Source organism: Pseudophryne corroboree, chromosome 1, assembly GCF_028390025.1.
Source record: "Pseudophryne corroboree isolate aPseCor3 chromosome 1, aPseCor3.hap2, whole genome shotgun sequence".
Taxonomy (NCBI): Eukaryota; Metazoa; Chordata; class Amphibia; order Anura; family Myobatrachidae; genus Pseudophryne; species Pseudophryne corroboree.
Window position 1 is genome coordinate 621,957,273 of NC_086444.1, and position 72,089 is coordinate 622,029,361.

Here is a 72,089-nt window from a genome sequence, read left to right on the forward strand (position 1 = left end):
CAGCGCCATTTTCCCTCACAGAAAGGCTGGAGGGAAGGCTCCCAGGCTCTCCCCTGCACTGCACTACAGAAACAGGGTTAAAACAGAGAGGGGGGGCACTAATTTGGCGTTAGAAATATATAAAAGATGCTATAAGGGAAAACACTTATATAAGGTTGTCCCTATATAATTATAGCGTTTTGGTGTGTGCTGGCAAACTCTCCCTCTGTCTCTCCAAAGGGCTAGTGGGTCCTGTCCTCTATCAGAGCATTCCCTGTGTGTGTGCTGTGTGTCGGTACGTGTGTGTCGACATGTATGAGGACGATGTTGGGAGGAGGCGGAGCAATTGCCTGTAATGGTGATGTCACTCTCTAGGGAGTCGACACCGGAATGGATGGCTTATTTAGGGAATTACGTGATAATGTCAACACGCTGCAAGGTCGGTTGACGACATGAGACGGCCGACAAACAATTAGTACCGGTCCAGACGTCTCAGAAACACCGTCAGGGGTTTTAAAACGCCCGTTTACTTTAGTCGGTCGACACAGACACAGACACGGACACTGAATCCAGTGTCGACGGTGAATAAACAAACGTATTCCTTATTAGGGCCACACGTTAAGGGCAATGAAGGAGGTGTTACATATTTCTGATACTACAAGTACCACAAAAGAGGGTATTATGTGGGATGTGAAAAAACTACCGTAGTTTTTCCTGAATCAGATAAATTAAATGAAGTGTGTGATGATGCGTGGGTTCCCCCCGATAGAAAATTATGGGCGGTATACCCTTTCCCGCCAGAAGTTAGGGCGCGTTGGGAAACACCCCTTAGGGTGGATAAGGCGCTCACACGCTTATCAAAACAAGTGGCGGTACCGTCTATAGATAGGGCCGTCCTCAAGGAGCCAGCTGACAGGAGGCTGGAAAATATCATAAAAAGTATATACACACATACTGGTGTTATACTGCGACCAGCGATCGCCTCAGCCTGGATGTGCAGAGCTGGGGTGGCTTGGTCGGATTCCCTGACTAAAAATATTGATACCCTTGACAGGGACAGTATTTTATTGACTATAGAGCATTTTAAGGATGCATTTTCTATATATGCGAGATGCACAGAGGGATATTTGCACTCTGGCATCAAGAGTAAGTGCGATGTCCATATCTGCCAGAAGATGTTTATGGACACGACAGTGGTCAGGTGATGCAGATTCCAAACGGCACAAAGGTGTATTGCCGTATAAAGGAAGAGGAGTTATTTGGGGTCGGTCCATCGGACCTGGTGGCCACGGCAACTGCTGGAAAATCCACCGTTTTTACCCTAAGTCACATCTCTGCAGAAAAAGACACCGTCTTTTCAGCCTCAGTCCTTTCGTCCCTATAAGAGTCATATCTGCCCTGGGATAGAGGGAAGGGAAGAAGACTGCAGCAGGCAGCCCATTCCCAGGAACAGAAGCGTTCCACCGCTTCTGCCAAGCTCTCAGCATGACGCTGGGACCGTACAGGACCCCTGGATCCTACATGTAGTATCCCAGGGGTACAGATTGGAATGTCGAGACGTTTCCCCTTCGCAGGCTCCTGAAGTCTGGTTTACCAAGGTCTCCCTCCGACAAGGAGGCAGTATGGGAAACAATTCACAAGCTGTATTCCCAGCAGGTGATAATCAAATTACCCCTCCTACAACAAGAAAAGGGGTATTATTCCACATTATATTGTGGTACTGAAGCCAGAAGGCTAGGTGAGACCTATTCTAAATCTAAAAAAATTTGAACACTTACAAAGGTTCAAATCAAGATGGAGTCACTCAGAGCAGTGATAACGAACCAGGAAGAAGGGGACTATATAGTGTCCCGAGACATCAGGGATGCTTACCTCCATGTCCAAAAATTGCCCTTCTCACTAAGGGTACCTCAGGTTCGTGGTACAGAACTGTCACTATCAGTTTCAGACGCTGCCGTTTGGATTGTCCACGGCACCCCGGGTCTTTACCAAGGTAATGGCCGAAATGATGATTCTTCTTCGAAGAAAAGGCGTCTTAATTATCCCTTACTTGGACGATCTCCTGATAAGGGCAAAGTCCAGGGAACAGTTGGAGGTCGGAGTAGCACTATCTCGGATACTGCTACAACAGCACGGGTGGATTCTAAATATTCCAAAATCGCAGCTGATCCCGACGACAAGTCTGCTGTGCCTAGGGATGATTCTGGACACAGTCCAGAAAAAGGTGTTTCTCCCGGAAGAGAAAGCCAGGGAGTTATCCGAGCTAGTCAGGAACCTCCTAAAATCAGTGCATCATTGCACAAGGGTCCTGGTAAAGATGGTGACTTCCTACGAAGCAATTCCATTCGGCAGATTTCACGCAAGAATTTTTCAGTGGGATCTGCTGGACAAATGGTCCGGATCGCATCTTCAGATGCATCAGCGGATAACCCTATATCCAAGGACAAGGGTGTCTCTCCTGTGGTGGTTACAGAGTGCTCATCTTCTAGAGGGCCGCAGATTCGGCATTCAGGATTGGATGCTGGTGACCACGGAGGCCAGCCCGAGAGGCTGGGGAGCAGTCACACAAGGAAAAAATTTCCAGGGAGTGTGATCAAGTCTGGAGACTTTTCTCCACATAAATATACTGGAGCTAAGGGTAAATTTATAATACTCTAAGCTTAGCAAGACCTCTGCTTCAAGGTCAGCCGGTATTGATCCAGTGGGAAAAACATCACGGCAGTCGCCCACGTAAATAGACGGGGCGGCACAAGAAGCAGGAGGGCAATGGCAAAAACTGCAAGGACTTTTCGCTGGGCGGAAAATCATGTGATAGCACTGTCAGCAGTGTTTCATTCCGGGAATGGAAACTGGGAAGCAGACTTCCTCAGCAGGCACGACCTCCACCCGGCAGAGTGGAAACTTCATCGGGAAGTTTTCCACATGATTGTAAACCGTTGGGAAATACCAAAGGTGGACATGATGGCGTCCCGTCTGAACAAAAAACGGGACAGGTATTGCGCCAGGTTAAGAGACCCTCAGGCAATAGCTGTGGACGTTCTGGTAACACTATGGATGTACCAGTCGGTGTATGTGTTCCATCCTCTGCTTCTCATACCTAAGACACTGAGACTTATAAGACGTAGAGGAGTAAGAACTATACTCATGGCTCCGGATTGGCCAAGAAGGACTTGGTACCCGGAACTTCAAGAGATGCTCACAGAGGACTTATGGCCTCTGCCGCTAAGAAGGGACTTGTTTCAGCAAGTACCATGTCTGTTCCAAGACTTACCGCAGCTGCGTTTGACGGCATGGCGGTGGAACGCCGGATCCTAAGGGAAAAAGGCATTCCGGAAGAGGTCATTCCTACCCTGGTCAAAGCCAGAAAGGAGGTGACCGCACAACATTATCACCACATGTGGCAAAAATATGTTGCGTGGTGTGAGGCCAGAAAGGCCCCACGAAGAAATTTCAACTCGGTCGATTCCTGCATTTCCTGCAAACAGGAGTGTCTATGGGCCTCAAATTGGGGTCCATTAAGGTTCAAATTTCGGCCCTGTCGATTTTCTTCCAGAAAGAAGTGGCTTCAGTTCCTGAAGTCCAGAAGTTTGTCAAGGGAGTATTGCATATACAACCCCCTTTTGTGCCTCCAGTGGCACTGTGGGATCTCAACGTAGTTCTGGGATTCCTCAAATCACATTGGTTTAAAACCAGTCAAATCTGTGGATTTGAAGCATCTCACATGAAAAGTGACCATGCTCTTGGCCCTGGCCTGGACCAGGCGAGTGTCAAATTGGTGGTTTTTTTCTCAAAAAAGCCCATATCTGGTTGTCCATTTGGACAGGGCAGAGCTGCGGACTCGTCCCCAGTTCTCTCCCTAAGGTGGTGTCAGTGTTTCACCTGAACCAGCTTATTTTGGTGCCTTGCGCCTACTAGGGACTTGGAGGACTCCAGGTTGCTAGATGTTGTCAGGGCCCTGTAAATATAGGTTCCAGGACGGCTGGAGTCAGGAAAACTGACTTGCTGTTATCCTGTATGCACCCAACAAACTGGGTGCTCTTGCTTCTAAGCAGACTATTGCTAGTTGGATGTGTAATACAATTCAGCTTGCACATTCTGTGGCAGGCCTGCCACAGTCAAAATATGTAAATGCCCATTCCACAAGGAAGGTGGGCTTATCTTGGGCGGCTGCCCGAGGGGTCTCGGCTTTACAACTTTGCCGAGCGGCTATTTAGTCAGGGGCAAACACGTTGGTAAAATCCTACAAATTTGATACCCTGGCTAAGGAGGACCTGGAGTTCTCTCATTCGGTGCTGCAGAGTCATCCGCACTCTCCCGCCCGTTTGGGAGCTTTGGTATTATCCCCATGGTCCTTTCAGGAACCCCAGCATCCACTAGGACGATAGAGAAAATAAGAATTTACTTACCGATAATTCTATTTCTCGGAGTCCGTAGTGGATGCTGGGCGCCCATCCCAAGTGCGGATTATCTGCAATACTTGTACATAGTTACAAAAATCGGGTTATTATTGTTGTGAGCCATCTTTTCAGAGGCTCCGCTGTTATCATACTGTTAACTGGGTTCAGATCACAGGTTGTACAGTGTGATTGGTGTGGCTGGTATGAGTCTTACCCGGGATTCAAAGTCCTTCCTTATTGTGTACGCTCATCCGGGCACAGTATCCTAACTGAGGCTTGGAGGAGGGTCATAGGGGGAGGAGCCAGTGCACACCACCTGATCCTAAAGCTTTACTTTTTGTGCCCTGTCTCCTGCGGAGCCGCTATTCCCCATGGTCCTTTCAGGAACCCCAGCATCCACTACGGACTCCGAGAAATAGAATTATCGGTAAGTAAATTCTTATTTTCACACAGAGCTGATAAAATACCTATTGACTCTGAACTTGTACGCCAGATAGCCAACAGTGGGAGTTTTTTTCAGTATAGGTATACCCGTGGAAGCAAGACTATGTGGGTTGGAAGAGTATCGTCAGGGTATTGTGCGCATATCATCCGGCCCGATACTTGTACTGAACAAATGAGAGAACAAGGGATTGGTTTCTTTACCTGGAAAGTTTGCAATATGGTGATGTTACATTTTGTCCCCTATGTTCTCCCAGATGATGCCTATTTCATATGTGGGAGGAAAGCGTACAAGTGGTTAACTCCGAGCTCTGAGGGATTGTGTTACATTGGAAGGGTACTACCAGAGGTTATGACCATAACCCACGACAAAATGAAAGACGTTCACCGCAATGCTCAGACTCCTTATACTCATACTCATTATGAACACATCATCAAGAGACACGTCATAGATAGGGCAGAGCACGCAGCCTCTGATTTGATCCATGAATCCACCGGGATTCAAATTCTTCTCACACTAGACATCACCCGTACTGCCAGAGGAATTATACATTTTAAGTACATCCATGCGCTTGCGGGCAGGGAGTTACAAGCATACAAGACGGAGTGGGTCCAGCACAGGATGGTCCTGTATTATGTCACGGCTGTGACGGGTGGGTATTGTGTCACTTTGGCAACTCAGTATGGGGTGAAGTGCTGTACATATGTTACGAACAGCACTGACGACCTCACGGAGATCATCGATCAGAAGATGGACGAGATCTTGCAGTTGAAGTGGGAGTTCCGGATGAGACACAACCTCACCTTGACGGCTGTGGGAAATTAATTGACTGGCTGGGTCTCATGGTTAAACCCACACAAATGGTTTTCAGGGTTAGGAGAGTGGGCCCAAAATGTTATTATGAGTGTGGGAAAGTTTCTCCTTTGTATGCTAGGTGTCGTCATAATTATTGGTTTGATATTCAGGTGTGTTCGAATTCTGATGCGGCGCAAGCACAGCACAAATTTGATGAGTCTAAGGAGCGAGGGCATTGTTGCAGCAGCAGATTTGGTTTATGATCCATCCATAGAGACAGCGTTATGATAAGGATTGCAAATTAATTTCATGGCCTGTTTCTTTCACCCGTTGTTCTCTGTTTCCCCCTCTGCCCAGATACATCCAACCGTAAAAGACGTCAACCCTACCCAAAATGTTTATGTGAATGTATTTTTATATGTGTCTTATCTTCATCTCTGCAACCTCCAGTTAATGGCACACATAGTCGACAGGTGATAGCCACATATACTAGCACTCACCTATGTTCCCCCTCCATGTATCATCAACTAAATGTGCACTCCATCTGTTGGAATAAGAAGCCGAAAAGAGCTTGGTAGTCTTTGTTTGCCCAATTACAGACTCTTAACACGGGATGAGAAGGATTTAATGTATACTTCACAATACCTCGAAGCTTATTTAGAACATACACGGCACGATGATACATGCCGCGCAGACATTGATTCATACATATATACTTTTTACTATCCCACTAGGCTATACATTTCCCACCTACAACTCTCCCCGATAATCCAAGCTTTTGTATATATATTGTATAGGTAATATTTTTTTGTTTATTGATTAGTTAGTGGCAGTTATTGATGACTGCCAAAGGATGGACTGTCAAAGTCGGAAAATATTACAGTACACACATCACGTACAAACACCACATAGATGGCCTCCGTGCGCGTACTAATTCGGCCGTGCGTGCACATATTCGCAAATTGCGTATGATTGCTCACGCGGTCGTGCGTGTTAGCACATGGTATGAGTAATTACGGAGGCATTTGTACTCGCATGGAAAAGCCACAAAGACATATCATATATTTAATCCATATATTGCATAAATCACCCACTGTCTGCTCATCCTTCTAATAGCATGAAGATGGTTTGCACATAAATTATCCTCCCAGATGATGTATTTTTGAACTTTAATACAAATTATTTGCATTTAACAAAGCCTCTGAGTGCCGTTCCATACCAACTTCTACATTGGCGGCCAAATACCGCATCGGATCAGGACACCGGGGTATGATTTAATCTTTATTGAGTGCCGGACCTTGCTTATATATATATATATATATATATATATATTTCCTAACAAATTGTAATAGCAGGAGTGTGTGTGTATGTGTGTATATATATATATATATAGAGAGAGAGAGAGAAGGTCGCACTCACATGTAAATGCTGAAGCAGCAGCTGGGGTGTCATCCACAAATCCCCTCCAAGGAATCCACTTATAGAAACAAGCAATGGAGCACTCACCAGTCTTTTCTTAATTGAGTATCAACAGGAGTTTATTTATCCAGACAGCACAACATGACTGTTCACCTCAGTCCAATGTGATTTCACAAAAGCTCAAACGTTTTCGGTCATACCCAGACCGTCATCAGGAGAAACAAATATCACTAGAGAGCTGTCCCATCATAGTTGAAGTACCAGCAGCCTATCTGACCCTGCCTCACTGGCTCCTTATCTACCCACCATTCAATCAACGGCACCAAAATGACGTCATAATATGGGCGGAGTCAGCCCGTTTTGTTTAAACCACTATAAGGAAGAAACCCACCATCATAGCATTATATGCATTGATAAAGTCTGTTATTACCTAAAAACATTAAGCTATATTCTCTTATGGACTAAGTACGCTATTGGCACACTGAGTACCGTAAGGGTACGCACCTAGCGTAGCGGACGCTAGGCCGTGGGCGCGATGCACGAGCGACACGCACGCTCACAGAATGTTACACAGTAACCCTTAGTAACAACACCTTAAGGGTACGTTTTACACTTTAAACCTTGGCAATGAAATACTATAACGATGTAATGCTTATTAACCTTGATAATATGAGACGCTGATTGAGCGATTGAGGCGCTCAGAAAACCCTCTACAGTAACTAGTGAAAACACAAGACCTGGTTAGGATACAAAAACCACTTAGGCTCTAACACCCAGTGGATGATTCTATTTGAGTAAAAAGGGGAAAAACAGTACAGCTTATACACTACAAAACTAACATAAAAATCTAAACAGAATAACGAGAAATAATATGAACAATAGCGAACGATCGCAAACACAAGAAAACAGAATGTGTACACACTGAGAACAAATGGCAAACACAGAGGATAACAAAATGGCTACAGAGAACTTACACACGTGGGAATGATTCGCAGGCGCGTCCTGAATCCAGCCCTCAGCCTTCAATATGAAAACCTTGCAGAGAGAGTGAGTGACTGGACAGGCAATGGTGGTCTTTATATACACAACATACAGTAACAATACAATGGTCCTTATAATCTCATGGTTCATTGGACACAGGAATGTGTCTCTGCATTATAACAAAAGGTCATAGGTGGGTTCGAACAGGTGGGCTGTGCCTTTCTCCAACTGCTCAGGTGGGAGGTATCCTTAGGATTCCCGCCGCATGGGTAATGAACAGCAAATACAGTAAATATCTATAAACTACTTTTGTACATAACTATGCGCAGGAGCGAGCAATCTCTTCCTAACCAACACCGAAATGTTACCAATAAAATACTCTACAGCTGGATACTAGACACCACTGTTCTACCTTTATCTGACCCTTCCTATCATGCAAAGAGGAATTTCTCTGTCCAAGAACCGTTTACACTAAACATACTTTCTGACATTGTTAAAGGGAATATTATCTATAAAACACACTATGTGGGTAAAATATGTTATGATCGAGTCGCCCGCTAGACGCTCACAAACTGTACCGTAAATGTGCATACACCGCGCGTGATCGCCGGAGCGATCTTACGCAATTTGCGGATATGTGCACGCACGGCAGAGCGCATGCACGTGCAGCGGGCATGTGCATGAGGGGTTAGTACAAGGCATATGTAAGAGGATATTTTTCGACTTTGACAGTCCACCCTTTGGCAGTCAACAATAACTGCCACTATCTAAACAATTAAGCAGAAAAATATATTACCATGAAATACCTTATTATGATTGGGAGTAGGGAGAAGAGGAGGAGGTGGGAAATGTATGACCTAGTGAGATAGTAAAAAGCATGTATGTATGAAATCCATGTCTGAGGGGTCATGTATCATCGTGCCGTACATGTTCTAAAAATAAGCTTTGAGGTATTGCGAAGTATACATTGAATCCTTCTTATCCCGTATTAAGGGTCTCTAAGTGGGCTAACAAACTCTACCGAGCTCTTTTCGGCCTTTAGTTCCAACAAATGGGGTGCACATTAGTTGATGATACATGAAGGGGGAAAGTATGTGAGTGCTAATATATGTGTCTATATCACCTGTCGACTATGTGTGTCACTACCTGAAGATAGAAGAGATAAAGATAAGAAACATGCTTTATAAATGCATTCGTATGAATATATATGTGTGGTCGTCCTTGGGCGTCTGTTGGAGTCTTGTTGATGTCTTGTCGAAGTCTTGTCCGGATAACTGTATCTTTGCTGAGTGGCAAGCAAAGCTCTTCAAGTGTCCATAAAAATTACAGTCTCTAACAGTTCATCAAATGGCTGTGACAAAGTTCATCAATGGTCTGTATAATGGGTCATCAAAATCTTCTTCCGAGTCGGTGTCTTCTTACCTTGGAGGAAAACAAAGGAAAAACGGATGAAAGAAATGGACCGTGGAATCACGTTTTATCACAACATTGTCTCGATTGCTGGGTCATAAATTAAACTAGTTGTTGTAACAATGCCCTCGCTCCTCAAACTCATCAATTTGGTACTACGCTTGCAATTCATTAAAATTCGAACACATCTGAATATCAAACCAATCATTATGACAACTCCTAGGATCAGTGGTTAAAGTGGGCCGGAACGGGGCGGAACTGCGTTCCGTCACCTCTAATTGCAGGCGGAACCAGTTCCGCCTCCGCCCGGCCACAGCATCATGTCCCTGTTCCATTGTAAAGGTGGCAGCGGCCGCCAGCCAATCATGGCTTGCGGACCGGCTGCAGCACCAATCAGAAGAAGGGAAGGTTTTTTTAAAATCTGCCATGAGCCAATCACGGCTCGCAGACCGCCAGCCAATGAGAAGCTGCCAAGTGGCAGCTTCTCATTAGCTGGCGGTCCAGGAGCCGTGAATGGCGCACAGTCGGCGCCAGATTCAAAGTGCCCTCTCCCAGGGCCGGCGCCACCACTAGGCAGCTGCCTATGAGCGCTAACAATTAAAGGGCGGAACAGAGTGGAACAGCATGAGGGATGTGAAGCACCCACTCCATGCTCACTCGTTGGCCGCTGCTGGATTTGCCTGGGGCTGGAGCTGCATGTTCGTTGCCTGTCCCCACCTACCCTCCTCCATTGCTCACTTCCGCTCTCCCTGTCACCCCCGGCAGAATGTGTTTAGTGTTCTGCCATACAGGAAGTGGAATCGGGCGCGCGCCGCTGCGTGCAGGGTGAGGGGAGAAAGTATCACTGATCAGTGATCATGATCACCGGCTGCAACTACATGTGGGGGCGGAACGCGGAGCCGCGAGTGCTGACATAGAGTGAGGTAGGCTCTAGCAGTGTACACTGCTGCCTGTCACTTCTCTTTCATCTCAACGCTCAGGTCAATAGAAAAAATTATGGTGGAGCCGATGGAAGGATCTTTATTCAGGATCTGCAGCGTCCTGTGTACTGCGTCCTGTGTGCTGCCTGAGCTCCTCCTCTGCTGGGTGCAGCTCATTCACAATCTGAGGGGAGCAATGCTGATCTACCAGGCTCTAATGTACATGTGCATGTAACCAGGTCCCCTCCCACCCAGGCCCCAGTGTGTCACTAGTCACCCATCTCTCAGTATGTGTCCCCATATCCCTTACCTGACCCCACTATGTGCATTCCCATATCCCCCCCCCAGTATGTGTGTCCCCATGTCCCTCACCATCCCCCCAGTATGTATGGCCCTCACCCCCCAGTATGTGTCCCCCCATGTCCCTCACCGGCCCCCCAGTATGTGTCCCCCCATGTCCCTCACCCCCCCAGTATGTGTCCCCCCATGTCCCTCACCCCCCCAGTATGTGTCCCCCAATGTCCATCACCGGCCCCCCAGTATGTTCTACCATGTCCCTCACCGGCCCCCCAGTATGTGTCCCCCCATGCCCTCACCATCCCCCCAGTATGTATATATGTATATATCTAGCTGGAAAACCCCCTCATAAATCCTGCGTTTGCCCTTGGAGGGGGCTCTACCTGCCGTACTGTGTAAAATGGGTCTCTGTCTGCCGTACTGTGTAAAATGGGGCTCTGTCTGCCGTACTGTGTAAAATGGGGCTCTGTCTGCCGTACTGTGTAAAATGGGTCTCTGTCTGCCGTACTGTGTAAAATGGGGCTCTGTCTGCCGTACTGTGTAAAATGGGGCTCTGTCTGCCGTACTGTGTAAAATGGGGCTCTGTCTGCCGTACTGTGTAAAATGGGGCTCTGTCTGCCGTACTGTGTAAAATGGGGCTCTGTCTGCCGTACTGTGTAAAATGGGGCTCTGTCTGCCGTACTGTGTAAAATGGGTCTCTGTCTGCCGTACTGTGTAAAATGGGGCTCTGTCTGCCGTACTGTGTAAAATGGGGCTCTGTCTGCCGTACTGTGTAAAAGGGGGCTCTGTCTGCCGTACTGTGTAAAAGGGGGCTCTGTCTGCCGTACTGTGTAAAAGGGGGACTCTGCTATTGTGGACATTGTGTGTGTAAAGGGCACTAGTATGTGGGGCGGGAAATGTGAAGCATTATTTTGAATTGGTGGTACTTTGTGTGGCCACACCCCTTCCTTGTGAGGCCACACCCCTTCTACGGTGTTGCGGGCGAGGTGAGTTCCCCCACCTCTCCAGGACCACTTTAAGCCCTGCCTAGGATACATAAGAGGAATTTCCCTACAGTAACGATAACATTTTGAGCCCATTCTCCTAACCCTGAGAACCAATTTCGTGGGTTCAACCATGATACCCAGCCGGTCAGTTCATTACCCACAGAAGCAAGGGTAAGGTTGTGTCTCCTTCGGAACTCCCACTTCAATTGCAAGATATCGTCCATCTTTTGATCTATGACCTCGGTTGGATCCTCAGTGCTGTTTGTGATATACGTACAACACTTCACTCCATACTGAGTTGCTAGGGTGACACAATACCCTCCTGTCACTGCTGTGATGTAATTGAGAACCATCCTGTGCTGGATCAGTTCCGTTTTGTAAGCTTGCAATTCTCTCCCAGTATACCTGAAGGTGTCATCATACATCTCGGTGATATTGTCTATCAGGTTCGCTAGCGCGGTAATATACCTAAAATGTATAACTCCTCTGGCGGTACGGGTGATATCTAGCGCGAGCAGGAGTTGAATCCCGGTGGATTCGTGGATCAAATCAGAGGCTGCATGCTCTGTCCTATCTATAAGGTGTCTTTTTACAATGTGTTCGTAATGGGTGTGAGTGTAAGGAGCTTGAGCATTGCGGTGAACGTCTTTCATTCTATCATGGGTAATGGTCATTACTTCCGGTAACACTCTTCCAATGTAACACAATCCCTCTGAGTTTGGGGCAAGCCACTTATACGCCTTCCTCCCACATATGAAATATGCATCATCGGGGAGGACATATGGGACAGAATATGACATCACCATATTACAAACCTTCCAGGTGAAAAATCCTATCCCTAACTCTCTCATCTGTCTAGTACTCGTATCAGGTTGTATGATATGCGCACAGTATCCTGGTGATACTTCTCCAACTCGCATGGGCCTACTTCCTAGAGTGTACCTATATTGTAAATATCTTCCACTGTTGGCTATTTGGCGTATAAGCTCTGAGTCAATGGGTATTCTATCGGCTCTGTGTGAGAATGTCATGGTTCGGTTGTTCCATGTCACTTCCCAATTTCCCGGCTTTCGGGGATTGGAAATGTTAAAACATATTAAGGACCTATCCACATGGTATTGGTGGAGCTTCAAACTAGGAGGCCTAGAAATATTAAATTTCTTGTCCACCGGTCTCCCATCCCTTAATTCAAGTACCCCATCTATCGTTAAAGAGTATGGCACTAGTCCTGACTTTCTATGACCTTGAGGTACTTGTGAGCACACCCAGCATTCCGTTTGGTTTAAAACCTTACCCACTAATGAGTGATAGTCACTCAATGGATGACGGTCCATATTTATATTAATGCTGGACTGACATCTCTGGATGCACCCGTCCTCAACTATGTTGTCACTATTCCTACATATGCAATTCTCTTCAGCTAACAATCCTTCACAATGTCTGTTAGTGTCATGGCTACCAGATCGTTTTCTGATACTCGCCTTTGCTCGGTGATTGTGTTGCTCTTGGAATTCTACAAATCCATCCTGATCATCAGAACCCATTCCAGATCCTTTCTCGACCTCACTGGTACTCTCACCGAAACAGACTGCTCTGGTCAACAACAGGGTCAACAGGAAAACACGGACTGCAGTCTCTTGGGGCGAGTCCATCTTACAGGAGGAGAAAGAAAAAGTTGTAATGGGGGTACCGAAACTAATTGAAGGGAAAGAAAAATGTTACGATAATTGTCCTATAGTCTTGTTGTTCTTCTTGCTCAGATGTCGTCTCAACAGTGCTGTCTATCAGTCTTCCCAAAACGAACACTCCAGTGATACGATATTCTTTCCGACTCAGCGATCTTTCTGTAAGGAGCATAAATCTTGCATTACCATTTGTCTAACTGTTGTGTGACATACCATCCGTAAAACATGATAGAACAAAGAGAGAGAACACTAGAAAAAGAAACATTGTCAGATTTCCGTTCACCATCAGGCTGTCACACCAACATGTCCATCGGTATCTCTGCACAGTCTCCCCCACCAGTATTTCCACTCTCCACCCTTTGTGTTTGGCCAGACACAACGATGCTAGTAAGATCCACTGGGGTTGGGTAGACCTCTGAAAAGACCGAGTAGACATGTGACGTACGAACTGTCTGGTGAACGTCAGAGATGAAAAGGAAATATTTAAAGATAAATCACAGAGTTTACCTGGCCGCCCTTGTGTCTACAAGGAATGACCTACCATTTACATCGACTGTAACCTCAGGCTTACTATCAAGGCTAATAATCAACTTCACTGGCTGCAAATTACAGGTGCGGCCCAAAATTTTTCCTATATGATCCCTGATTACAATTACGTGCTTTATGTCGTTGTCTAGGGGGTTTATATACCTTATATGGGTCGTTAAACATACAATTCCGTGCATAATGCCCTTCCCTCTGGCAGTTATAACATTTTATCACATTTGACTTACCCACAGGGGTCTGGGGCTTAGGCTGAGGTGGCTTCGTTGTAAGGGCCTGTCTACTTATTGTCATTTGCTTACCGCCCTGTGACTCCCTGTGTCTTACGATGTTCCGATCATGCTCAATAGCGGTCTCTCTCAAAGCAGCCACCGACATACCTCTCCAGTTGGATTGAATGGTCTGTACCCTTGTCCTCAACACTTCCTTTAAACCATCCATTAATACAGAAACTGCTACTTCTCTATACTCTACAATGTGAGGTGCAATTGTCTGTTCATAACATACAATACTGTACTTACCTGTGGACACGACCTCACCTGACCCTCCGTAAGAGGGCTTGACTACTGCCTTTACCGATTGGGCCGTGCCCACCTGGGTGTCTCGTATGATGGCTGCTGGAAAAAGTGCCGACATCGTGCTGGGCTCACTTTCTTGCTTGTGATCCTGAGGGAAGTTTAACATGGGGTGCAACTTGCACGGGTTAGAATTTGTACATTTATCAGTTTTACTTCTATCATTATTACATTTATTATGCTTACTACTAACATCATTAATACATTTATTAAGTGCACTATTATCATCATATCCCAGTATGCCATTCTCTGTAGCTATTGCTTCTTCAGTTGCCATTAGTTTCCTGCTAAGATGGGAACTAGCTGCTTGAGCTAATTCCCTTTGTATCTCCCCTTCCTGTTGCCATAAATGTAAACAGATTGTGTGTCTGATCCTCTGTTTTTGAGATTTTATCAGACATATCCTTCTCCTTAAATTTTGCAAAACCTCAGGATTAAAACTGCCTACCCTGGGAAACTTCTCCCCATCGTTCACAGTCATACGTTCCCACTCATTGCATAAAACCTCTGCGTGTGATCCATATTTCTCACACATTACGTACCTCGCCGACCCGACTGGCCGCGGAATAATATCAACCTGAACCTTGGTTGATCGTCCCTTACTTGAGCAACGGGCCCCCATTCTTTGCAGGTATTGCCTTCTCAGTGAATTCCTACAAAAACCACGTTCCCAGAGGTAAGGTGACGGTGAAAGTCCATCGAGTGCCTTCACCCACTCTCGCCCACGTCGACCAATATGCCCACACACTGCTTCAGCGCTGGCATACTCAACCCAGGGCCCTATGTAACCTCTACTTACTGGGGCGTGTGGGAGTATGCTACCCTCCCCAGTAGGTATCAGTTGCTGGAGAATTCCTGAGTGAACAGCGAACCTCCCTTAAAAGAAAAAAAACCTACACAAATCACGTTAGAATGTACAAATAGTGTTTATGATCCCGCAAAGCGTACGCAAATTGCGTAATGGGTATCAAGGTAACCAACTAATGCACACAATTACATGCGGCACAGTCGCAATGCGTATAAGTAACTATTACTTATCCGCAGAACGACCAGCGGAATCGGTTGTTTAGGCTGCGAAACCTTCAGCCGGAGCGTATTCTCAAAACGGGCCTATATGGGTATTGCGCCAACCCCTAGGGCTGCGCTCTCTACCTCTGACCTTTCTTAAGTCAGGGTTTTCAGAACTTCATATATGTACTTTTAACGGATTTCTGACTTTCGCGGACCTCCTGGTCTGCTGTAACACTAATTGCTCCTCTTACCTTATGGACTTTAAACGTGAGATGGCCTTCTCCCACGCCACCACGTGTTCACTTCACGGGTATCCTTCTACGAGATCTCGATTTTTCTCAAGGTTCACACCAAAAAAAAACTTTACTTGCATACACACGCTCTTTCACTTCATATATACTTTGATTTTTCTGTACAGAAAATTTCTTTCATTCAGGTAACACAGGCTAATCCCAGAGGTAATGCAACGAGAGAAGGATCTTTTTAAACTAAATTTTGGAAACTGAACAAATTTGTGCTATTATCTCGTGGCTTCCGTATCTACTACTAAAACAATGCTATCGTGTGATTTGTATTTAGTGGGCGTATCCGTACGCACGTTGCGTGATATACGCCACGTGTGTAGGCCTTTGCGTTGCGTACGCTGTCTCGCACTCGGTCAGAGACACGTGTACACAGGCTGGATACGTCCGCAGTAACACAAATAACACGCTTCTATAAATGCAAACGATATTTAACTATAATCGTTTACCAAGCACCACACAGTATCTCCTGTATAACCTTTATAACTGGGTCAGGCTGCGTGCGTGTTTTACAATTACTCTCTTAAATATTACTTTTACTTTTAACTAAATAGCAACAAATTTTCTCAGCACGTGATCAATGCTAATGGCAAACAGAAAGGTAGATATGTGAAAATACGCAAATGGAAATACAAGTGTGTGCGTGTGTTGCGTGCGCAATTTTCACCAATACAGAAATTTAAACAGATTTAAAAGACAATTGCTTAACGTTCTTACCTTTCGGTTCCGGATCCCACCAGCATCCCTACAAACCAAGCGGAGCAGACGCTTATCTAATCAGCACTTACCGTATCCCCAACCACCAAACGGCTAACAGGGGATACTACCTTCCCGCCCTTTGCTGATGGATAAAGTCTGCCTGGTTCCGCTTGGCTGCAGATATGAGGAGGCCCGGACGATGCCTCCAATTGATAAAGTCTGTTATTACCTAAAAACATTAAGCTATATTCTATTATGGACTAAGTACGCTATTGGCGCACTGAGTACCATAAGGGTACGCACCTAGCGGACGCTAGGCCGTGGGCGCGATGCACGAGCGACACGCACGCTCACAGAATGTTACACAGTAACCCTTAGTAACAACACCTTAAGGGTACGTTTTACACTTTAAACCTTGGCAATGAAATACTATAACGATGTAATGCTTATTAACCTTGATAATATGAGACGCTGATTGAGCGATTGAGACGCTCAGAAAACCCTCTACAGTAACTAGTGAAAACACAAGACCTGGTTAGGATACAAAAACCACTTAGGCTCTAACACCCAGTGGATGATTCTATTTGAGTAAAAAGGGGAAAAACAGTACAGCTTATACACAAAAAAACTAACATAAAAATCTAAACAGAATAACGAGAAATAATATGAACAATAGCGAACGATCGCAAACACAAGAAAACAGAATGTGTACACAATGAGAACAAATGGCAAACACAGAGGATAACAAAATGGCTACAGAGAACTTACACACGTGGGAATGATTCGCAGGCGCGTCCTGAATCCAGCCCTCAGCCTTCAATGTGAAAACCTTGCAGAGAGAGTGAGTGACTGGACAGGCAATGGTGGTCTTTATATACACAACATACAGTATCAATACAATGGTCCTTATAATCTCATGGTTCATTGGACACAGGAATGTGTCTCTGCATTATAACAAAAGGTCATAGGTGGGTTCGAACAGGTGGGCTGTGCCTTTCTCCAACTGCTCAGGTGTGAGGTATCCTTAGGATTCCTGCCGCATGGGTAATGAACAGCAAATACAGTAAATATTTATAAACTACTTTTGTACATAACTATGCGCAGGAGCGAGCAATCTCTTCCTAACCAACACCGAAATGTTACCAATAAAATACTCTACAGCTGGATACTAGACACCACCGTTCTACCTTTATCTGACCCTTCCTATCATGCAAAGAGGAATTTCTCTGTCCAAGAACCATTTACACTAAACATACTTTCTGACATTGTTAAAGGGAATATTATCTATAAAACACACTATGTGGGTAAAATATGTTATGATCGAGTCGCCCGCTAGACGCTCACAAACTGTACCGTAAATGCGCATACACCGCGCATGATCGCCGGAGCGATCTTACGCAATTTGCGGATATGTGCACGCACGGCAGAGCGCATGCACGTGCAGCGGGCATGTGCATGAGGGGTTAGTACAAGGCATATGTAAGAGGATATTTTTTGACTTTGACAGCATCCCGCACCAATATCCCCAACATTGCACATACCATAAGCAATATTTTGTGCCCCCATAGAGGGTACAGCCGCCGCTATCCACCTCCATGGCCTATTAACATGCGCTAACAGAGACCATGTCCCATAGCGGTTGCCAAGCAACCGCACTCGGGAACATCCCACATCCTCCAGCAACCAATCAGCGTCACGGTGTGCGCAGGCAGAAGTGACGTATCGGGGCGGTTGCCAGGTAACCACCCGAACACTTCCCAGCAAGCGTCCTGTGTGTGCGGAGGTGACGTCTCCAGGCGGTTGCCAGGCAACCACCCGAACACTTCCCTTATCCAAATCATGTGTGGGCGGAGGTAGCGTCTACAAGCGGTTGCCAAGCGACCGCAATTGGAGACCCCTAACGTCCACCAGAGCCCAAGCAATGTCACATTGTCTACAAACGAATACTGACGTGTCGGGACGGTTGCCAGGCAACCAACCGATCACTTTACTGAAAATAAAGTAGTACCTATTCCATTATGCTGATTCAAGGGATTAATAGTCATAGATAGGGCACAAATGTTCCTTATAGTGGTTTGAACAAAACGGGCTGACTCCGCCCATATTATGACGTCATTTTGGCGCCGTTGATTGAATGGTGGGTAGATAAGGAGCCGGTGAGGCAGGGTCAGATAGGCTGCTGGTACTTCAACTATGATGGGACAGCTCTCTAGTGATATTTGTGTCTCCTGATGACGGTCTGGGTATGACCATAAACGTTTGAGCTTTTGTGAAATCACATTGGACTGAGGTGAACAGTCATGTTGTGCTGTGTGGATAAATAAACTCCTGTTGATACTCAATTAAGAAAAGACTGGTGAGTGCTCCATTGCTTGTTTCTATAAGTGGATTCCTTGGAGGGGATTTGTGGATGACACCCCAGCTGCTGCTTCAGCATTTACACGTGAGTGCGACCTTCTCTATACAGTATATACTAGAAAAAATGGATCCTTGTTTGGAGCTTTTTTTTTGGCCTGACACCCGTGGACATTTAGCATACAGCAAACTAATATTCATTTTTTACCAAGCCAATTTTTGACCGTTATGGTCGACTTTTCTATGACAATCTTTATATTGCCTTTTTAAGATTTTTTCAGCGCATTGGTCCCGTGTTCCCCCTTGGTGCTGCTTCACAGTGGTATATGTTTATTAATTCAGGTTATGCATATTTAAAATCCTTTATAGTGTGACTTGGGGTATAAGTTATATATGTATATTCCTATGCTATTTAGTTTTATTGAATACAGATTTTCCTCTCCAGTGACCTGTGTTGGATGGTCTGGGTTCCCCTCCCCCGCTAGTGTGGTCTACTTAGAACTTTGGTCTATATAATGTCTCAGCCTGAAATTGTTTTGTTTGATGAGGACCTTCTGTCCGCTGCTGAAAATCAGCTGGTATCACTTACTGATGACGATGCGGAAAAAGTATACTTTGATCACTTTGAATTCACTAGGCTCCCTGATGAGAAACCAACAGATTTGGTATATAAGATCACACGTCTTAAAAGGAGAGAAATTGGATTGACACTCCATGGCCAGTTCCTGTCGGAGTACCACAGGTCCAAGAGGATACCTAGAGGATTCCGCATCACTAATACTCCAACCATTGGTAGAACCAATGCTGTATTTTGCAGCAAGTGGTGCGGGGTCCTCAACAAGTGTTCATTGGACCTGATTTTATTAGTGACTGAGGAAGTTGGCATCGAACTGGTAAAGGTTCGTGATGAGATTACGAAATTTGAAAAATCTTATTTGACGACATTGAAAAATGATAAGACTGAGAATTGGTGTGAAAAGATTCAGACACAGATAAATGCCTATAAGGAGGAGTTGGTCTCCTTTAAGCGAAAGAAATTGCAGACTGTAACTAATGACTATGCCACTCATAATGTATATAGATGGCTATCAGGTAGCTCGAATAGTGGTAGGAGACAGAGAACATACCGACCACAGAGGGACAGGGCTATACCTGGAGTGGATTCCTCTACGTCGCAGTCTGCTTCTGATTCTGAACCTAGTGCCCCACTCCCACCGAGTGGTTTTTTTAGGCCAAAGAAGGAGAAGGGCGGGCACCCCTGAAAATTACGTAGACCACACCCGCGGAGGGGGGGATTCAGGCAGAAGAGGTCGGAGGAAGCAGACATAGGATGCATATTCAATTTATCTGATCATGTTCTGTTTAGGGCGGAAAGCTCTCTCCTGACCTTGGGATTAAGTTTTGTACCCTGCTCCAGACATGATGAATTTAATTTTGCTGTCGACCACTTTAAGTTTGGTAGGAAATTAAGGTTACGTGAATTTTTTATGGATAAGGATGAGACTGGAAGATTTGAACAAGTCGGTACTCAGTTTCTGAAACCAAGCTTGTTCGATCCTCAGACCACTAATGCCAGTATACGTACCTTTTTAAGGATGACAGAACACGAGTGTAGGACCCCCAATGATAGGAGGGACTTTGACAATTTAAACTATCCTCAAAGGCAGGCTCTTAAATCCCTGAGAGATAATGATACCATTGTGATTCGCCCCGCAGATAAGGGCGGGGCAATTGTTATACAAAATGCAGTTGATTATGACAGGGAAATCAGGCGCCAGTTGGCGGATGAGACAACTTATACTAAGTGCACTATGAATCCCATGCCAGGAATAAAAAAACAAGTAGATAGGGTAATTGATATGGCTACACAGAATGGCTGGCTTACTGAACAGGTTGCTCTGTATTTAAAGGTGGACTATCCGATATGTCCATTGATGTATACTCTGCCTAAGGTCCACAAGTCCTTGGTGGACCCACCTGGCAGACCCATCATCTCTGCCAGGGGTTCTTTACTACAGGCGCTTGCCATTTTTGTGGATAGCTTTTTACAGGAACTCATCCCCTATATACCAAGTTATCTTCGTGATACAAGTGATTTTTTGGAAAATATCCCGGCTTTTGGGGATCTTGATGAAAATGTATTGTTCGCAACTTTAGATGTATCATCTCTGTACACCATCATCCCCCATACTGAAGGGATTGAGGCGGTTAGGAAATTGATGATAAGGCATGGCAATATGCATCTTCCATGTGAATTTATCCTTGAGTTGCTTGAGCTAATATTGTTCCATAATCATTTTACATATCAGGGTGACTATTACCTCCAGCGCTCGGGGGGCCGCTATGGGCTCTAATGTGGCCCCGATGTACGCGGGTATCTTTATGCATGATTACGAATCAACGAATATTTATCCTAAATTTGGGAATAAGATTACCTATTATAGGAGGTTTATAGATGACATATTTCTACTGTGGAGTGGCACCAAGGAGGAATTTCAATCAATGTTGAATGAACTTAATACCTTGGAATCTACGGTCCGCTTTACTGGGGCTTGTGAATGTAATTCTATCAATTTTCTGGACGTGACTGTATTCCGGGATGGAACGAAATTGGGGTCCACACTATACAGAAAGGAGACGGACAGAAATACCTTTCTGCATGCGACCAGCAAGCATCCACCTACCCTCAAGGCAAGTCTCCCTGTTTCCCAGTTTATGAGGGTCCTTCGTAATAACACAAATCCTGATACTGCGGAAGCTCAAATTGCACAAATGAAAGAGCGTTTCCTCGAGAGGGGATATACAAAAAGTGTTGTTGAGAGCTGTCTCACTAAAGCCAGGCTGAGACTTCACCAGAAACGTGATCGCATACAGAATCGGATGATATTTGTGACACAGTATGATGACATGTCTCCTGTTATCTCTAAAACCATCAAAAAGCATTGGCCGCTACTTAAGTCGGACCCGAAATTTCAAGGCACTCTTGATAATCCACCTATGATGGCTTACAGACGTGGTAGAAATTTGAAGCAGATTCTTATGCAACCAGCCCGACGTCTTGTGACCAAGGAAAGCGTCACGTGGCTAAATACTAAAAAACCAGGATGCTTCAGATGTGTGGGTTGTGTGACGTGCCGCTCGCTGTTGCCGGGTACCTCCTTCCCACACCCCCACACTGGTAGACTAATTAACATCCGATACAAGCTTCACTGTAGGCTGAGTTACGTGGTCTATATGCTGTTATGCGCATGTGGTCTGGCATGCATTGAGATGACGACTTGTACATTTAGAGAACGCATGGCAAATCACAGGAGTTCGATTCATCAAGCGATCACATCTGGGAAGTCAGATAAACCAGTCGCACAACATTTTCTTAAAGTAGGACACCAGGTATCAGCACCTAGATGCCGTATCATAGACTGGGTACCGGAACCTGAGAGAGGTGGAGACCGTACTCTTATCCTGAGGAAATTAGAAGCAAGATGGATTTTCAAACTGAGAACTTTAGCCCCCAATGGGCTTAATGAGAATAACCCTTTGGGTATTTTTCTTAGATAAAGGACATGTAGTCCTTTGGGACCAATGCGCTTTGGTATAGTATTTAAGTGTTTTTATGGAGGTGTTTTTTTTTGTGTATGTGTGTTTTGTCTTTGTTATTTGTCATATGATGTATTGTCTTCCGTACCTCACCGGCTCCTACTACCTACAGGTTACAATTTGATTAACTATATGGTGTTATTCACTATTTAAAACCTGGCTTGCACATGAGGTTTGCCAGGACCTTATCCCGTTGTTCTGACCCTCTGCACACAACCGAATTACCTTTGTTATGTGATTGGCCTCTAGCCTAGAAATTAACATTTGTGCCTTATCTATGACTATTAATCCCTTGAATCAGTATAATGGAATAGGTACTATGTGATTGGCCTCTAGTTTAGAAATTAACATTTGTGCCCTATCTATGACTATTAATCCCTTGAATCAGCATAATGGAATAGGTACTACTTTATTTTCAGTAAAGTGATCGGTTGGTTGCCTGGCAACCGTCCCGACATGTCAGTATTCGTTTGTAGACAATGTGACATTGCTTGGGCTCTGGTGGACGTTAGGGGTCTCCAATTGCGGTCGCTTGGCAACCGCTTGTAGACGCTACCTCCGCCCACACATGATTTGGATAAGGGAAGTGTTCGGGTGGTTGCCTGGCAACCGCCTGGAGACGTCACCTCCGCACACACAAGACGCTTGCTGGGAAGTGTTCGGGTGGTTGCCTGGCAACCGCCCCGATACGTCACTTCCGCCTGCGCACACCGTGACGCTGATTGGTTGCTGGAGGATGTGGGATGTTCCCGAGTGCGGTTGCTTGGCAACCGCTATGGGACATGGTCTCTGTCAGCGCATGTTAATAGGCCATGGAGGTGGATAGCGGCGGCTGTACCCTCTATGGGGGCACAAAATATTGCTTATGGTATGTGCAATGTTGGGGATATTGGTGCGGGATGCATATAATGCTATGATGGTGGGTTTTTTCCTTATAGTGGTTTGAACAAAACGGGCTGACTCCGCCCATATTATGACGTCATTTTGGCGCCGTTGATTGAATGGTGGGTAGATAAGGAGCCGGTGAGGCAGGGTCAGATAGGCTGCTGGTACTTTAACTATGATGGGACAGCTCTCTAGTGATATTTGTGTCTCCTGATGACGGTCTGGGTATGACCGAAAACGTTTGAGCTTTTGTGAAATCACATTGGACTGAGGTGAACAGTCATGTTGTGCTGTCTGGATAAATAAACTCATGTTGATACTCAATTAAGAAAAGACTGGTGAGTGCTCTATTGCTTGTTTCTATATATATATATATATATATATATATGTATATATATAGATATATGGATATATGTATATCTTGAGGATGGAAATAGATAATCATATCATGTGTGGGATCATATTGTTCAGAGTCATGTAAACATTAATCTGGTGGGTAGAAGAATATTATCATATATTGCAACATTAAGTTATTAATAATACCAGATTTATGTATGATTAATGTGATGGGTTTAACTGGTCATGGGGCGGGAACTCAGGTGCAAACAACAGAAATCACATCTCAAGACTTAGCCATCACCCACCTCTTGAGCTGACCAATGATCCCCGGTGCACAGGATATGTCCCACCCCCGAACCAATGGAAGAAGTGCACACAGTGTCTATTGTATTATGTTTTGATCCACTGTATAAAAAGCCAGCTGCAGGCCAGGTCACTATCACAGACTCTGAAGGTCATCTACCTTGATGACTGAGGACCGGACGGGAAGCGCAGGCGAAACCAAAACGTATGTACCATTGACTGTAGCCATTTTTCTATTGTATTGTATTGTTGTTATTGTAACCCCCTTTCAGCAATTATATGTTGGTGTGTCGGAACACAGCATCTTAAATATAATTGGTGTCGTGTCTCATTTCCTTGCTAAGGTTATAAGTGTATTTCAGTTACACATGTAGCTGCAGAGTACTCACGGCGTGTCTTTAGCTGTGTATGCACTGCGTGTACTTTGTACGGTCAGCGCAGCGTTTTTCTACGCAAAGCACGTACACGGTAGGGGGCTTTGTACGCTAATGGTGTAAAAAGTACGTAGGCTAAGGTTGATCACAAACAGCCACAGTGGCTCCATTTTAAAGTGTATTTAATGTGTTTTCAAAGTGTTGCTTTTAGTCCTGTAAGTAAATCAACATTTACACATAAGTCATACAGTGTTCTCTTCTATAGTTACTGATGGTTATATGATTTGCATTCAACATTGAAATATATCTGCACCAAAGCCCTGTTCATAAAAGAGGCTAGTTGATTAGCATTTATATACTCTGGGACAGAAATCCTTTTAATTGTTGTATGACCCTGTGCGGCTCTAAGTAACTCTAAGTAAATGGGAAGAGTAATGCCACCTTTGCATCCTCTATTGCTGTCAATATGAAAGGGTATACAGTGTGAATTGCTGTTCACCGCTTACGTAGAGGTGTTAAAATACCTAGCCAAGTATAACTCTGTTGGTCCCTCTCACTTGGGGGAGAGAAGAATAGACTGCTTATCTTTCGGACGTCATAGTCGTAAGTACCACTCCGATGGACTGGGGAGTAGTCTGGACGGAGACAGCTGTATTTATAAAACTTATATAAAGAACTGTCTGCAAAGAGGTGCTTTGAGAATCTACACTGGTAGAGAATATTCAGCTGGTAATAAGGATAAGAGGTCAAAGCAGATCGTATATGTTATTTCTTTAACCCTGGTAGTAACTGTCGTTTCCCATGTTGGAACAGGTCCGGCTGTAGAGCTCCCAAAATCCCTCATATGAGTAGCAAGGAGTCAGCCTGGAGATGAAAATTAAACCGACATTGCCTACTATAATTAGACATTTTAGGGTCGTACAGTAACTGTCTACCTTCCGGAAGAACACCGGCAGCATCTTTACATATACACACACTTTTGAGATATATGGAACTCTATTGGTGGTGGCCACAGGTAATAACTGTAGTTTACAACCAACACGGTATTCTCAAGTGTAGTCTGCGCAGAAGGTAATTTTATAAATCCCGGGTCTATGGTCGAATTGACTATAGCTATTGATAACTATTTTTTGTAGTGCATGCAGTAATATTGTAAAGTAGAGGTATAGTGGTTATGACAGAGTATATCCGTATATAGGCTACGTATGTGGAAAGAGTGCTGTGCAATCCTCCATCATCTATTTAAGTTATGTCCTGACTTGTTTATATATAAAGCAACTTTACTAACCTGCTGTAGTTGATTCTTCTGTCGTGGGAGGGATATCTCAAATGGAAACCTAAAGAAAAAAGAAGAGAAAGGGGCGACGTCATACAACAGGAGGATTCAGGTGAGGACGGCTTATCCCTATTATACTATTTATATACATATCCCGCATTTAAGTGAGTTGGACATCACATTATAACCACCTACACTCAATATCCTCAATTGGAACGGCTTACCCAAGCAAGCCGGAGTGTGTACCCGCTTGGGTGGAGGCACGCCTGCTGAAATAGGAAGCTCGACCAGGGTAGTAGGACTACAATGTGAATACTGAAAGCATAAGTGATGTCATAAGCTCTGCTTCCCAAATGTCAGCTGTAGTGGGGTGAAAGATTGAAGTAACGGAGAGGGCCCAAAATACCTGAAAGCCTAGGGGCCCGGCCATGGGTTAATACGGTCTTGACCATGAATACTTATGCTCTCCATAGCTTCTAACCACTGTGCGCCAATTTGTACAATACATATACTATCCTAAATGCTACACTAATAACAGTAAATAGAAATGATTATCATTTGTAATTTATACACAAGTTATAAGTTTCACAATACCACATGACTGCAAAGTTAAAGATGTTTTAAGTGACATTGGAAATGATAAGTAAAGAGACTGCATATTGTCATCAGTGTTTAGCTTTAAGCAATTATAACTGCTTTTTGCATAATATAATGGCATTAGGTTTCCTGCTGGCTAGCAGAGGAAGAATTGGTGCAGTCATAACTAAGGAATGTTTTACTTTCAGCCATAATAATTCTAAAGAGATTTTTGATCATGCGGAACACAACATCAAAATGATGAAGTTTAATTGCACGGCTCAGAACATTAGGTACATTAGGTACTCAAATATTATAGGGTATCATGGTTTTTGCATGTAATATTGTAAGATTATACATGTCTACATATGAAAAGTAATAAAATCAGTAAGCTGTTTTTGAAACCTTATACTAATAATTAAGTATCCATGGTTATGCAGAAGGAAAAAGTGAATAGCGAAAAACATATAATAAATGGATCTCATTGTAGTGTAATATGGGCCCTCATTCCGAGTTGTTCGCTCGTTCTTTTTCATCGCATCGCAGTGAAAATCCGCTTAGTACGCATGCGCAAAGTTCGCACTGCGACTGCGCCAAGTAACTTTACTATAAAGAAAGTATTTTTACTCACGGCTTTTTCTTCGCTCCGGCGATCGTAATGTGATTGACAGGAAATGGGTGTTACTGGGCGGAAACACGGCGTTTCAGGGGCGTGTGGCTGAAAACGCTACCGTTTCCGGAAAAAACGCAGGAGTGGCCGGAGAAACGGTGGGAGTGCCTGGGCGAACGCTGGGTGTGTTTGTGACGTCAACCAGGAATGACAAGCACTGAACTGATCGCACAGGCAGAGTAAGTCTGGAGCTACTCTGAAACTGCTAAGTAGTTAGTAATCGCAATATTGCGAATACATCGGTCGCAATTTTAAGAAGCTAAGATTCACTCCCAGTAGGCGGCGGCTTAGCGTGTGTAACTCTGCTAAATTCGCCTTGCGACCGATCAACTCGGAATGAGGGCCATAGTAAAGATCAAATAGGTTATCTATACTAACATTTCTATTACTTTCAGCTGAAAAGTATACAGTACATCATTTTTTCTCTGTATATCTGTTTTGATGTATTTTTTATGAAAGAGCATTGTATTAAAAAGATAAACATATGCTCAGGGACATTGGAAGGTACAGTAAGTATGATAGATTACTGGATGACAAAAGATTTCATCATTTGTGAACAAATTATATTCTGTGTTAAATATAGATAGAGTCATATAACAAGTCTATATTATGAAGAAACACAAACGACAATCTATTAAAAAAGAACAAAATAGTATAATATAAAAATAGTATAATATAATCCAATGGCTAGTAAAGAAGGAGAAATAGGACAATGCGAATTTTGAATTATTAATTATAAAGCATCTGGACTCCAGGAAAATACTGTAAGAATGAACATAACCCATGATTAATGGTGGATGGAGCCCTAAATGTGATGGTGCTCCATGATGATCAAGCCAGAGAGATCAAATGGCCAAACATTTGACCAAGGGACCAGAGATTAAGCAGGAAATTTGCTTCATTCTGGACATCTCTTCTCTACTACTGACACAAGAGCGTGAAATGATCAGGATTCTTCCTGTAGAGGAAATATTGTCATGTAACAGCATTAAGCATATGCCAAGTGAGTTTCAGTGTCTCGAGTATGAGCTTTGGTATGCAACAAAATTGAGGAAAAAAGAGGAAGGATGAAGCTTGCTCCATAATAAAGAAGGCTTTGGGCACTCCACCAAATGTGCGGTAGCTTCTTCACCACCGAACCACCACAATTGATTAGATAAATACAAAATAATTTTATGAATTCTCAAGCATACAAGATACCAAATGGGTCTATTCATGAAGCAGTGAAAAGAGTGGAGAAGCGAGCCTGTGGAGAAGTTGTCCATGGCAACCAATCAGCTGCTCCGTACAACTGTATAGTATGCAAATTTTAAATGTTATTTCAATGCTGTTGGTTGCCATGGGCAACTTCTCCACTGGCTCCCTCTCCACACTTTTCACTGCTTCGTGAATAGACCCCGAAATGTGGAATAAGATGATATATTATATATTAGGTCAGCTCCAGGACTTACTCATATCACAATTCATGGGGATCTTAGTTTGTAAACTAGAAGAAAGAAGCAATCTATATATATTAGAGGAGGCACCACATAATGGGGGAAATTCAAATGTTTGAAAAGTCGGTTGGCTGTCTGTTTTTTCCTGTCTATTAGATAGGAAAAAACAGAAACTGAACTGACTTTTCAAACATTTGAATTCTCCCCAATGAATCCAATACAGACCTTTGGGTAAAAACATAATCCTAGAACAGATTATTAGAAAAATAGTGCAGGTAAAAAAATTGGATTAATCCTTTGTCTACAATATGAAATTGGACGTTTGCAACAATGGGAAATTCCCGGAGAGGATACTGTCAGCAAGAAACAAAATCCCTTGCCTAATCCAGTTAGAAATGAGAGAAAATGTGATTGAAATGAATGAGAATTAAAGTACCATATTTCAATGAGAAAATGTCTGGGGAACTATGCATTGTTGTGTTTCCTTTTTGACAATGCTTCTTTGTGTTTGCTGGGCAAGTTAAGTTTATCGTGTACTGTGGAAGTCAATATTTCTTTGTAAAGGTACGAGTATATATAGTAACGGCACTGTAGACTAGGGATCCAGTTATCTTGAACAACATGGGGACTTCATAATAGCTGATCTCTAAACAATTAATCTTTCCTTTGCTAATAATTCTGAAACCTTTAATCATTTAGCATTCTAATAAGTATCGGCAAATTTACACAACATTTTCTAGCATAGTGTGCACAATAGGTTTAACTACAAATGCGATCAGAAGTATTACTAATTACTGGGGTGTCTTCTTGTGGATTACGCCATGTCAATGCTTGTGGTAAGCGCATTGCTTTTTCGGGGTGGTTAGGTTGAAGCTGAGTGCGCCATGCAGAAAAATCTTGGTTTAGACACAGTGGATCATTGGGTAGTGGCATTATCAGTTCCCTGATAACTGAAACACCCCCACCGAACTTCATGCTCCGTGCCCGGATCTGAGTCTGACTTGGGACTTCCCGTCAGACTTGGTAACCAGTTCAAGGCAAAATGTCATCATCCCGCTGTCGGAATCTTGCGGGTTTTGGCTTCCATATAAACAGCTGTGCATCGTCACCATTTTCACTCCGGACTTGGAGAGTGAGGGAGACAGACCTCTGTCTCTCTCTGTGGGTCGTGACGTCGGGTGGGGTTAGTGTGTGCTCTGTAGGAGTGCTGCTGCAGTCACTGTGGTGTACCTGTGCTGTGTTAGGGGTGCTGTCCTGGCTGTCACTGGTGTTTTATGTGCCGCAGCTGTACATGGGTGTTGCTGTCCTGGCTGTCACTGTGTTGTACAGGGTGCAGGGGCATTGTCCTCCTGTATGCTGGAAAATATAGGGGTGCTGCTGGCCCTGTATGTTCTAAAAATTGAGAGGTGCAGTTGTTTAAAATTAAAAGCACAGTACTCCTGTATGCTGTAAAATATTGGGGTGTTGCTGGCCCTGTATGTTGTAAAAATTCAGGGGTGCAGTTGTTAAAAATAAAAAGCACACTGCTCTTGTATGCTGTAAAATATAGGGGTGTTGCTGTTCAAATAACATTACACTGGCCCTGTATGTTGTAAAATTTCAGGGGTGCAGTTGTTAAAAAATAAAAGCACAGTACTCCTGTATGCTGTAAAATATAGGGGTTCTGCTGTCCCTGAATGTTGTACAAATTCAGTGGTGCAGTTAAAAATTAAAAGCACACTACTGTATGCTGCAAAATATAGGGGTGTTGCGATTCAAATAACATTACACTGACCCTGTATGCTATAAAAAATTAAGGGGTGCAGTTGTTAAAAATTAAAAACACACTGCTGTATGCTGTAAAAAAAATAGGGGTGTTGCTGTCCAAATAACATTACACTGGAGTTGTAAAAATTCACGGGGTGCAGTTATTATAAATTAAAAGCACGTTGCTATATGCTGTAAAATATAGAGGTGCTGCTGGCCCTGTATGTTGTAAAAATTCAGAGGTGCAGTTGTTAAAGATTAAGAGCACACTGCTCTTGTATGCTGTCAAATATAGGGGTGTTGCTGTTCAAATAACATTACACTGGCCCTGTATGTTGTAAGAATTCAGGGGTGCAGTGAAAATCAATGTACACTGGCCCTGTCTTGTATGCTGTAATTATTCTAGGGTGCAGTGAAAAACAATGTACACTGGCCCTGTCTTGTATGCTGTCATTATTCTAGGGTGCAGTGAAAATCAATGTACACTGGCTCTGTCTTGTATGCTGTAATTATTCTAGGGTGCAGTGAAAATCAATGTACACTGGCCCTGTCTTGTATGCTGCAATTATTCTAGGGTGCAGTGAAAATCAATGTACACTGGCCCTGTCTTGTAAGCTGTAATTATGCTAGGGTGCAGTGAAAATCAATGTACACTGGCCATGTCTTGTATGCTGTAAAATTACAGGGGTTGTGAAAATACAGGGGTGCTGACACTGTCTTCGGTTGCGATGTCTAGGCCTGACCTTAACAACACTGTATGGGAAGAGGAGGCTCCTACCACCATTTGCACGCCCCCTGCAAGTTCTGGTAGGAGCACCGCCAGTCCAGTTGCTGATATTGAGATTGAGGATGTCTCTGTAGAAGTACATCAGGATGAGGAGGATATGGGTGTAGCTGGCGCTGTGGAGGAAGTGGACGATGAGGATTCTGATGGTGATGTGGTTTGTTTGAATAAGGCACCAGTGGAGACAGTTGTTGGCCATGGGATGAGCAAAATACCAAAAAAGCCACCTCTTCAGTGTGTGGAATAATTTCTCCACAAATCCGTACAACAGGTGTCAAGCCATCTGTTGCCTTTGTCAATCCATAATAAGTAGGGGTAAGGACATTAACCACCTAGGAACATCCCTCATATGTCACCTGCAGCACATTCATAATAAGTCATTGTCAATTTTAGAAATTTTGGGTAATAGCTTAAGCAGTCCACTGACACCTAAATAATGTGGTTTTGTTTGAATATTAATTCTCTGTGAGGGTGAGGATCTAAACACTGAAGGGGGGGGGGGGGGAATCTGAGGGTGAGGACGACATCTTGCCACTGTAGAGCCAGTTTGTGCAAGGATAGATTAATTGCTTCTTTTTTGGTGAGGGCGCAAACAAAGTAATCATTTCAGCCACAGTCGTGTGGCAGACCCTGTCGCTGAAATTATTGTTTTTTTAAAGTGTGCACGTCCTGTTTATACAAAATAAGGGTGGGTGGGAGTAACCAAGGACAATTCCATCTTGCACCTCTGTTTTTTCTTTGCATTATGTGCTTTTTGGGGCCTAGTTTCTGAAACTGCCATCCTGTCTGACACTGCAGTACCACTCCTAGATGGGTCAAATGTTTGTGCCATCCACTTGTGTCACTTAGCTTAGTCATCCAGCTACCTCGTTGCACCTCTTTTTTTTCTTTGCATTATGTGCTCTTTGGGGCCTAGTTTTTAAAACTGCCATCCTGTTTGACACTGCAGTGCCACTCCTAGATAGGCCAGGTGTTTGTGCCGCCCACTTGTGTCACTTAGCTTAGTCATCCAGATACCTCATTGCACCTCTTTTTTTTCTTTTTTTTTTGCATTATGTGCTTTTTGTGGCCTAGTTTTTAAAACTGCCATCCTGTCTGACACTGCAGTGCCACTCCTAGATAGGCCAGATGTTTGTGCCACCCATTTGTGTCGCTTAGCTTAGTCATCCAGCTACCTCGTTGCACCTCTTTTTCTTCTTTGCATTATATGCTCTTTGGGGACTAATTTTAAAATTGCCATCCTGTCTGACACTGCAGTGCCACTCCTAGATGGTCCAGGTGTTTGTGCCGCCCACTTGTGTTGCTTAGCTTAGTCATCCAGCGACCTCAGTGCACCTCTTTTTTACTTTGCATTATGTGCTCTTTGGAGCCTAGTTTTTAAAACTGCCATCCTGTCTGACACTGCAATGCCACTCCTATATGGGCCAGGTGTTTGAGCCGCCCACTTGTGTCGCTTACCTTAGTCATCCAGCGAACTCAGTGCAACCTTTTGGCCTAAAAACTATTTTGTGAGGTGTGAGGTATTCAGGATAGACTGGAAATGCTTGGAAATTAATGTTATTGAGGTTAATATTAACATAGGAACAAAATTACCCCCCAAATTCTGATATTTTTGCTGTTTTTGTGGTTTTTTCAAAAATCATCCAGAGCCAAAACCCGGAAGGGTGGTTTTGGCAAAACCAATCCAGATACAAATATGAGCGGGAATCCAGAGCCAAACCCAAAACACGAAAAGTGCCTGCCGCAAATCTCTAATTAGGGGCCAATTAACATTAGAGTAAATTGCCAAAGCAGGTGCTTATGTGGCACCCCACCCAAAGCACCTTCTCCCGTTGTACATTAACTGTGGAGTACATTATTTATATTTATACTGTATATATGTACCTGTTTTATTGTAATACGATATTTATGTAGAGATATATACAGTATATATTACTGCATAGCGTGCCCTGTATATTATGCCCCTCGTTCATTGGTGACAGTGGGGTGTTTGGTAGCCCTGCTGCAGCTGCTTTTTACATTGGAAACAGTGGGGCAGCAGCCAAAAACTCAGCGCATAGTAAACAGGGTCTCCCACCTGCACTCTGGGTTCACAGTGTGCATGCGGCTCCAGAACACTGAGTCAGCAGAGAGAGCCGTTAAGTTGGCAGTTGGGCAGCCATGTTAGGACTGAGGGCTGGCAGGTTGAAGTGCCGGAGCTTACCAGAGGTGCAGATCAGCTAGTGCATGTGGTCCCGTTCCCTGGTGCCTGTGAACAGCAGACATCATCAGGCTAGTTCCTATGGTGCTTCCCTGCTGAGGACAAGTCATCCTGTCACCCAGCATACAGCAGTGACCGAAGAAAGCGGAGCGATGTTCAGCGTAGACCCTCCTGGGGAGCTGAGTGGCATCGGATGGGAGAAAAGGTGGCACCATCTTTGCCTAAACCGTCCCAGAGGTGTGGCCCACCAGAGATTGATAGTGGAAGGAAGAGCAAGTTAAAGGGACAGCTCATTCTCGTACAGCCGAGGCAGACTGTGAGGCAGGGCTGGAAGCGCCATATAAGGGCACTGCTGCCTACAGGAGAGGTAGTACAATAAGCACCACACTTCTCATATACATAACTTAGTGCATAGGAGAGACATTAATTAACCACCTATTGATTTATAAAGCTATCTAAGCCAGCTTATTTACTATTACAGACAGGAGTCCCTGTCAATAAGTGAAGTGATAGTGTCTCCAGTTCACAACCACAGCATGGTGACAGTAAGACAGGCAGACTGCAGAAGTAGTAATTCAAAGATTACAGCCAGATATATAACATCTGCGGACCTCCAATTATTTCCTTAGCAGCCTGCACTAATAGAGGCGATTTATATAGGTCCTTTATCTTCAGCCACTCCTATCTGCTCAATTACTTAAAGAATCAGTCGGGAACCTGAGGTTGCTACTAACAGTCACTGAACTTTTAATAAACCTCTAATATTTATACATTCTTATGAGGAGCAGCACTTACCGCTATTAGGCGATCGCTACGTAAGTACTCACTTTTCCGCTATCTCAGTGAACCGGCAGAGATAGTGCAGGATTATAAACTGTCGTATTGCTACATCTGCACAATATTATTGCTGGAGCGCATTGATCCCTGCAATTCCTGTGGATTTATACAAGGAAAGAGAAACTTCGGAAGCATAGTTAGTGTTGTTTCAGGGAACTGTTACATTGGGAAATGATACTCATTTAATAGAGACAGGCTTTCTTAGCGTCCTAAAGGATTCTTCACATGAGCACCAACGTGGTAGAAGGGGTACCCCGATAGACTGTGATATTGTTACTGTATCGTAAATTTGGTGAATTACTATATTGCTGGCTAAGTTAATGTTGATTGATAAGGTGACCAGAGTGAGCATTGCATGACAAATACAGTTGTGGCAATAGTGTTGTATTAATCTAACAGGCCTTGTACTAACCTTTTCAGCCTAAAATATTCTAGCGGAATACGCAGTGACACAGAGTTCTAGACCAATAAAACTCATTTATTGTTTTTAGGTGTGCAAATTTTACTGCATCATTGTAATGTAATTCTATTCAATGACATATTGTTATTGTGAGCTCTTTATGTTGCGGAGTCCTTAGTAGAGGACATCAGTTAGTAAATACACTGTGTGGAAAAAGCTTCAAAGAAGTTCTTATTGTTGAATCCTTCTGCGTCCCTATGGGAAGAGTGGAGTCCTAAGGAGACCTGTAGAGTCAAGAAGAGACAAGGTACCTCTATAGTGACTGAGTACTTACCTGTAAGTTATAAAAGCATACTTAACTTCCAACAACTATCTTTAGTACTTACCTGAGTGGGATATTACAATTGGCGTCCACGGACAGGCTACATACAAGATGTTTGATCCACAGACTCCCTCATCAACGTTAGGCCAGAGGCTTCTGCCCGCATCTCCCAGGCGGGAAAGTTTGACTACTAACATGACGGCATCACCTATCACCATGCCGTTTAATTTTGGGGGCCCATGGTTACCTACATATGCTGGAAACACGCGCCTTTCAGGCACAACCACCTTTAAACAGTTTAAGGATAAAATGCACTCAATGGGGTATATTTACTAAAATTCGTATTTGTACCGATTTGGAGTGAGATTCATCACGAATGACATTGAATGTGTAAATGTGCAACTTTTTGAATTGGTTACGCCTCATTTACTAAGCTGTCGTATTTATATTTTTCGTGTTTTCCGATGTCGATGTCATTCGTGGTTTTGTAAGGTAGAATGCGGCCGATTTAGTGGTTTTGTGGCCGTGTTATGAGGTTTTCTTACGACTGCGTCACATTTCGGTTACGGCAGTGTTTGTCCGTTCACAGACCCGTTTTTTTCCTAAGTTTCGTTTTTGTCACTCGTCCGTGATTGGTTTGATTCGTGATGGAGGAGTGTCTGTGCACATTACTATAAAAACGCCCCAAACCGTCCGAACCCTTATGGGTTTAGCTAGTGGAGAGGTGGGTGTGTTAGGAGTTGGTGAGTAGTTTGGAGTTTTTGGTGGTTTTGAGGAGGTTCTTTGTGATTGTTGAGTGCTGTACTGTGTGTGTAAATAGTCTTGTCATACTTGTTGTGTAGTTATTTAAAAGTCTGTCTAGTTTTTTGTCATTGTTTTTTATTTCACGTTTGTCCTGATTATGTCCCAGTCAGAGGTGAGTGTGGTGGAGGAGGTGAGTGAGAGGGAGGAGGTGAGTGAGGTGGAGGAGGTTAGTGAGGTGGAGGAGGTTAGTGAGGATGAAGGGCAGGTTGTTGCTGCGGCCTCCAGTGATAGTGATGGTGTTGTGGCTCCGCAGCCACGCACCACTACAAAGACTGGCCGCAATGTAAAATTTAGCTACGCTGAAAATATGGCCTTGGTGCGGGAGCTGATGAGGCATCATCGGCAGTTGTTTGTCCATGATGCTGCAAAGGTGTCGTCACGCAGGAAGAGTGTTCTGTGGGGGAAGGTCATTGCGGCTGTTAATAGTGAGGGTCTGGTGAGGCGGACCGAGGACACGTGTCGTAAGCGTTTCTACGACATAAAGTTCCGTGTCAAGGCGAAGATGGCCAAGGAGGCTAAATCGGCCCATCAAACCGGGGGTGGACACCCCTTCCGTGCATCTTACCGTGATTGGGAGGAGCCTGTGCGTGCACTCATTCCGCCAGAAGTGGTTGGTGCCACTCATGTCCGGGATTCAGATCGGCCAAGGCAGGATGGTGAGTATTTTTTTAGTTTTTTTAACAATTTAAACATCTGTGCTTTGTCCTTAGTTGTCTGAAATGTCTTCTAGCTAATTGTGGTTGTCAGTTTGTTCATTCTCCTAATGTGTTGGTGATGTAGTGCAGGCCTGGCCAACCTGTGGCTCTCCAGCTGTTGTAAAACTACAAGTCCCATCATGCCTTGCCACAGTTTTGCTATTAGGGAATGCTAAAACTGTGGCAGGGCATGCTGGGATGTGTAGTTTCACTACATCTGGAGAGCCACAGGTTGGCCAGGCCTGATGTACTGTTATGCTCAATTATGTATATTTAAAAAAAAAAAATTCTGGTTGCCTTGGAGTTTTGCTGGTGTTTTATGTCAAAAGTAAATGTTTGTAGGTGTATTTTAAAGAAGTGTTTTTTTTTTTTCAAAGGTTTTTTTTAAATACATTTCATAGCATTTATGTTTATTGTGTGTTGTTCTGGGTTGTCCTTTGTGTGCTTGATGTGTTTTTTAATGCATATTTGGTTGTGATGTTTCCAAGTTTTAGCAGATATTTGTGGCTAGTGTTTTATACTTAGTATCAAAAATTGGGACCTTAGCGTGCAATATTGTGGTTGTGTCAAGCTACGACGTTTTGGTTTTAAGTAGTATAATTGTTTGCATTATGCGCCTTTGTGTATTGATTTTTTTTGCAAAATTTTTGCTAATTTAAAGTATACACACCCAATGAAGTCAGGCAGAAAAGCATAAGCATCCTTTAGTTTAATTCTCATCAGGTACCACATATGTTTACATCACAATAAGGAATTTGCATAAACATATCACCAAAATAGTATGTTCATAAGGACATTCTTCATATTTCTACAGTACGCCAGAGAAGCAGCACAGCCAGGCCACATCCAACACTGCCAAGAGATGCAGATGGTGGCAATGCCGGTAAGATTTAACTGTAAACACATATTCTGCAAACACATAGAAACACAAAATGTTAATGATTATCTTATCATATAGGTTCTTCTTCGGCAAATCCCCCTACACTAAGGCGCCCATCACAGGGCTCGGTTACTGTGGCTACGATGCCACCCAAGAGACGCCGTCTTGAGGCTCAAGCTCCAGCACCAGCATCACCACCCCAACGGCGCATCTCCGCAGTGTCGGCCGTGCCACCACTAGCTCTTTTGGCCAGCCCCCAAAGTGAGGAGCCACAATCCCCTCAGTTGTCTGGTGAGTAAACATAACAATTACGTGTAAATAAGTAAACAAACACTGGTGTAGGTTTATTAACCTGGAGAAGGCATAAGGAAGTGAAAAAACACTGATATGTGCAAGGTGATAAAGGCAGCAGTACAAAATAAACACAACTGTTAATGTACATATTGGATCTGTTTGCCTTGTGCCTTTATCACATTGCACATATCACTGGTTTTTCACTTCCTTATGCCTTCTCCAGGTTTATACATCTGCCCCACTGTTAGTACAGAGAATAAAAAATTACACTAATGCCCAGTCATTCTTGCAATAATCAACAACAACAAGCAGATGGTGTTAAGGTATTTTTAGATGGTTAATTGTCAGATGTGATGTTGGCCATATCAACACATTTTTGTAACATAATTTTTGGAGTAAAAAACCAACATAAATGTTAAGTCTCATCCAATTGTTTTGCATGGCCAACAACACCACTTCTAAACATAGGGCACCTCAATACTTTTTCACCCATTGTTAATGTGTACATTTTAGACCACTATATTTGTTAACGTTTTGGCCAGACCACTGACTGCCTTGAACAATGTATGAGTGTATTGGTCAACACATTTATTGTATTGTGTGTGTTGTTCCAAAGGAAGCTTCATACCCAATATGTAAATGTAGTACTTTGTATTTGTTAGAGTTCTTCGTGTTTAAACAGTAATTATGGCTCAGAATCCTACTATTCCCACTAACTTTTACCAACTGAGTAGTGAACGTTAGAAGCCACATATTATTTTAAAAAGGTGAGCAACATAGTTAAGTTTATGCCACAATCTATTTAGCAATTACAACATTAATATTAAGAAGTAATGCATGTTGACGTAAACCTATAGTAAGACCAATGCTACATATTTACTAAATAGTGGCTGTCTTCAACCCCATACAGACCCAGCCATCATCACCGAGGATGACCAGCAGGAACGTGACCAGGAGACCTTCACACTCCACCTGCAGCCCATCGATCCTACTCAGCCAACCACGCCGCAGGACATACCCCAACCACCCCAAACATCCCACAGCCCCCAATTGAGCACAACACAAGTCAACACACAAATGGGCACTGAGTTTTGGAGCCGTTGGTCGTCACAACAGGCGCAACACTACGCGTGCCTCACCACCCACAGCCAATACCTGTCAAGTCTGCCCCATCATTTGCCTAGACTGAGTCGCAACTCAGGCAGACTTATAGTGCAGGTGGGCAGAATCGCTAACTCCATGGAGCAGATGAGGGCAGACAACAGCCAAATGCAAACAAACCTACAACGCATCTTGGATGAACAGCAGCGGCAGCAACAATCACTAATCCAGATCATACAACACAACCAAATGATCAATGACAACCTATCACGCATAATAGCTAACAACACTGCCGCTAATACGCAGCTCACAGCAAGCTTGAACAATATCAGTCAAAGCCTTAGTGTGTTGGCATCACACCATGCCACATCTAGCTCGGGGACAACGACACCAAGCCACACCCCAGTTAATTCCCCAGTTCGACGCTCAAGTCGAACCCGCACCAACGAGCCAGCACAATCCTCGGCACCCAGCACACAAAAAAAAACACAAATAAATAAGAATTTACTCACCGGTAATTCTATTTCTCGTAGTCCGTAGTGGATGCTGGGTACTCCGTGAGGACCATGGGGAATAGACGGGCTCCGCAGGAGACTGGGCACTCTTAAAAGAAAGATTAGGTACTATATCTGGTGTGCACTGGCTCCTCCCTCTATGCCCCTCCTCAGGACCTAAGTTAGGGAAATTGTGCCCGGAAGAGCTGACATTACTAGGAAAGGATTTGGAATCCAGGGTAAGACTCCAGCCACACCAATCACACCGTACAACTTGTGATAACTATACCCAGTTAACAGTATGAACAACAACTGAGCCTCATTCAACAGATGGCTCATAACAATAACCCTATAGTTAAGCAATAACTATATACATGTATTGCAGAAAGTCCGTACTTGGGACGGGCTCCCAGCATCCACTACGGACTACGAGAAATAGAATTACCGGTGAGTAAATTCTTATTTTCTCTGACGTCCTAGTGGATGCTGGGTACTCCGTAAGGACCATGGGGATTATACCAAAGCTCCCAAACGGGCGGGAGAGTGCGGATGACTCTGCAGCACCGAATGAGCAAACTCAAGGTCCTCCTCAGCCAGGGTATCAAACTTGTAGAATTTTGCAAAAGTGTTTGATCCCGACCAAGTAGCAGCTCGGCAAAGTTGTAAAGCCGAGACCCCTCGGGCAGCCCCCCAAGAAGAGCCCACCTTCCTCGTGGAATGGGCTTTTACAGATTTAGGATGCGGCAGTCCAGCCGCAGAATGTGCAAGTTGAATCGTGCTACAGATCCAGCGAGCAATAGTCTGCTTTGAAGCAGGAGCACCCAGCTTGTTGGGTGCATGCAGGATAAACAGCGAGTCAGTTTTCCTGACTCTAGCCGTCCTGGAAACATAGATTTTCAGGGCCTGGACTACGTCCAGCAACTTGGAATCCTCCAAGTCCCGAGTAGCCGCAGGCACCACAATAGGTTGGTTCAAATGAAACGCTGATACCACCTTAGGGAGAAATTGGGGACGAGTCCTCAATTCTGCCCTGTCCATATGGAAAATCAGATATGGGCTTTTACAGGACAAAGCCGCCAATTCTGACACACGCCTAGCTGAGGCCAAGGCCAACAGCATGACTACCTTCCACGTGAGATACTTCAACTCCACGGTCTGAAGTGGCTCAAACCAATGTGATTTTAGGAAATCCAACACAACGTTGAGATCCCAAGGTGCCACTGGAGGCACAAAAGGGGGCTGAATACGCAGCACTCCCTTAACAAACGTCTGAACTTCAGGCAGTGACGCCAGTTCTTTTTGAAAGAAAATATACAGGGGCGAAATCTGGACTTTAATGGATCCCAATTTTAGGCCCATAGTTACTCCTGACTGTAGGAAGTGCAGAAATCGACCCAGCTGAAATTCCTCTGTTGGGGCCTTCCTGGCCTCACACCAAGCAACATATTTTCGCCATATGCGGTGATAATGTTTTGCTGTCACATCTTTCCTAGCTTTAATCAGCGTAGGAATGACTTCATCCGGAATGCCCTTTTACATTAGGATCCGGCGTTCAACCACCATGCCGTCAAACGCAGCCGCGGTAAGTCTTAGAACAGACAGGGCCCCTGCTGTAGCAGGTCCTGTCGGAGCGGCAGAGGCCAAGGGTCCTCTGAGATCATTTCTTGTAGTTCCGGGTACCAAGTTCTTCTTGGCCAATCCGGAACGATGAGTATAGTTCTTACTCCTCTCTTTCTTATTATCCTCAGTACCTTTGGTATGAGAGGAAGAGGAGGGAACACATAAACCGACTGGTACACCCACGGTGTCACTAGAGCGTCCACAGCTATCGCCTGAGGGTCCCTTGACCTGGCGCAATATCTTTTTAGCTTTTTGTTGAGGCGGGACGCCATCATGTCCACCTGTGGCCTTTCCCAACGATTTACAATCAGCTTGAAGACTTCTGGATGAAGTCCCCCCTCTCCCGGGTGGAGGTCGTGCCTGCTGAGGAAGTCTGCTTCCCAGTTGTCCACTCCCGGAATGAACACTGCTGACAGTGCTAGCACGTGATTCTCCACCCATCGAAGTATCCTTGTGGCTTCTGCCATCGCCATCCTGCTTCTTGTGCCACCCAGTCGGTTTACATGGGCGACCGCAGTGATGTTGTCTGACTGATTCAGCACCGGCTGGTTTTGAAGCAGGGTTACTGCTTGACTCAGGGCATTGTAAATGGCCCTTAGTTCCAGAATATTTATGTGTAGGGAAGTCTCCTGACTCGACCACTGTCCTTGGAAGTTTCTTCCCTGAGTGACTGCCCCCCAACCTCGGAGGCTTGCATCCGTGGTCACCAGGACCCAGTCCTGAATGCCGAATCTGCGGCCCTCGAGAAGATGAGCACTCTGCAGCCACCACAGCAGAGACACCCTGGCCCTCGGGGACAGGGTGATCAACCGATGCATCTGAAGATGCGATCCGGACCACTTGTCTAACAGATCCCACTGAAAGATCCTTGCATGGAACCTGCCGAAGGGAATTGCTTCGTAAGAAGCTACCATCTTTCCCAGGACTCGCGTGCAGTGATGCACCGACACCTGTTTTGGTTTCAGGAGGTCCCTGACCAGAGATGACAATTCCTGGGCCTTCTCCTCCGGGAGAAACACCTTCTTCTGTTCTGTGTCCAGAATCATGCCCAAGAACAGCAGACGCGTCGTAGGAATCAGCTGCGACTTTGGGATATTCAGAATCCAGCCGTGCTGTTGTAGCACTTCCCGAGATAGTGCTACTCCGACTGACAACTGCTCCTTGGACCTTGCCTTTATAAGGAGATCGTCCAAGTATGGGATAATTATAACTCCCTTTCTTTCGAAGGAGTATCATCATTTCGGCCATTACCTTGGTAAATACCCTCGGTGCCATGGACAGACCAAACGGCAACGTCTGGAATTGGTAATGACAGTCCTGTACCACAAACCTGAGGTACTCCTGGTGAGGGGGGTAAATGGGGACATGTAGGTAAGCATCCTTGATGTCCAGTGACACCATAAAATCCCCCTCAACCAGGCTTGCAATAACCGCCGTGAGCGATTCCATTTTGAACTTGAACTTCCTTATATAAGTGTTCAAGGATTTCAAATTTAGAATGGGTCTCACCGAACCGTCTGGTTTCGGTACCACAAACATTGTGGAATAGTAACCCCGTCCCTGTTGAAGGAGGGGAACTTTGATTATCACCTGCTGAAGGTACAGCTTGTGAATTGCCGCCAGTACTACCTCCCTTTCCTTGGGAGCAGCTGGCAAGGCTGATTTGAGGTAACGGCGAGGGGGAGACGCCTCGAACTCCAGCTTGTATCCCTGAGATACCACTTGTAGAACCCAGAGATCCACCTGTGAGCGAACCCACTGGTCGCTGAAATTCCGGAGACGCGCCCCCACCGCACCTGGCTCCACCTGTGGAGCCCCAGCGTCATGCGGTGGACTTAGTGGAAGCAGGGGAGGATTTTTGTTCCTGGGAACTGGCTGTCTGGTGCAGCTTTTTCCCTCTACCCCTGCCTCTGGGCAGAAAGGACGCGCCTCTGACCCGCTTGCCTTTCTGAGGCTGAAAGGACTGTACTTGATAATACGGTGCTTTCTTAGGCTGTGAGGGAACCTGAGGTAAAAAAGTCGACTTCCCAGCTGTTGCTGTGGATACGAGGTCCGAGAGACCGTCCCCAAACAATTCCTCACCCTTATAAGGCAAAACCTCCATGTGCCTTTTAGAATCAGCATCACCTGTCCATTGCCGAGTCCATAATACTCTCCTGGCAGAAATGGACATTGCATTAATTCTAGATGCCAGCCGGCAAATGTCCCTCTGTGCATCCCTCATATATAAGACGACGTCTTTAATATGCTCTATGGTTAGCAAAATAGTATCCCTGTCAAGGGAATCAATGTTATCTGACAGGGAATCAGACCAAGCAGCTGCAGCACTACACATCCATGCCGAAGCAATTGCAGGTCTCAGTATAGTACCTGAGTGTGTATATACAGACTTCAGGATAGCCTCCTGCTTTCTATCTGCAGGCTCCTTTAAGGCGGCCGTATCCTGAGACGGCAGTGCCACCTTTTTTGATAAGCGTGTGAGCGCCTTGTCCACCCTAGGGGATGTTTCCCAACGTAGCCTGTCCGTTGGCGGGAAAGGGTACGCCATTAGTAACCTCTTAGAAATCACTAATTTCTTATCTGGGGAACACCACGCTTCTTCACACAATTCATTCAACTCATCAGATGGGGGAAAAGTCACAGGCTGCTTTTTCTCCCCAAACATAATACCTTTTTTAGTGGTAACCGGGTTAATGTCAGAAATGTGCAACACATTTTTCATTGCCGTAATCATGCATCGGATGGCCCTTGTGGACTGTACATTTGTCTAATCCTCGTCTACACTGGAGTCAGACTCCGTGTCGACATCTGTGTCTGCCATCTGAGGTAGCGGGCGTTTTTGAGCCCCTGATGGCCTCTGAGATGCCTGGGCAGGCGCGAGCTGAGATGCCGGCTGTCCCAAAGCTGCGTCATCGAACCTTTTATGCAAGGAGTTGACACTGTCGGTTAATACCTTCCACATATCCATCCACTCTGGTGTCGGCCCCGCAGGGGGCGACATCACACTTATCGGCACCTGCTCCGCCTCCACGTAAGCGTCCTCCTCAAACATGTCGACACAGCCGTACCGACACACCGCACACACACACAGGGAATGCTCTGACTGAGGACAGGACTTCACAAAGTCCTTTGGGGAGACAGAGAGGGAGTATGCCAGCACACACCAGAGCGCTATATAACAGAGGGATTTACACTAACAGAAAGTGAATTTTTCCCCAATAGCTGCTTATATCACCTTTTGCGCCTAAATTTATGTGCCCCCCCTCTCTTTTTTACCCTTCTCGTAGTGTATACTGCAGGGGAGAGCCTGGGGAGCGTCCTTCCAGCGGAGCTGTGAAGAGAAAATGGCGCTGGCTGTGCTGAGGAAGATAGCCCCGCCCCTTCAGCGGCGGGCTTCTCCCGCTTTTTTAATAATATTTATGGCGGGGGATTAGGCACATATACAGTTTATAACTGTATTATGTGCATTTTGCCAAAAAGATATACATATTGCAGCCCAGGGCGCGCCCCCCCTGCGCCCTGCACCCACCAGTGACCGGAGCGTGTGGTGTGCTGTGGGAGTAATGGTGCACAGCTGCAGTGCAGTGCGCTACCTGATTGAAGACCGGAGTCTTCAGCCGCCGATTTTCTCCTGGTTCTTCCGTCTTCTGGCTCTGCAAGGGGGACAGCGGCGCGGCTCCGGGAACGGACGATCGAGGTCGGGCCCTGTGTTCGATCCCTCTGGAGCTAATGGTGTCCAGTAGCCTTAGAAGCACAAGCTAGCTGCAAGCAGGTAGGTTTGCTTCTCTCCCCTCAGTCCCTCGTAGCAGTGAGTCTGTTGCCAGCAGATCTCACTGAAAATAAAAAACCTAACAAATACTTTCTTTTCTAGTAAGCTCAGGAGAGCCCACTAGGTGCATCCAGCTCTGGCCGGGCACAGATTCTAACTGAGGTCTGGAGGAGGGGCATAGGAGGAGGAGCCAGTGCACACCAGATATAGTACCTAATCTTTCTTTTAAGAGTGCCCAGTCTCCTGCGGAGCCCGTCTATTCCCCATGGTCCTTACGGAGTACCTAGCATCCACTAGGACGTCAGAGAAATAATGCTTGGTCAGAATATGTTGACCATTACAATGTTTTTTCTTTTTGATTTTTCACAAAAATTTGTGTGTTAAAATGAATAAATTGTGAACACGGAATATGTGTATTGTTTAATTAGCTCCACAAACCACATGCACATTAGTGTCTTGGGCCAGATGTGGATTGTTAGAAATATATTGTCTGCCCCTAGGTGTCCTCAGCTCAACGTGTGTCTAAGCTATTGCACCCAGCACATTGGCCATGGCCGCAAGATCAGATAAAGCTACCCTGACTGCATGCCACTGCGACTCCTGGGTAGGGAAGCAGAGAGAGGCATCTATGTAGCCATCCAAGACATCCAAAACCTGAGTGGCCATTCAAAAATTAAAGGTGAGTGTCATGACCTTTAATCAATACAATACTGTGTTCTATTACATTACAGAAGCACCACTTAGACATAGACGTGTATGTATGTTTTAACTCACCTGAATTAAATATTTTTAAAAGGTGGCCTGTGAGATACTAATTACATCGCCAGTCACAGGCTGGAAACTGCCAGTAGCCATAAAGTGCAACACAGGCAGGAGTTTGTGCAGGCCTGAGACAGAGCGAGAGCGTACTGTCTCAGGGTCTAGGTTCAGTTTGACAAGGTCATACAGAGGGAAAATATTATTTACATTTAGTCGGAGCATCTGTATAACATGGTCATCAGCAATTTTGTTATTGTTTAAACGACCACTAAAAAAAACAAGCCATGACCAGCCTACGCGGAACATGTACAACCTGCTGACCATGTTGATTTTCCTGGCCTGTGTTTATTGTACCCTCATGGAGCAGTGTCAGGTATCCCCCAGCAAACAAGACAGCAGTACTACACACAGTAGCAGCCATTTCAGATTGAGAGTGGTGAAAAATGTGTTGGGGCCCCTTTTAAAGGTCCAAAAAGTCAGGTGTGACCAGTGCCAGATTAAGGACCACATGGGCCTGGAGCTGAAATTTCTGAAGGGCCTACTGTGTACCGTAGCAGAGGGTTGACCAGCAACAGTTGGTTGTGACTAGGGGTAGAGCCCCTTATACACAATACGCCATGTAGAGCCCCTTTTATTCACGTTATGGCAGGTAGAACCCCTTTCTTTTATTCACGTTATGCTAGGTGGAGCCCCTTTTATACACGTGTCGCCAGGTAGAGCCTGTTATACAAACTGCACCAGGTAGCGCCTTATACACATAGCAACAGGTAGCCCATTATACAAATTGCGCTAGCTAGCCGTCACTCACCATTCGGCGCCTGTGGTCCCCCGGCTCTATGTTCTTGTCATACTCCCGCGGTGGGGTGCAGGCAGCGTGAAGTGGCCAGGATGGGGGGCGGCCGGCCGGAGCAGGAAGCGGTGAGGGGCACTGTGGTGCAGGCAGCAGACGGGTGCTGATGGCACTGGCAGGGGCCTCAGGCCACAGTGACCCGGGTGCCCGTCCTGCTAGCCCGCACCTAAAACCGCCACTGGCAGGATCCCCTGAGCTGGACGAGCAGCGACCCTCCCAACACTCCAACGCTGCCCCTCCCAGTGCACATAGTGCAGCCGAATGCACATGGACTGAGCGTCCATAGACGTGCAGATCACGTCTATGGACGTCAATGTGAGCAACCCAGAGTCGCTGCATGCAACCAACCCCACCAACATGCCCATATCACCAGAGCCGGCCTTAGGCATAGGCAAACTAGGCAATTGCCTAGGGCATCTGGTATGCCTAGGGGCACAAGCAGCTTCTGCTGATTAAAATGATATGCGGCATGCCTATATTCTGTGTGTAGCATTTCGTATGCAGATACAGCCACAGTCGCACACAGTATATAGGCATGTCGCATATCATTTTAATCAGCAGAAGCTGCTTGTGCATCCTAGCCACATAGCAATGCAAATAAGATGCATTTTCATAAAAAATAGTCACCCAACGTTAGCAGAGCTGCCAGTTGACTCACGCCAGGAACTACATGTGTCATTATGTGTATAAGGGCATTAATAATGTGTAACATATGTGTAAGGGGCACTATGTGTGTCATTATGTGTATTAGGGCACTCATAATATGCGGCATATGTGTATGGGACATTATGTGTGTCTTTATGTGTATAAGGGCATTAACAATGCAGCATATGTGTAAGGGAAATTATGTGTATAAGGGCATTAATAAGGTTTGGCATAATGTGTAAGGCACATTATGTTTATAAGGACATTAATAATGTGTGTCATATGTGTAAGGGGCATTACTGTGTGGTATTATGTGTATAAATGCATTACCAATGTGTGGCATTATGTGTATAAGGTACTCTACTGTGTGGCGTAACGTATAGAAAGGGCACTACTGTGTGGTCCAATGTGAATAAAGAGCAAATGGTGTGGTGTAATGTGAATAAGGAGCAATATGGTGTGGTGTAATGAAAATAAAGAGCAATATGGTGTGGTATAATGAGAATAAGGAGCAATTCAGTATGATGTTATGTGAATGAGCGGCACTACTGTGAGGAGTAACGTATATAAGGTAAAGCGGTACTACTGTGTGATGTAATGTGAATAAGGGACACTATCGTATGATAAATTGTGAATAAAGTTGCACTACTGTGAGGCATAATTTTAATTGGGGGTACTATTGTGTGGCCATGCCTTGCCAGCAAAAACACATACCTTTTTGGGCTGTACGCCGAATGTGTACACTGTTCTTATTTAAATTACAGGCGGTAGGAAGAAAAAAAAGGACTGCTATGGGTGGTGGTGCTGGGAAAGGGGTGCAGTGTCAGAGGCGGAACTAGCGGTGGTGCTAGGGGGCACCAGCCAAAATCTTGCCTAGGGCATCATATTGGTTAGGGCCGGCTCTGCATATCACCACACACACAGTCTGTCCCCCCCCACACTCCCTACACACGCCCAATCTGTTTACCCAGTCCCTGCACACACACACAAAGCCTGTTCCCCAGTCCCTACACACACACACACACACACACACACACACACACACACAAAGCCTGTTCCCCAGTCCCTACACATACAAATACATACACACAAAAAGCCTGTTTCTCCCAGCTCTCCCCCCCGCCCCCCTCCCCACCCTACCACACAGCATTTCCCCTCCAGTGTCACCATACACACACACTCAGCCACCCTGTTCACCCCATTCCCTACACACACCTCCTGCCTGGAAGGGCCAACACATATACCCTGTTCCCCACAGGCCAGCCCTCTCACTTTTCCCCGTTTCCCCCAGTCACTGAGCTATGCCGACAGAGCAGGAGCAGACAGACCAACCAGGAAAAGTTGGGGGCGTGGCCTAATCACGGACCCGTGACCACGCCCTCTTGGGGGGTGGAGGGGGGGAACCCCTACCATTTAGCAAGCACCACTAGCCGGGACGGCAGAGGGTCACAGGACTGTCACCTTGCGACCTGGCAGGCAAGTACACCGCTGGCTGCTGCTGTTGTACCCAGTGGAGGGGAGGCGCGGCGCCTGTGTGAGATCATGGCGCAGGGGAGAAGCAGAGAAATCTTTCGGAACAGGAAGGACTTCTGAGGCTGTCTAGTGCTGCTGATGTGCTGTAATAGGAAAAACATTTTTTCCTGTTACCAACAGCAGGGGATCCTGTGGGCCTATTTTGATGGGGGGGGGGGGGCTGGAGCTGCAGCTCCATCCGCCCCATTGTTAATCTGGCCCTGGGTGTGACTAATGTAGAATTGACAACACATGTAAACACGCTTCTCAAAAGCAGGTCTACTTTTTTTTAGGCTTTTTGTACGATTAGTAATTTTTTGCGGCCGCACATGCATTTTCACGGAAGATATTTCAAATACGAATGTTTAGTAAATGACCGAGTTCTATATCTAAACAACCGCGTTTGACCAATGGTGTATTCATTCGTATTTTTACTACACAGCCGTAATAAAAATAAAATACGAATGACCTCATCACTGCCGAGATTTGTGCTTAGTAAATTCCCGAGATGATACTTTGAAGAAAAAACACCAAATCGGTCAAAATCGGGAGCTTGGTAAATATACCCCAATGTTTCGTTTATACCCACTGAGTGAGAAAAAGCAAGTTGAGATTTTAATGGGACAATTGAAGGGCCCTGCATTGCGTGAGGTCAATGGCTGGGAAGACAGTGAAAAGGAGACAGTGGAGTGCATCTTCAAGAAACTGGTGGGCATATTCGATTCAAAGATGGTGGCGGAGTTGAAAAGTCGTCTTTACGTCAGGAAACAGAAACCCAACGAATCATTGCGGGATTTTGCCCTGGGGCTGCAGGAGGTTATGAAGACAGTTCAAGCTCTCGACGCCTGGGAGGTTGGGCAGACCAATGAGACTCTAATCAACCTGTTTATAGAAGGAGCACAGGGAAAAGCGATTCGTTCACAACTGCAAATGTGGAAATGGGGACAGCCAAATAGCTCCTTCTCCGAGTTTAAGGAAGCCATGCTGCAAATACTCGGGTTGAATCAAAGTGATGATGCCGAGGATGACACATCATCTGAAAAACTTGAGGATGAAGGGTCCGATGACATTAAACCGTGCACCAAGCTTGAAACCCTGACACAGAGAGGAGCAGTCCTCCAACAAGCCCAAATACCAAATGGGTCAGATCCTGTAAGCCTTCTTGGAAGCAATCTTACAGAACTAACACTAAAGCTGGCTAGGATGGATCAGAGGTTGGAAGAGCTCAGCTGAGGACAAGATCAAGGCCGACGCAGGGAATGGCGCCAAGGGCGCAGTGAAAGGAGTCTCCCTCGCTGAGACGTACCCAGGGAATCAGGCCGACGGTCCACCGATCAATTTGACTCCCAGGGGAGGCTGATTTGCAGAGATTGCCACCAGAGTGGACATATTGAGAGGAATTGTCCTAATGTTGGTTTAAACCGAGAGACCCCGAGGCAAGGGACAGACCCTCGGGAGGAAGCCCATTAATAGGTCCATTGTTGCAGGAGTGGTGGCCCAGGTACACTGGTGAATGCCCACATCTGAAGATCCGGGTCAATGGAGTGGAATTAACAGCACTCTTGGACACTGGCTCTCAAGTGTCAACCATTCGACTCACCGAGTTTCTCCAGCTTTGGGATGAAACTGCCATTGTGACTCCACCAGTTACCTGGCTCCATCTACTGGCCAGTAACGGACAGCCGATTGAATATTGAAGATATTGGGAACCAGATCTGATGATAGGGAAAGCCAAGTTGTGCAAACAGGGGTGTCTAGTCACTACTACGTATAACGTTCATCTACCTCTGGTGATCTTGGGCATGAACGTGCTGAAGAATTGCCCCAACGAGTTGATCGAAGCTCTCCGAAGTGAAATGAGGAACGCTGCTCCTAGGGAGCGAAAGGCCTTACAGCAGACAGTACTGATGCTAGAGAAACAGAAGATATTTACTAATGTCTGTCCTGTTAAAGCCCAACTCCGAGCATGTGGTCTGGTGTAAAACAAAGATTGGCCCTCTTGGATGGGACTATGAATCCCTGCTGGAATCCTGCAACTATGATGGACAACAGCCGTTTGCTGTGGCAAGAACGTTAGTGACCGTAAAACATGGAAGGGTGCCTGTGCGCCTCCTGAATCCGCATAATTATGCTATACGACTTTACAAACATTATCCAGTGCCAAAGTGTAAACCAAGTAGATTTTAAGAACATTGTGGGACAGAGTGTGACTATGGCCCAGAGTGGGGCAGCAGCGTGAAAACTGCCGAGATAAACAAAGAGGCTTCATGGTGGGCCGAGATACAAATTGGTCATGTGGATATCGCAGATGACAAGAGAGAAGGTTTGCTGCAGGTGGTACGTCGGAATGCTGCAGCTTTTAGTCAGTATCCTTCTGACTTCGGTAAGGCTGAGAAGGTGTATCATCGTATTCCCACGGGAACAACTCCACTGCTCAAGGAGCGACACCAGCCGTTACCTCCAACTTTGTATCAGCCTGTACGAAACATGATCACAGAGATGAAGAACGCTGGAGTTATTCGAGAAAGCCACAGTCCGTGGGCTGCACCAGTGGTGATAGTGAAAAAGAAAGATGGCAGTCTTCAATTTTGCGTAGACTATTGCAATGAAATGCCGTGACGTACAAAGATGCCTACTCACTTCCTCGACTTGAGGAGTCCATGACAGCCCTAAAGACGGCAGCATTCTTCTCCACGCTAGATCTTAGCAGTGGATACTGGCAGATTGAAATGGCCCCCGAGGACAGGGAGAAAAAAGCTTTCACGACCCCAATGGGCTTATTTGAATTCGAGAGAATGCCCTTCGGGCTCTGTAATGCACCGGCTACGTTCCAACGAGTTATCTAATACTGACTTGGACACTGCAACTTTGAAACAGTATTGCTGTATCTTGATGTAATCATCTTTTCAAAAAATTATAAAGAGCACTTGTAGCATTTGGAGGAAGTGTTTAGATTGTTGGCCAAATCCAGGCTGAAACTCAAGCTGGCAAAATGTCACCATCTCAAGCCACAAGTAAGATACCTTGGTCATGTTGTCAACGCTGAAGGAGTGATGCCTGACCCAGAAAAAAAATTCAAGTTGTTCAGGGTTGGCCAGTACCCAGAACTGTCCGAGATGTTCAAAGCTTTCTGGGATTTGTTCGCTACTACCGACGCTTCATAGAGCACTTTGCCGAAGTGGCTGCCCCATTATACGAACTCTTAAGAGGCAGATCCGGGCTAGAAAGAAAAGGGTCATCTTTTGTTAATTGGGACGAAGAACAACAACAGGCTTTTGAGAAGCTGAAGACTTCGGTGACCGAAGCTACATTACTTGCCTACCCCGATTATGACAAGCCCTTTCAGGTGAATACCAATGCCAGTCATTGGGGACGGGGGGCTGTGCTGTTTCAGAGGCAGGACGGGCGAGAGAGAGTTATTGCATACGCCAGCAGGGGTCTTCGCAGGACCGAGCGGAATGGTGAAAATTACAGTGCATTTAAGCTGGAGTTGCTCTCTCTCGTCTGGGTCATCACAGAAAAATTTAAAGATTACCTAGCTGCCATGCCATTTATCATCATGACGGCTAATAATCCTTTGGATCATATAGATACTGCTCAACTCGGAGCCCTTGAACAGAAATGGGTATCCCATCTGGCCAATTTCAGCTACACTGTGTCTTATATAAGTGGAAAGTCAAACGGTAATGCTGACGCCCTGTCCCGGATACCCACTACAGATGTAGCAGAGAAAACTAGAGATATAAATGAAGACATCGAGATTCCTATGTTCAAACCCTGGGAAGCAGAGAGGACTGTCACTTCAGACCCTTTTCTGTTTCAACCGACCTGCGACCTGACGCCTCCACTGTTGACTGGGCAGAAATCCAGCAGCAAAGTCAAGTGTTGAAAGAACCGATCCTGCACGGCCCACTGACTCCCACCAGCAAGCAATGACAAGCGGCCCGACCAGCTGAGCTGCTTGTCATTGCTCTGCACTGCAGTACCTCCAAGCTGCCAGCGGCGCCTCTGTCTCCTGCTGCTGCGTTGTAGCAGCCTCCTCCTCCAGTCTTCAGACTCCCCAGTGACAACGGCTGTGTTCAGCAGAAAAGGGAGCGGGGCTACGTGCCGATGAAGGGGCGGGGCTACACAGGACCTCAGGGGCGGAGCTACACGGGACAAGAGCCAGACTGCTGCAGATCCATCCTTCCTGCCACTGCCAGCCAGATCAGTAAGTTAATGGGAAAAGTGAGAGAAAGTGTGTGTGTGTGTGTGTGTGTGTGTGTGTGTGTGTGTGTGTGTGTGTGTGTGTGTGTGTATATGAGAGAGTGTGTGTGTGTGTGTGTTTGTGTGTGCGGGCAGTGGCGTCAGACTGTTTTTAGGTTGGGGGGAGAGATCTTTAGCTCTCGCTGTACCAAACCCTCCTGTGTTCTGTCACTGTGTCACCTCCCCCGTGTTCTGTCACTGTGTCACCTCCCCCGTGTTCTGTCACTGTGTCACACCCCCCGTGTTCTGTCACTGTCACCGTGTCACACACCCCGTGTGCTGTCACCGTGTCACCCCCCGTGTTCTGTCACTGTCACCCCCCGTGTTCTGTCACTGTGTCCCATCCCCGTGTTCTGTCACTGTCACCCCCGTGTTCTGTCACCGTGTCACCCCCCCCGTGTTCTGTCACCGCGTCACCCCCCCGTGTTCTGTCACTGTGTCACTCCCCGTGTTCTGTAACTGTCACCCCCTCGTGCTCTGTCACTGTGTCACACACCCCGTGTTCTGTCACTGTCACCCCCACCGTGTTCTGTCACCGTGTCACCCCCCCATGTTCTGTCACTGTGTCACACCCCCCGTGTTCTGTCACTGTCACCCCCCGTGTTCTGTCACCGTGTCACCCCCACCGTGTTCTGTCACTGTCACCCCCCCGTGTGCTGTCACCGTGTCACCCCCACCGTGTTCTGTCACCGTGTCACCCCCACCGTGTTCTGTCACTGTGTCACCCCCACCGTGTTCTGTCACTGTGTCACCCCCCAATGTTCTCTCACGTGTCACACCCCCCGTGTTCTGTCACTGTGTGACCCCCCATGTTCTGTCACTGTGTCACACCCCCGTGTGCTGTCACTGTGTCACACCCCCGTGTTCTGTCACTGTCACACCCCGTGTTCTGTCACTGTGTCACCCCCCCATGTTCTGTCACTGTGTCACCCCCCCCTGTGTTCTGTCACTGTCACACCCCATGTTCTGTCACTGTGTCACCCCCCCATGTTCTGTCACTGTGTCACACCCCCGTGTTCTGTCACTGTCACCCCCCCGTGTTCTGTCACTGTGTCACACCCCCGTGTTCTGTCACTGTCACACCCCCGTGTTCTGACACTGTGTCACACCCCCGTGTTCTGTCACTGTGTCACTCCCCCATGTTCTGTCACTGTGTCACACCCCCCATGTGCTGTCACCGTGTCACCCCCACCGTGTTCTGTCACTGTGTCACACCCCCGTGTTCTGTCCCCCGGAGCGCACTCTGTACTATTACACACCCCCCCCCGCGCGCGCGCTCAAGCCGTGTGGTGCCCAAAAAGGGGGTGAGGCTTAATTTAAAAGGGGCGTGGCCTGGCGGGTCTTTTCTCTTTCGCTCCGGGGGCATGTCCAGCTTCCCCGAAGATGCTGGCTGCCCCCGGAAACTGGACTGTGTGTGTGCCGACTCTTATCTGTGACCCCTCGTATTCTGTCACTGTGTCACACTCCCCGTGTCCTATCACTGTGTCACACCTTTCCCCAGGGACCATAAGACACTGGATAATTTGCTTGCTGCGCAATAATTATCCTAAATAAAATGTTAATGAGTAAAAGGGGACTCTACCTTCCGTACTGTGTAAAAGGGAGCTCTACCTGCTGTAATGTGTGTAAGTGGCGCAATTTGAATAATGGAGACTATTGTGCAGCCTAATACGAATCTGTATTATTTTTTGTCCACACTCCTTCCACATGAAGCCACGTCCCTATATTTTTGGCAAGTGGGGGGAGCTGCTATTTTGTGTGTGGCCCTCGGATACTGACAGGAAATGTCAAGTGGCCCCTCAGCTGAAATAATTGCCCACCCCTGCTCTAGACCATGTCAAACCTGAGCCCAGTACCAGCGGATATCAACATTGTCACGATCCGGGTAATTTCTCATCAGTAATTACCTTCCAAATGCCTCCTGAGACTGTCCCAGCATTCCAAGCCTGGATTCCATCTGCATACCTCCCAGCTGTCCCGATTTTCGCGGGAAAGTCCCTTTTTTGGGGACTGTCCCGCTGTCCCACCGGCAGGCCGCAGTGCCTCGCGGTGGGGGAGGCAGTTGGGGGGCTCAAGCACTCGCTGCCCTGCTTAGCAGAACAGCGGTGAATAGACGCTGTGCGCATGCGCACAGCGACTATTCACTGGAGTCAGAGGGAGAGGGGGCATGCCAGCGGCTCACAGAGTGCTGGGCATGCCCCCTCAGTGACGATAACGGGGCGTGGCTCGCGATCACGGGTCCTGTGAGGTCACGCCCCCTTTTCTTAGGCCACACCCCTTTTGGGAGCGTGCGCTGCTTCGCCGCGCGTGCGTCCCTCTTTAATAAAAATGGAAAGTTGGGAGGTATGCATCTGCGCTGTCTGCGTGCAGCACGCTGCATCCCATTGCCTCAAGTCTCTTCACTATGATTCTGGCAGCAACATGGTTAAAACTCACATGCAAGTTACAAACAGTCTTTCCCTCCAAATTTGTTACTTTTCAGCCTATCAGCTGCACTATGGTCTCTGCCTAATTATCCAGCAGCTGCACTCTAGACTCTGCTTAATCAGCCAGCCAATGCCTGCTTCCCAGCAGGTATAAATATCCTGTTCCTGGGCTGGAAAGATGTCAGTGCTTTGGTTGTCAAACCCAGCGATACAAGTCTCTCCTGTCTGCAGAGGCGTAACTAGGGTTTTTCGAGCCCAGGGCAAGATCAATAATGGCGCCCCCCCCTCCGTCCCGTCCCCCCCTTCCACCACAAGAAACAAAACAAAAAAAACCCAGCAACAACAAAAGGAAAGTATGTGCACACGCCACCGGTGTCACTGTATGTAAAGATGTCAGGGTGTGTATGTATAGGTATAGGGGCAGTGGTCAAAGTGGAATTTTTGAAGGGGGACTGAAAAAGTGTAGATAGCAATTATGCGCTCCGGAAAAGGGGGCGTGGTCACTCAAAAGGGGCTTGTCCTTCAGTGTAGTAGGACCCCTTATACTATCTAGTACTGGTGCACCTTTAACATTATAGCACACGGTATGAGCCGAAATTCACATTATAGCACTTGGTATGAGCCGAAATTCACATTACAGCACATGGTACGAGCAGAAATTCACATTACAGCACACAGTATGAGCCGAAATTCACATAACAGCACATGGTATGAGCCAAAATTCACATTATAGCACACGGTATGAGCCGGAATTCATATTACAGCACATGGTATGAGCCGAAATTCACGTTATAGCACATGGGGCAATATTTACTAATATTCGTGTTTGATTCGGTTTGTGTAGTGTTTAAACTCGTTTTGTATCGGGTGCATTTTCATGCAACTTTTTGAATCCATATACGCAAAGTTACGAAGCAGTCGACTTTATTGTTTTCGTGTTTTCCGATGTCGATGCCAGTCGTTTTTTTTTTGGCACATTTACGGCCGTCATTGTCATTTGCGTACATGTTTTTGTTGTATTTGCAAGTTTTTTTCCTAAGTTAAACGCGGCAGGGTTTTTTTTTCCCCACGGCCGCATTTTCACTTTCAGTTTCGTTTTTCATCCCCGTTCGTGATTGGTTGTGTTTCAGATGGTAGGAGTGTCTGTGTGCAACCATATAAATACGCCCCAAACCGTCCGCACCTGGTGGGTTTAGTTAGTGGTGAGGAGGAGGGAGGTTGTGCTGTGGAGGTAGGTGAATTTGTGTTTTGAAGAGGAGTGGTGGTAGCGATTTCTGAGTGTAATATTGTGTTTGAAAGTCGTCTTGTCATTCTTGTTGTCTTGTATTTTGTGGTTATGTCTCATTTTTAGTCCAAGTTATTTTTCTTATAGTCCCTTGTCAGTGTTTGTGTGTGTGTGTGTGTGTGTGTGTGTGTGTGTGTGTGTGTGTGTTTGCGTGTGTGTGTGTGTGTGTGTGTGTGTGTGTGTGTGTGTGTGTGTGTGTGTGTGTGTGTAGTGGAGGAGTGTGTTTTGTCTTTTTTTTCCCTGTGTTAACTGTGTACACACACAATTATGTGTGACTCAGAGGTGGAGGGTGTGAGTGAGGGGGAGGAGGTTGGTCAGGTGGAGGAGGTGAGTGTTAGTGAGGTTAGTGAGGTGGAGGAGGTGGGTGAGGTTGCTGCAGCAGCCTCAAGTGATAGTGACAGACAGCCATGCACCACTACTAAGACTGGGCGGAATGTTAAGTTTAGTTTTGCTGAAAATGTGGCATTGGTACGTGAGCTGATGAAGTATCAGTGGCAGCTATTTGGCCCTGAGTCCGCCAAGGTGCCAACACGGAGGAAGACGGTGTTGTGGGCGAAAGTAGTTGCTGCTGTCAATAGTGAGGGGGTGGTCAAGCAGACGGAGGACACGTGCCGCAAACGGTACTATGACATAAAGCGACGTGTCAAGTCCAAAATGGCCAAGGAGGCCAAGTTGGCTCGGAAAACCGGTGGTGGGCAGACCTATATTGCAAGTTATCTGGAGTATGAGGAGCCCACGCGGAGTGTAATACCTCCAGAAGTTGTCTCTGCAACCCATGTCCGGGATTCAGATAGGCCCAGGAAGAATGGTGAGCATGTGTATTTGCATTTTTTTTTTATTATTTGTTGTTTTTTTTGTAATGTGTGTCATGTGACGTTGCATATTACTCCCATTTTCAAGTGTGTGTCAGCAAATACATTGTTTTGGTTAATGTTTTATATGTCATGTGTTTTTCAGACAGATTTTTTGCATGTGTAGTTTGGACTTGGTGTGTCTCTGAATTGTCCTGCAATAATGTTTTCCTCTTGGTTGTTTTTGTTTATAAAATAGTGACTATGTTTTATATTTAAGTGATCCATGTGGTTTTTTTTAGTAAAAAAGTGGTTGTGATGTTAGAGGCTGGAGTACTGGAAAGTGGTTTGGAAACCACTTACATGTGTAATGTCATCTTTAGATAATGTTAATTATTTATTTTAAAAATCTTTTTTTTTTTTTAGGTTTTTTGCTTGTATTTGTACCGTGACACCACACTGCAGTGTTTTTGTTTTTTTTAATTGCTGCATTTTGTTTTTGCTCATATGGTGGTAATGTGTCTTTGGAGTGCCACATCACAGAGCAAATTAGATATTGCATCTGTAATATTTTTCCTTCCAATACAAAATAAAGTTGTGTTTTTTTGGGGATTTTTTTAAAACCTTTCCTTGAACTTGTGGCCTATGTCAGTGTCCTGTAGATGTTTTCCTGTGTTGATGTTGCCATAGTGCATATGTGTTTTGGTCATTGTTTTTCTTTTTTTTCTGGTCCTTATGTTTGTTTTAATTTAAAACCAAGCATTTCAGACTTCCGGGTACGGCGCCGATGCGTGCAGCAGCAGCAGTGTGAGCTCCGTGTGCCACCCCAGCCCGCGCCAGCCCGTACGCTGTACATAGCACTGCACCCCGCTCCCAGACCGCTCACCTGTCTGTGGGAACACTGCTGGCACCAGATGGAGCGCTTCCTAGCCGCCCCAGAAGCGACGAAGCCCCTTAAACAGCGCCCTGTAAAATCAAAAGGGGATTCCAAGATGGCCGCCGGCCAGCAGATGCAGCCTCAACAGCAGCAAGTGCACACAGACCGTGAGTTACATTCATCCTCTGACTCCGTTGATGCCACAGCTCTCCCTGTACATATTGCCCCCTCTACACAGAAGTCTCATAAGACTGCACAACAGGCTGAGGGCCCAATTACATATTCTGATATGGTAAAAGCAATTCAAGACTCCATTAACCCCATTATGGAATCACATGCTGCCAAAGTCACGCAGGCAGTGCATGACATCAAATCACAGTTCAAACAGCTTTCCAAACGGGTGCAAGCTAATGAACAGCGCCTTGGGGAGACATTTCATGACGTTGCCGATTTAAAGGAACAGTGCGCTTTTCTTCAGAAATCTCATTACCAGCTTCTCAATAAGGTCGACGATCTCGAGAACAGATCACGTCGAAATAATTTGAGGGTTGTTGGGCTGCCCGAGGCCCTTAAAGGGCCAGCACTCTTTTCCTTCATACAAGACACACTGCCCGATTTGCTAGATATTCAAGATTCCTGCGCGGGTATGATTGTGGAGAGGGCCCATCGCATTGGTCCTGCAAGGCCTACACAAGACACCCGACCGCGGGCTGTTATTTTCCGTTGTCTTAATTACATCCACAAAGACATTATCTGGTCTGCATCTCGTCGCAAGCGGAATTTGCAATGGAATGACGTGAGGATTTATATCTTCCAGGATTATTCGGCAGAGGTGGCTAGGGCACGACGTGAATTCACCCCACTTTGTTCCCGCCTGGCCAAAACAAGCAGAAAATTCGCTCTCATTTACCCGGCACGGTTACGCCTGTTCAAAGGATCCTCATTTACGGACTTCTCCACCGTGGCCGATGCAGAGGCCTATCTGTTGGAAGAGGAAAACGGACGTTCTTCACTGCACCTACCAGCAACAGACTCATCTCCTGACTGCTGACCGCGGCTGTGAATATCCCTAGCGTGGTTTATTTTATTGTTATTTTTTCTTCTTCCCTTAGCTACTGGCGAATACATTACTACTCTGTTATATTTGTTCATGATATAATTAATAATCGCTGGAAGTTTTTGAAATTACTGCTGGGAGGCGGCGCCTCTCTTACTGACATGGGTGCCCTGCTGGGTAGTATATTACCATTAATCCCATTCTTAATGTGATTTTTCTTTAAGGCGCCTTCCCCCTCATGTTATCCACATGTTACTCTGAGTTTATATTTTTATTTTTTTTCATGCTATGTATAAGCTATGCTTAATGTTTTTCAGTTCCAGGGCTGGGGCAAGCCTGGAGTTCTTACTTGGTTCTCCATTTGGCGAACTATAGGCCAATCTATGTTTTCTTTGTACCTGAAGTACACGTTTGATGCTAATCTTTTGATCCACTCTTCCCTGGATCCTCTGTCTTGCTTTCCCCCTCCTTTTTTCCCCAATGTTCTCTCCTCTCTGTGTCTTGTCCTGTCGGTTTTCTATGTTCATGATAGCAATGTGTTTTGTAGATATGACATTATCGATCTTATATATTGCAATGAGACATGCCTCTTTTTGGCTGAATGATGGCCAGTTTAAAATTTGGCACATATAATGTGGGTGGCTTCCATTCTCCCGTAAAGAGGAAGAAAATCTTACTTTACTTGTCTAAATTGCAGGTGGATGTGGCATTTCTCCAGGAGTCTCACCTTCTCCCTCCTGAGATTGATAAGCTCAACTGCCTGGGCTGGAGAGTGTTGGCGTCCGCCCCATTTAACGCCAAGGCCCGTGGGGTACTCCTTATGGTTAGACGATCAGTTCAAGTAGACCTTCACTCCTCCCAGTCAGATACTGAAGGCAGATTGCTCATTGTAGACGCCACTCTAGATGATTCTCGTCTTCTTTTGTGTAATGTCTACGCCCCCAATATTGATCCCCAACCCTTTTTTCTGTCCATTGCCAATAAACTGCATCCGCACTCTCATAAACAATTGATCCTCGCAGGTGATTTTAATTCTACTGTTTCCAATGCTCTTGATAGGAATACTAGATCCAGATCTAGCCGTTGTACCCCCAAATATGGTTTACCGTACTTAATGTCACAGCTGCACCTGGTGGATGTCTGGCGAGCATGTCATCCAGTCGGCCGTGACTATACATGTTTATGGGCAGCTCATGGTACACTGTCGAGAATCGATTATTTGTTCATCTCGACTTCTATGTTTACCAAGGTACAGGCTTCTGAAATTGAGCCTGTGTCCTTATCTGATCATGCGGTCTGCTGGATGACTCTCGCCACCTTCCCCAATAGAGGCCCTGTCAGACAATGGCGCTTCCCATCCCACCTGACCAACTCCATCCAATTTAGAAATATGCTGGAGGCCTCGTGGGCTGATTTTAAACATTGTAATGTTGCTGCAGAGAGTGATTCACCGCTCCTATTTTGGCAAACGTCTAAGTCAGTACTGAGAGGCTCTATTATTTCCTTCACCTCCAAACATAGGAAAGACACTCAAGCTCATTACCTTGAGGCCCAATCTAACCTTACTAACGCCTACCAGGCATTTACACAATCCCCCACCCCAATTACCAAAAAACTATACTATGACCAAAAATCCCTCTTTGACAAACTCTTAACTCAAACTGAATCTAAATTGACATTTATGTCTCAATGTAGATTTCATAAATTTGGCAATAGATCTAGTCGATTGCTTTCAAATCTCCTGAAAGGTCAGCACCCTCCGACACTTATCCATGCTTTGACTGGGGCTGATGGCACTATGGTACATGATTGTGGCCAGGTATCTGAGGTTCTGCAATCTTTTTATTCCTCATTATACTCCAAACCCTCTATTGATCACCAACAACAACACTCTTTCTGGTCTTCCCTTACTCTCCCTTCTCTGTCTTCTACTGCATCTCAATCTCTACTGAACCCATTACTGAGGAGGAGGTGCTCCATGTAATTTGCGGTTTGAAACCGAACAAAACCCCTGGGCCTGATGGTCTGACTAACGAATACTATAAAATACTGGCTCCTCAATTGGTCAAGCCCCTTTGTGCGCTATTCAACTTGCTTCTGACCGGGACCACCCCTCCATTATACTTCAATGCTGCAATTCTAAAAATTCTTCATAAACCAGGGAGAAACCCCCTGCTCCCCAGTTCATATAGACCTATATCCTTATTGAATACGGATTACAAGATATATACTAAGATCTTGGCGGACCGGGTAAAGCTTCTGTTGCCCTCTCTGATCCAGGAGGACCAAACAGGGTTTATATGGGGGCGTCACTCTACGGTAAATGTACGTAAGATACTGACTGTCATGCAGTGGTTGGAGACTTCGGGAGACCAGAAGCCCTATGCCCTTCTCTCCCTTGATGCTGAGAAGGCTTTTGACCTGGTCACATGGGACCACCTTGTTGACACCATGCACAGGTTTGGGTTCCCGGAGGCTCTCATCCATGCAGTATGTCTTCTATATCAGGACTCTTCCTCCCAAATCCTCTCTAACAATTATCTATCCTCCCCCATCCCCCTTCATAGAGGGACCATACAAGGCTGCCCCCTTTCACCCCTTCTATTTGCAATAGCTATAGAACCCCTGGCCACTGCACTGCGCATGTCTCTAGAATATACCGGTATCGCCGTTGGGTCGACGGAAGTAAAACTCAGTCTATTTGCTGATGACATGCTTTTATTTATCTCTAACCCCCAAGCTTCCATCCCTGCCATAAAACGTATTATAGACCATTTTAGTTCCTTCTCGGGATTCCGTGTAAATTATGACAAGTCTCGCCTCCTCCCTTTGGGCTCTGGCCACTCCACAAACCTCCTATCTCCCACACTGACACAATTCACAATTTGCCGCTCTTCACTCAAATACTTAGGCATCATGATTCCCCCTAAACTAGACGCCCTTTACTCTGCTAATTTCCACCAGATTTACTCCTCGGCAGAGAAAATATTAAATGGATGGATGGACTTGCCTCTATCATTGTCTGGTAGGGTGGTGGTTATTAAGAGCTTTGTTTTTCCCAAATTATCCTATGTCCTCCAAATGCTTCCCCTGCAACTCTCCAAGCCAGATATCCAACGATTTGACTCCCTGTTTACAAGATTCATCTGGGCAAAAAAGAAATCTAGGGTATCTCGCTATATTTTACAACTGCCGAGACCGGAGGGTGGCTTTGGGATGCCAGACATTTCTGCTTTTTCAAATGCAGCTATGTTCCGGTACATGGTGGACTGGTTTTCTGGTGGCTCTGTATATACTCTCACTAACATAGAGGAACACCTTTTCCATCCATTCTCCCCAGCTGCTCTCCTTCATGCACCTGCCTCACTGATTCCTTCCCATATAAAATCTAACATACTCTTTCATGACACTTATAAAGCCTGGAAAGCTATCAACAGACGATTACACAGGAATTTCTCTAACTCTCCTTACACCACCCTCTGGGGTAACCCGCAATTTCCTCCTGGTTTGGACGGCTGTGCTTACTTGACGTGGAGAGAGAAAGGCATAGCCTCAATTCGAGATATCTTTGACCCTGGAGGTACGATCTACTCTTTCACTACATTATCGGATAAGTATGGCCTCCCCAACTCCCAATTTTTTATGTACCTCCAATCCCGTCACTTTGCACAGTCGTTACCACCTGGAATGGCCCTTGATACAACCATTGACCCTCTTATCCCTCTCCTGCGTTTCAACCTAACCATAGGTTATAGGCTACGTAATATATACTCTATTCTTATAGACTCAGGGAAAGCGCCTTTGCAACGCGCCCTCCACTCGCGCTGGCTGCGGGACATACCAGATTTCCCGGCTATGTCGGTACTTATGTCCACACTGTCCCCCACATTTAAATACTTAAAATCTGCAGCTTTACAGGAAACCCACCTCAAATTCCTAAATAGAGCCTACATATCCCCGAAACAGCATTCCTATTTCACACAGGCCTCTACGGGTCGATGTTTAAATGTGGGATGGCTGAGGCCACCTACTATCATAACTTCTGGACCTGCAGGAAAATAAGAACTTTTTGGGACAAACTGATAAACCATGTTAATGATATCTTTTCAATTCGCATTAGCAAGCTCCCTACCGCGTGCCTATTTTACTGCTTTTCAGATTGGGACCTGGGATCACACAAACAAAAGATTATACCTGCCCTGACGGTAATCCTTACTATCGCCAAAAAACTAATCCTCACCCATTGGTTACATAGACATTCCCCATCTATTGCAGAATTGAGAACCTCTCTGCTAAACAACATATTCTACGAGCGACAGGCTCTAGTGCCAGATATAGAGTCGGGGGCCCCTAGATTCTATAGGAAATGGGAAACTGTTATACAAAGCTTTGATGATGCCACTCAACTCAGAATCCAGAAAATCTTTGAACCCACTACTTGGTACTTATATAGACAGATTGGTTGAGCCATTAACTCTGCTAGGTTTGAAATAAGATAACCCTGTAGGTGATACCCACCTTACGCAGCTGACAGGACGTATATGCAATCTACCAACCCTATGGTATAAATTTTCCTGTAGGGAACAATGCTATTTGTTGTCTTGTTCTATGTCTTGTTCACCCCCCTCCCCTCATTCCTTCTCCCATCTTTCCCCCTCCCCCTTTCTCTCTTCCTCATCTCATTTCTCTTCCCTCTACAACCTATAAGATTTCAATATCCATCTAAACATTCTTCTTCATAAAATAGAAAATTGTTTGAAGAAGAGTTTTTAGTTCTACATTTTGTGTCATCTTTCTCCTTATCCGTAGTGGAATACCAGATGCTAGGTGTCTAAGCGGTCAGATATTGAGCTTTATAACAGATGTTTAATACTACTAGGTACTTTCAAGTTCCTTTAATGAGAGTGCTCGCATCTCACTAAACGATATGCCAATCCTGGATGGTAGGAATGGAATATTATCTATGGCGAATATTTGTTACCTACTTACTTGCATTATATGTAACTTACATGCTTTTTCCACTTGCCGGACTATAACTGTATGACCCTAAACTACCTCATATTACCACTTTCTGTATTTTTCCACTATGAATCCAGACATGGAATTTTGTACACATATCTTTACCTTTCTTCAATAAACATTGTTTTGAGAGAGAAAAACCCAAGCATTTCTAAAAGAATAAATGTTTATAAGCATAATGGGTGGATGTATACACAATAGCATGATTTTTTAATATAATTCATTTTATACAGTGTCTGAAAAAAGCAGCACTCCTCGTCGGCCAGTAACTCCTATCACATCTGATGATGATGACGCTGTGGAAGCAGGTAAAGTGTCCATTGTAGTATAGGGTATGCTTGTAAAGGAATGGCCATAACAAAATTGCACTTTCATTAAAAGGTCCATCAAAAGAAGTATGGAGCAGCAGAAGGGGCACTTCTGAAAGACATCACCACAAAAAACCTGTGGTCGAAAAGAAAGCAAGGTCGTATATCCCGGCTCAAACACAGCAGGCTACCCCGCCATGAAGATTATCGTCCGTATGTTCTGTCCCCCCACTCCAAATTTTGGACACACCTCCAAGGCATCATCCACACTCCCCTCATCTTGATTGTGAGTATCAAACTGTAAAAAATGTGTTAAAATTCAATACGTAATCAAAATATTTCATAACCGCATTAAGTCAAAACACATCAAAAAAGTAAATACTTACCGCAGTAAGTAAAAGCTGAAATGTAATCCAAGCTAAATGTCCTTGTCCACATCCAGTAAATATATGTATGTCCACTTGAGCCATACAGTATGACATTGTGTGTAAGATGCTGCAACAAAAAAGCATGTTGGTTTTATTGAAAAAATGTAAGGTTGTTTTTCAACATTTCACATGTGTGTTTGAGGTAACATTGCAAAATACATATAAAAACATTACTATGTTTGTTTGAACAAAGCTATAAGGTAAGACATTATGTATTCCAATGTGTTTTTATGGTGGAGTATGTGTGAGCTACAATAAAACTAAAGTGTTTGCTTTCACAATTAAGTAACCAGACACATTTGCCACAAACAGGCATATGTATGTATTTAAGCTATGAGTGATGATGTTGCTAGGCAGAATAGTTGAAAGCAACAGTTAATCACATGTGTTCCATGGGGTAAATTTACTAAGATGGGCATTCTATTGAAGATGGGATGTTGCCCATAGCAACCAATCAGATTCCAGGTATTATCTTCTAGAAGGTGCTAGATAAATGAGAAGTAGAAGCTGATTGGTTGCTATGGGCAACATCCCATCTTAAATAGAACTCCCATCTTAGTAAATTGCCCCCCATGTGTAGTGATTTGTTTACATTTCTCAAACATATGTATAGCTTACGGAGATTTGTTTAACATTTCAGCTTCTAGTCCTGGGAACAGCATCCCTCCGCAACAACAGCAACACAGTGACATGGAGGAGACAAACATCTTAGAAATGCAACCATTAATGCAAGGAATGAGCCCCCCAGCACCTGTGAGTACACCACCACAGCAAAGCACACCACCACCACAACACAGCCATACAACACCAGGAACACAAGGCCCTGATCAGGTGTTTTGGACCATTTGGGCTAGACAGCAGGCCACTAATGAAGATTGCCTGCGTAAGCAGACACAAATGTTTGCAAGCCTACCACCTCACCTCAGAATAATATCAAGACATCTGAGTAGACAAAATGAACAAACAACCAGAATAGGCAATACCATGGAACTCATGCGTACAGACATTACACAGGTCATGGGCAACTTACAGCGCATAATGGAAGAACAGCACAGACAACAGCAAAGTTATATGAGCATTTTTCAAAACAATCAAAAGATTAATGAAAGTTTATTCCGAATAGTAGACAATCAAAATGCTGCTACACGTGAACTCAATGCCACCCTCACTAACCTGAATGAAACACTCAGATGCATGCACCAACAGCAAACAAGCAGCAGTTCTGGTACGACTACTCCAAATATCACGCCAGTCTCAACACCACCAAGACGGTCCACCAGAGCACGACAACATGACAGTGCTAAAGGCAAAGGGCAGGACAAGCAGCCACCCAAAAAAATGTGAAAAAAAACAAGTTAGACATTTGTGATAAGTAACTCAAAAAAGTTAGCAAGTGTTTTTGTTGCTAAAATAATATAACACTTAGCTCCTTGACCCTTTTTTCAACATCATTAATTATAAGTGTGCCAAAAAAAAACATAAATTTAGGACGCACATTTATTCATTACCATTTTTATTTGGTATTGGAGGAGGGAAATGTTGATGGAGCCACACATACATGTTAGCAGGAAGTAAACTGACCACTTGATTTTTTTCTAATCATTACTCTTTCTAGATTCCAATCATTCTCTTTGCCTGCAGATACAATAATTGCCAGCCAGGCAGAATGTCTTTAGCAGGAAGTAAACTGACCCCTTGATTTTTTTTCTAATCATTACTCTTTCTAGATTCCAATCATTCTCTTTGCCTGCAGACAATCCAAAATACAATGTTAGTGATACATATCTTAGCTATCTTATCTATACAACATTACAAGAAGAACACAATTGAGTTGCGTAAAAAGCTTGTAATATGTTGGCTTTGTTTTGTTTGAAAAACATTGTCCAAATGAATGTCAGTATTGTTGGGACATGTTTGTGTGTGTTAAAAATTATTAAGAATGTTTTGACACGTGATGCAGAAACAAATATGTAATTTTACAACAAAAAGCACAAACTGTGTATAATAATGTATATGTGTGTCAAACTGTGTATTTACTTGCACATCATCAAGTTTACAGCATCAAACATTAGGAAATAAATTATTCCTGATTACAGTAAGTTTGTGAGTCTTAAATATGATGGTGCATCACACATAGGGACACATGTATTCCTCAAGGCTAATATATTATATGTTGAGGAGTGTTTTTTGGGAACACAGGTTCTCAAACTCGGCCCTCAGGAACCCACACAGTGCATGTTTTGCAGGTCTCCTCACAGAATCACAAGTGACATAATTAGCTCCACCTGTGAACCTTTTAACATATGTCTGTGAGTAATTCATACACCTGTGCTTCTACTGGGTTACGTGAAAAACATGCACTGTGTGTGGTCCTGAGGGCCGAGTTTGTGAACCTGTGCATTAGGACGTTACACACAATGATAAAGTGAAATACTAAATGGATGATGTGGGCTTGTAAGAAATTAGCACTGCAAGTTTACGATCACTTATCCAGACTTAATGCATGCCACTCATAATCTGTTGTTTTGAGATTAAAAATACACACAATACACATGTGACATTAGTTTTTCATATAGCGAGGGTATGTTTGTATGTGTCAAGGAGACAGACACATTCTGAGTAATGGTTTTGGGGAAAAAAAAAAACATCTATTTATGATTACACAACAAATGAAATAAGCAAACCAAGCTTACCTTAGAAATAGCGATTGATGATCTGTTGCCTAACCTGCCTCCCTACATCAGTACTCCAAGTATCACCAGATGTCTCTAATTCCTCGGCTTGCTGGCTGCTTTCTTCCTCCTCCTCCTCCTCCTCCTCCTCCTCCTCAACATGTGGCAGATGTTGTTGCAAACACATGTTATGAAGAAAGCAGCAGCAGAACACAATTTGAGTCACCTTGGAGGGACTATACAACAAAAGGCCACCAGACTTATCCAGACACCGAAACCTAGATTTCAGCACACCAAAACATCTTTCTATCACGTTCCGCGTGGACTTATGTGCATGATTGTAATTGTGTTCAGCAGGGGTATCAGGTCGGGACAATGGAGTTAGAAGCCAAGAGTAACAGCCATATCCTCCATCACCTAAAAGACAGATATAGTAACGTGATTCATGTTAAGATACAGCAACACATAACTAACACACTGTGGGGCAGATGTATTAACCTGTAGAAGGCATAAGGAAGTGAAAAACAAGTGATATGTGCAAGGTAATAAAGGCAGCAGACAATCTGTTCCTAAATGTTAATTTACATATTGGAGCTGATTGGCTGGTGCCTTTATCACCTTCCACAGATCACTGGTTTCACACTTCCTTATGCCTTCTACAGGTTAATACATCTGCACCTGTATTTGGACAAAGTATACGCAGGCCTACACATATCAAATTACATACCCAGCAGCCATCCATCTGGCATTTGTCCATCCTCAAACTTATCAAAGAGGGATGACTGACTGAGGATGAAGGAGTCATGGCAGCCCCCAGGGTAACCAGCAACAACACTCATTATTTTGAGATTTGCATCACAACCCACCTGCACATTTGTGGAGTGTTCGAAATGGCGGTTTGTATATATGTGCTGCCTGCCCCTAGATGGTCTCAGCTGAATGTGTGTGCAATCTATGGCTCCAAGCACATTGGGCATGCCAGCCAGCTCATAGAAATCTACCCTGACAGCATGCCACTGAGACTCCTGGGTAGGGAAGCAGATTGAGGCCTCAATGTGGGGCTGCAAAACAGCCAACACCTGTGTGAACATTTTAAAGAACAATAAACATGAGATTTTAGGACAGAACTGGCCACCGAGAAATTAAAACAAACACAAAACAGAAGAGGTCGTTAGGTATACATCACCTGTGTTAAGATTCTGGAAAATGAGGGCTGTGAGATTCCTATGACATCCCCAGACACAGCCTGAAAGCTGCCAGTAGCCAGAAAGTGTAACACAGCCAGGAGTTTGTGCAGGCCTGAGACAGGGCGAGAGCGTGCTGTCTCAGGGTCTAGGCCCAGTTTGACAAGGTCATACAGACGGAAAATGTTGTTACGATATAGATGGAACATCTGTATGACCTTATCATCGGACAATGCGTTAAAGTTTAAACGCCCCCCTAAAAAAACGAGGCCTGCGCAGCCTCCGCGGAACCTGTACAACCTGCTGACCATGTTCAGTTTCTTGGCCCTGGGTACTTACAGGCTGATGTCTGAGTCTGAGGAATCCCACAGCACACAAAAGATCACTGGCCCACAGTCCTGCTGCCATTTCTGAGTGTAGGTGTATTGAAATAGGCCTAACATCCTTTTATAGGCATCCTAATTCAGGTGTGAGTGATTTTTTATTTGCAACACATGTAAACACGACTGAAAAAAGCAGGTCTATTTCTTTGACGCTTTTTTTAACGAATCGCAAAAAAATACGACCGCATTTGAGCACTCAGAGACTAACACCCAAATACGAATGAATAGTGAATTCCCGTATTCTATGAAATAACAGCCGCGTTTGACCGATGGTATATTCATTCGTATTTCGGAACGTTGTCATTCAAACCATTACGAATAGACCAGACACTGCCGAGATTGGTGCTTAGTGAATTCCCGGATTGGGACTTAGAAAAAAAAAACACAAATCGGCCAAACTCGGATTTTTAGTAAATACTGGCCATGGTATGAGAAAAAATTCACATTATAGAGTGTGGGGATCCTACCCCCTTAATTAACAAGGCCTCTGGGGCACTGTGGTGAGGGCTCCCCCTTAATTGACTAATTGCAGAGTTTAGCAGCGGAAGGGTTGCAGCGGTTTCTCACCCCAAGCTGCGGCGCTTCTGCCACCTCCGACACTTCACATCTTCGGCGCCACTCGGGATGCAGAGCACCGCACCGTGATGCACCCTTTTCAGTGTGGTCTGCTGCGCTCCGAAGGGGGTTCTTCTCTCCTGCTGCAGGATCCCGATCTGCGCCGTCCTCCCCGCTGTTACTGCAACGGTAAGCATTAGTATCGTTTACCGCAGAGGACATTTACTGAGGCATATGTATGAAACCTCGGGAACTGAGATGCCCTTCTCACCGTACAGCTGTGTGGCCGAGCCGGGCGGGGGTCAGCCAGCAGCAGCATGCCGGATATCAGCAGCCGTGGGTGCGAGCTGTACATACTTCAGGCAGCTGGATATTCAACAGTGCTGAGAGCCTCCGGAGCCCGCACCCCCCGGAGCTGCAGTACACCGGCAGAGGACACCCATCCCCCGAACCCTGCGTAGCCCGAAGTCGGAGATAGGCAGCATGTTGAACGCGGAAGCAGAAGCCACTTGTTGTCGGTCAACATGCTGCCGATCTCCGGCTTTGGGCTACGCACCGCTACGCACGTGCCTTACAGCCCGCACCCTCGGCTGCTGATAACCGGCATGCTGCCCCTGCTGCTGACTTTATACCCGCCTGGCTCGGCCACCCAGCTGGATGGTGAGTGAGAAGGGCATCTCAGTGCCCGTGGTTTAATACATATCCCTCTTCGGTGAATGGCCTCTGTGGTAAATGGTACTAATGCTTACCGTGGCGGTAAGCATTAGTACATCCCGCCCTATAGGTGTAAAGTCAAAATCAAGCACACACACAGACTGCCCCACCCCCTTACTTACACACACACACACACACACACACACACACACACACACACACACACTGTAGATTACACACACACAGACTGGCCACCCCCAAACCCCACACACACCCACTCAGACTACACACACATTCTCATACTTTCCCCTCCCCCACACACACTGGACTGCAAAAATTGACACACACTCACACTGTTACACACACGCACAATTAACACACACGCACTCACACTGTCCCGTACCCCCCCCCCTCCTGTCCCGACAGCAAACTGCTGCGACCTGCCCACCAGCACCTCCGAGGCCGCCGCACATAATTCCGTTTTTCCCATAGTCAGACACAATTACATCATCCCTATCCTTTACTCCCAGGGCGATATCACAACATTCACTTTATTGTCAAAGATAAATTGGAGCCTCCTCCTAACTTTCTATCGTTCCCTGGTGCAGCAATAATAGAGGTGCCTCTGCCACTTGCCCCAGCTCTGCAGATCTTACACCAGCTGGGGAAAAGTTTAGGAGAAGAAAGTGATGCTATAATAGCAAGCAGAGTGTATAATATCAGCTCGCAGTGCTCTCTCCTACCTGTCCTCGCTTATAACCACGTGCGTATGCGCGCACGCGCACACGCGATATGATGCTGCAGGGGGGGAGTAGGGGGAGATTTCTAACTGCTGCTGCCTGTACAGTGGTACAGGCGCAGCAGCCGCGGATGACAGGGAGAGCGCCGTGGATAGCGCCGGCGGCGCGGGAACCCTGTCGCATGGGGCGAGCGGGTCCTGCTCGCCCCATGCTAGTTACGCCTCTGCCTGTCTTTGGTTACTCAGCTATTGTTCCAGGGATTCCAGCTCCTGCGTCTAGCTCCACTAGAGACCCTCACCAGTTACCATCTGACAGTGCAGCCTGACTCTGCGGTGTTCCAGCATTGCACCTCCCTATTGGCAGTGGTTCAATATCAGCTTCCAGCGGTGCCTAGCCCTGCCAGTCACCATCTGTGTTCCACCATCGATCCCCAGTCATCATCGGTGTTCCATCATCGATCTCCAGTCACATCGGTGTTCCACCATCGATCTCCAGTTACATTGGTGTTCCGCCATCGATCTCCTGCTACATCGGTGTTCTGCCATTGATCTCCAGCACCATCGGTGTTTCACCATCGATTCTCATCACCATTGGTGTTCCAGCATTGCATCTCCCTATTGGCAGTGGTTCAATATCGGCTTCCAGCTTCCAGCGGTGCCTAGCCCTGCCAGTCACCATCTGTGTTCCACCATCGATTCCCAGTCATCATCGGTGTTCCATCATCGATCTCCAGTCACCATCGGTATTCCACCATTGATCTCCAGCTACATCGGTGTTCCACCATTGATCTCCAGCACCATCGGTGTTTCACCATCGATTCTCATCACCATCGGTGTTCCGCCATCGATCTCCTGCTACATCGGTATTCCGCCATCGATCTCCTGCTACAACGATGTTCCAGCATCTTACCACAGTTCACCATCGTTGCTCCTAACATCGAACATTCACATCATTGGTGAGTTCCGTAGCACCCTCACCACCTGGGCCGGTTCACTCGGCATCTCCGGCAGTTCATAAGTGCTCACCTCATTTCAGTGCTTCATCATTATCTCCAGCTTCCAGTGTGTCATCTGCTGGTCAGTTTCTGTTCACTCCATCTATACAGCGGTTAGCGTTTGGTTCTATGGACTGACCATCTCCGGGTCTTCCAAGACTGTATTATATTGCGTTTATACCACTCCCAACAGCATCCTAATTACTGCTACGTTTAAGGAACTGTGTTACTACTTCTATGCTACAACTTCATATTGCTGAGCACTGCTATTTCTCCTGAACTGCTGATGTTTAATTTGAACTGTGCTTAATAAACAACTTAACTTTTACATTGTTGTCTTGGTCACGCCTTCGGGCATCAGTGCTAAAAGGTTCCCTGCATGTCCAAGAATCCTATACTGCCTTCCAGGTTCAAGTACACGTCAGCCCCTACAACTGAGGCCTCCCCAGGTCAGCCTCAGCCCTCAGTTGTGACAGTGGTAAGCACTGACCTAATGGATCTGGCCGG

General features: G+C 45.5%; 1 protein-coding gene across 1 annotated transcript; it reads left to right on the forward strand.

The window, feature by feature from the left end:
* Positions 1 to 36,857: 36,857 nt before the first annotated feature.
* On the forward strand, positions 36,858 to 48,131 carry LOC135038975 (uncharacterized). Its single transcript, XM_063954702.1, has 4 exons — positions 36,858 to 36,923; positions 36,999 to 37,211; positions 38,125 to 38,658; positions 48,106 to 48,131. Exons 2-4 carry the CDS (start codon positions 37,064 to 37,066, stop codon positions 48,129 to 48,131), a joined length of 708 nt encoding a protein of 235 aa, XP_063810772.1. The 5' UTR covers positions 36,858 to 36,923; positions 36,999 to 37,063.
* The last annotated feature ends 23,958 nt before the right edge of the window (positions 48,132 to 72,089 follow it).

Excerpts from the sequence above, each read along its gene's own strand:
- LOC135038975 (XM_063954702.1), top strand. The coding sequence starts at position 37,064 with ATGCCACCCAAGAGACGCCGTCTTGAGGCTCAAGCTCCAGCACCAGCA. Across the intron at positions 37,212-38,124 it reads ACAATCCCCTCAGTTGTCTG|ACCCAGCCATCATCACCGAG; the intron begins GTGAGTAAACAT and ends AACCCCATACAG. Across the intron at positions 38,659-48,105 it reads CAATATCAGTCAAAGCCTTA|CAGGGGATCCTGTGGGCCTA; the intron begins GTGTGTTGGCAT and ends TGTTACCAACAG.